At 39.3% G+C, this 72,089-nt stretch overlaps 1 protein-coding gene, 1 long non-coding RNA gene and 2 pseudogenes across 2 annotated transcripts in view; 3 read left to right on the top strand and 1 right to left on the bottom strand.

The window, feature by feature from the left end:
• Window positions 1–29,982, top strand: part of LOC116656662 (death-associated protein kinase dapk-1-like) — a 40,001-nt gene extending 10,019 nt beyond the window's left edge. The window contains exons 2-9 of the mRNA XM_032474197.1: window positions 11,218–11,347; window positions 13,851–13,991; window positions 15,989–16,022; window positions 19,373–19,487; window positions 19,648–19,821; window positions 23,214–23,347; window positions 25,253–25,310; window positions 29,827–29,982. Of these exons, the coding sequence (XP_032330088.1) occupies window positions 11,326–11,347; window positions 13,851–13,991; window positions 15,989–16,022; window positions 19,373–19,487; window positions 19,648–19,821; window positions 23,214–23,347; window positions 25,253–25,310; window positions 29,827–29,982 (834 nt within the window). The 5' untranslated portion in view covers window positions 11,218–11,325. The remainder of the gene's footprint in view (window positions 1–11,217; window positions 11,348–13,850; window positions 13,992–15,988; window positions 16,023–19,372; window positions 19,488–19,647; window positions 19,822–23,213; window positions 23,348–25,252; window positions 25,311–29,826) is intronic.
• Window positions 29,983–32,487: 2,505 nt separating this feature from the next.
• LOC116656681 lies at window positions 32,488–50,163 on the bottom strand. The gene is made up of 6 exons (XR_004317604.1): window positions 49,853–50,163; window positions 49,120–49,219; window positions 44,249–44,354; window positions 39,785–39,970; window positions 38,506–38,702; window positions 32,488–32,546 (listed from the first exon to the last, which is right to left on the bottom strand). It is a non-coding gene; the product is annotated as an uncharacterized LOC116656681 (long non-coding RNA).
• Window positions 50,164–57,437: 7,274 nt separating this feature from the next.
• LOC102506457 lies at window positions 57,438–62,385 on the top strand (annotated as a pseudogene).
• Window positions 62,386–64,873: 2,488 nt separating this feature from the next.
• Window positions 64,874–65,807, top strand: LOC102518089 (annotated as a pseudogene).
• Window positions 65,808–72,089: the final 6,282 nt, after the last annotated feature.

Raw genomic sequence — 72,089 nt, 5'->3', positions numbered from 1 at the left:
ATTGTCAATGTATTTACCTTTATTGAGATCCTTATTTCTCTACATGGCTTCAAGTTACTGTCCAATGTCCTTTTATTTCACCTTGCAGACTTCCTTGAGCATTTTTTCAGGGCCAGTCTAGTGGTTAAAGACACACTCAGCTTTGGTTTATCTGGGAATGTCTTGATTTTTCACTTATTTCTGAAAGACAGTTTTGCCTGATATACAATTATGAGTTGAGGGTTTTTTGTTTGTTTGTTTGTTTTGTTTTTCCTTTTAACACTTTAAATAAAGGCTTTCTGCCTTCTGCACTCCAGAGTTTCTGATAAGAAAGTTGAAGATAATCTTACTGAGGATCTCTAGTGTGTGTTGATTCACTTCTGTCTTACTCCCCTCATGACTTGCTCTTTGTCTTTCAAAAGTTTGATTATAGTGTTTCTCAGTGTGGGTCTCTGATTTTATTACGGGTCTCTTAAAGTTCCTTGAACTTCCTGGATGATTATACTCAGGAGTTTCTTCAAGTTTAGAAAGTTTTCAGCCACTATTTCTTCAAATATTCTCTCTGCCCTTTTCTCTCTCTTCTCCTTCTGGGATTCCACAATGCATATGTTAGTCTTTTCATTGGTGTCCCATAGGTCTTTTAGGCTCTGTTTGCTTTTCTTGATCTTGTTTTTATGTTCCTCAGCCTCAATAATTTCTACTGTCTTCTATTCAAGTTCACTGATTCTTTCTTCTTCCTATTCAAGTCTGTTTCTGAATCCCTCCAGTGAACTTTTCATCCCATCCATTTTACTTTTCAGATCCATAATTTACTTTTGGTCTCTTTTTAGGTTTCCTTTCTCTATATTGATATTTCCACTTCATTCATACAGTATTTTCTTGACTTTCTCCACATCTTTATTTCTTTGAACATCTTTAAGATAGTTGTTTTAAAGTATTTGTCTAGTAGATCTGCCACCAAGTCATTTTCAGGGATAATTTGTTAACTTTATTTTTTTCTTTGAATGAGCCATACTTTCCTGTCTATTTTATGCCTTTCAGTTTTTTGTTGAACACTGGCTATTTGAAACTAATAATGTGGTAACTTGGAGTATCAGATTCTCTCCCTCCCCCATTTTTCTTTTTATATTATTGTTCTGTTTATTATTATTATTGCTTGTTTTAGACTATCTTTGAGCTAAGGATCAGCCTGAGGTGTAAACTTTAGTTCTTCTCAGGTCTTCTAATCTTGCAGTTTTTACTGGACTTTTCTAGTTACCCCCATATTTGACGTTGTTTTTGAATGTCTTAAAGTCTGGCTCTTAAAAGGGGAAAAGAAAAACAATGAATAGAGGGGAGAAAAAGGGGTACTGGCCCTTTAGATCCATGGAAGTCACTTCATCTGGAGGGGAAAGGGGCTTGCAACAGTGAGGTTAGGTGCAAAAAAAAAATGGCTGCTGTCTTGTTTGACTGCACCTCTGTGATCGGAAGCAGTAATCAGCGATCAAAGCACAGGCCCCTAATATTTGTAGTACAGAGTCCTTTTTCTCACCCTGGCTCCCACAAGGTGTGTGCAAGCTGCTCCAAGAGCATGTGCACAGCTGCCGGCCATGTGGTTGCAGGTGAGTGATGGATAATTGTGCTAGTATATTAAGAGCTGAAATTGACTGAAGTTAAGCACAATTTCCCATCAAAGCCTTCCCAGAATCCCCATCACCAGGACTTGATAAAATCTATTCCTGGGTCCACTTTCAGAATTCTCATTTAGTGCTTCTGGGATGGAGCCTTAAAATCTGCATGTATTTTTAGCTCTTTTTGATGGATATGTTGCTGAGATTTGCCCAGTCCTTGAGAAGCAGTGTTCTAGAACACTTCATTCTCTCTTTCTCTGTATCTAATGTGCAGTGAAACTCATTTACCAGTGTGTAATCTAAGTTACATTTTTGAAGTCTGGAAATTCTGTTTGATTCTTTTTGTGCTTTATTATTCTCTGCCCTAGATGACAATCTTATATTTTAATTCTTTGGGTAATGTTAAAGACATTTATTTTATATGCATGTATATTTATTTCATTGTCTGTACCTCTGCTTTTGTTTCAGAGGTCTTTTTGTTTGTTCATTTTTGGGTTTTTTTGGATGTTGTCTTCTCACATACCTGGTTATTTTTGTTTAAATACTGAAAATCATTTTTGAAACAAATGTATAGGTAATTTGGATTTCTAACTGATTCTGGAAAGATGCTTATGCAAAAGTAATCCTTAATCTCCTTAATCAAATAGGAGATTGACACGATTAAAAGCTGGATTTCCATCCCTGTGTAAACTGGTCTGTTCTCCATTTACCCTAATCCATTGTGTACAGTATTCTGTGTGTGGTTTACAAGGGCCATTTTCTTTGTGAAGCTTTGAACACATGGTTTTTAAACCTTAGTTCCATTAATGTATCAGTTCCTTGCTTATCTTCTCAGGATTTCTGCTGCCATTCATAGAATTTGTAAGTTCTTTTTTTCTAGGGAAAAAAAGGCAGCAAATGTTAGGCTCCTGGATTGTAGCTTAAAATGTCCTTCTTTATTAGTTCTCTGATGCTTTACAACAGACTAAAAGATTTTGCATCATTTTTATAGTAGTTCTCAGTGTGTTTATTGTTTAAAATTACCTGCTTAACCATTCCTAGAAGTTGAACTCATGGCTTCCGTGTTCACTTTTGAAAATAGTATCTTTGGATGAATAACTGCATTAAAAATTTGTTATAAACACAAGTCTTCAGTCTTTTCCTTTTTTCATGGTCTGTGGTTTGGAGTGAAGGCCTGGAAATTATTTGATAAATTCCCCAAGTTGAGTGAAATGCACAGCCAGTGTTTAAAACCCCTAGCATAACCATTCTTTTGCCAAATTATCTTCAATGTCACCTTGGTCATACAAATTTCCACACGATTGTAATTTTTTTCCTTATCGTTTATCCTCTTCTGTTATCCCACCCCTCTCTCTGCTACATTATTACCTCTCTACTCGGTCTTTTTCTCTCTCCCCTATTGTAGGATAAATACTTAAGTTTCTCTGTAGTTGTCACTGTCATTGCTGGAGAGAGTCATTTAAATAAAGTATAAACTTATTTAATGTTGAAGACAAGTAGCTCTGTGAATAGGTGGTCAGAATCCATTCCACTTTGTTCTGCTTTTTTCTGGTCTACTCATGAATTCCTTCCTCTGCCCAAGGAAATAGAGAAATTCCCATGAAAGTGTCCCTGACATAACAGAAGAAAAACTGGGAAATTCACAAATATGTCGACAGTAACAACACAACCAATGGACCCCCCCCAAAAAAAAATCGAGAGAAATTAGAAAATACCTTAAAACAAGTGAAAACAAAAAACATAAACATGCTGTACCCAAACTTACATGATACAATGAAGTATATACTCAGAGAAATGTATAGTTTTAAATGCCCATGTTAAAAATAAATATCTCAAGTCAATTAATCAGGAAGAATAAACTAAACACAAAATGAGTAGAAGGAAGGAAATAGTCAAGATTATAGTGGAGGTAGAGAATAGAAAGAGAAGAGAGAAAATAGATGGACCAAAATCATTTAAAAGGGCAACAAAATTGACAAAACCTTAGCTAGAGTGATCAGAAAGAAAAAAAAAAAGGCCTCAAATTACTAAAATCAAAAATGAAAGTAAGGAAATTACTACAGATCTTAGTTCCAAAGATAGCACAGAATTGTACTCTTAAAAATGGTTAAAATGATGAATTTTATGTTATGTAGTTTTACCTCAGTAGAAAAGCCTGTATTTGTGTGGATTCGTGAACTGTCTGGTTCCATTGATCTGTATGTCTTTCCTTTCATCAGTATCATATTATCTTGAGTGTCGTAACAGTCACTTTATAGTAAGTCTTAAAATCAGATTTTCTTCTTTTCAAAAATATTTTTGCTATCCTAGTTCTTATCACTTTCTGTATAGAGTTTAAAATTAATGTGTCAATATACACAATAGGTAATACTGGGATTTTTATTGAAGCTGGGTTAAATCTATAGATTTCTTTTTTGTTTTATTAAAGAATTGATATTTTAACTCTATTGAGTCTTTCAATCCATGAGCATGATCTGTCTTTCCATTTATTTAGACTTTCAGACATCCTTTGTTTTCTTTCGTTAGCTTTTTTTAGTTTTAAGTATACAGCGCCTGCATATATTTCTTAGATTTGTATCAAGGTATTTCCTTTTTTAAAAAAAGAAGCTATTGTAAATGGTATTTAAAAAAAGAGTTGGCTTCTTATTTTTCATTAATATTCTATACATTACAATTAATTTTTGTACATTAACTTTTATTGTACAACTTTGCTAAATTCACTTACTAATTCCAACTTTTTATAGATTCTGGAGATTTCTACTTTCATGATCATGTCATCCTTTCCAATTTCTATGCTTTCTTCCCCCTTGCTTTATTGTACTGACTGGTCAATGTAGGATGTTGAATAGGAGTGGTAAAAGTTTTATATCCTTGCTTTGTTCTTGATTCTGGGATAAAACATTAAATCTTTTACTACTATGTATGATGTTAGCTGTAGATTTTTTCTGTAGATGCCTTTCATCAGATTAAGGAAGTCCCTTTGTATTCCTAATTGGCTAGAGTTTTTAATGATGGATATATTTTGAAAGTTTCAGGTTTCTTTTCTCCATCAGCTGATATAATCATGTGGTTTTGATTTTTTCTTAGTCCAGGGATCAGCATACTGTGACCCACAGACCGAATCCTGCCCACTGGCTGTTTGTGTAGAGGCAGCAAGCTAAAACACATTTTTTACATTTTTTAACAGATTGTAAAAAGAAGAATAATATTCTGTAAAAAGTGTATGTCACCCACAAAGCTTAAAATATTTGCTGTTTTGTCCTTTACTGAAAAAAATTGCTGCATCATCCTTTAGTCAGTTAATACAATGGGTTACATCAGTGATGTCTCTTTAACTAGGTTTGCATCATAAGAAACTGCCCCCACCACTTGTTTGTGATGTAGTATTCCTTTTATAAATTTCTGGATTTAATTTGCTATAATTTTACTAGAAAATTGTATGTCTATTTTCATAAGATACTGATTTGTAATTTTCTTACAAGGTCTTTTAAGGCTAATACTGGCCTCAAAAATGAGTAGGGGATTGTCCCTTTTTTCTATTTTTTATTTAAAAATATTTTCTTAAGAGGCTGTGTTTATTTTGTTTTTATTTTTTGTTCATAGCAAAATTGAGCAGAAAATACAGAAGTTACCCCTTGCTCCCAGACATGCACAACCTCCCCCACTACCAACGCTTGTACCAGAGAGTACATTTGTATGTTATTGGATAATCAATCTAAATCAATACATCATTGGTACACTACATCAAAAGTCCATTAGGGTTCACTCTGTGGGTTTTTACAAATGTATAGTGACATGTATCACTATTATACTACCATATGGACTAGTTACACAGCCCTAAAAATCCTCTGTGCTCCACAGAGTTATTTCTTCCTCCCTCTTTCTGAACCCCTGGAAATCACTGATCTTTTTACTGTCTGCGTAACTGTACCTGATCTAGAATTTCATATATTGGAATCATATAGTATGCAGCCATTTCAGATTGTCTTCTTCCATTTAGTAACAGGCATTTAAGTTTCTTCCATGTCTTTCCATGGCTTGAGAGCTCATTTCCTTTTAGTGCTGAATAATGTTACATTGCCTGGATGTACCACAGTTTACTTATTAACTCACCAAATGAAGGACAAGTTGGTCGCTTCCAAGTTTTTGAAATTGTGAATAAAGCTGCTATAAACTTCCATGTGCAGGTTTTTGTATCCTTGTGCAGGTACACAAGCTTTTAATTCCTTTGGGTAAATACCGTGGGGTACAATTGCTGGATCGTGTGGTAGGAGCATGTTTAGTTTTGTTAAGAAACTGTCCAGCTGTCTCCCAAAGTGACTGTTCCATGTTTGCATTCCCACCAGCAAAGGGTGAAAGTTCTTGTTGTTCCACATCCTTGTCAGCATTTGGTGTTCTCAGTGTTACAGATGTCTGGCCATTCTGATAGGTACGTAGTGGTATCTTACTGTTGTTTTAGTTTACAACTTTCTAACGGTATATAATGTTGAGCATTTTTTCATATGCTAATTTCTAATGTTTATCCTCTTCAGTGAGGTATCTGTTCAGGTCTATTGCCCATTTTTAAATCAGGTTGTTATTTAATTTTAAGAGTTCTTTGTATATTGTGAATAACAGTCCTTTATTGAATAAATCTTTTGCAAATATTTTCTCTCAGTTTGTGGCTTGTTTTCTCATTCTCTTGCCAGTGTCTTTCACAGAGAAGAACTTTGTTGTTGTTGTTGTTGTTATGAGTGCACCTTATCAATTCTTTCTTTCATGGACTGTGCCTTTGGTGTTATATCTAAAATGTCATCACCATACCGAACACCATCTAGAATTTTTTCTATGTTACCTCCTAGGAATTTTATAATTTTGCATTTTACATTAAGGTCTATCATCCATTTTAAGTTACTTTTTTTGAAAGGTATAAGGTCTGTCTCTAGACTCTTAGGTTTTTTAATATGTGGATGTCTGGTTGTTCCACTGCCATTTGTTGAAGAGATTATCTTTTCTCCATTGTACTTTTGTGATTCATCAAGATCAGTTCACTGTAGCTATTTATCAAGTTGAGAGGGAGTTCCCCTCTATTCCTAACTTGCTGAGAGTTTTTCTATCAAGAATGAATGTTGAACTTTGTCAGATATTTTTCTGTATGCACTGATATAATCATGTGGTTTTTGTCTTCTTTAGCTGCTGATGTAATGGATTGCACTAATGGATATCCAAATGTTAACCAACCTTGCATAACTGGGATTAATCTCACATAGTCTTGGTGTATAATTCTTTTCATATATTGTTGGTTTTGATTTGCTAATATTTTGTTGATGATTGTTGCATTTGTGTTCATGAGAGATAGTGGTCTGTAGTTTTCTTGTAAAGACTATCTGGTTTTGGTAATGCTGGCCTCATAGAATGAATTTGGGGGTTTCCCTTATTTCAGTATCTTCTGCGTTTTCATACACATTTTAGAATGTTTTGTTGCAGTTTTGTGAAAAGTGCCATTGGTATTTTGATAGGTGTTGCATTGAGTCTGCAGGTTTCCTTTGATTGTATGGTCATTTCAACAATATTAATTCTTCCAGTACATTAACACAGTATACTTTTCCACACAAAAGACCTAAATAGCCAAACAGTCTTGATAAAGAAGAACAAAGCTGGAGGTATCATGCTCCCTGACTTCAAACTATGCTACAAAGCTACACTCATCAAAACAGTATGGTAAAGGCTAACCTTTTCAACAAATGGTGCTGGGTCAATTGAATATCTATATGAAAGAAAGAATGAGACTTGACCCTTAACTTATACCATACGTGAAAACCAAATCCATATGGATTGCATACCTAAATGTGAAGAAAAAACAATTTTACTTCTAGGCTAAAACATGAGAACCACTTCATGATACACACCTGATAGCTGAAATCTAAAAGATGGAAAAAGCAAGTATTGGCATGAATGTGGAGCAATAGCAAACCTCATACACTCTTGATGGGAGCATAAATTGGTCCAACCACTTTGGAACGTTCTTTGGTGGAGTGTACTTAAGCCAAACCCATGCATACCCTATGACCCAGCAATTCTACTCCTAGGTCTATATCTATCACCAATATGCACATATACTTACTGAAAGACATGCACTAGAATATTCATAGCATTAATCATAATAGTCCCAAGCTGGAAACTATAAATATCTGTCAACAGTGGTGTGGGTAAACAAATTGAGACACACTAAACTACTACGCAGCAATGAGAATCAGATACCTATAACTGCATGTGATATGGATGAATCTGACAAAGACAACATGAAGGAAATTAAAACTACAATTGATCCTTGAACAACACAGGGGTTAACCTGTGTGTAACTTACAGTTGGCCCTCTGTATCCATGGTTACTCTGCTTGTGTAGATTCAGTCAGCCACAGACTATGTAGTCCTGTACTATTTACTGTTGAAATATAGCCACATATAAGTGGACCCACAGTCCAAGACAGTGCATTCTAGGGTCAGCTGTGTGTAGTATACCACATAACACACGATCTGATTTCATGTGTGCAAAGTACAAGACAAAGCAACACTAATCTGTGCTCTCAGATGTCAGGATGGTGGCTACCCTGAGAGGTCCAGGCTAGAGGGAAGTTGAGAGGGCTTTGGGGGTCCCAGTATTGTTCTCTTTCTTGATTAGAATGCTGACTTCATGAGTCTGACCAGATTGTGATATTTTGGGGGGCTTTAGACATGCAATACTGCATTTTTCTATATGTACAGTATTTTGTCAGTAGAATGTTTAAAAATGTTTCCACAGCACAGATGTGTCATAATTTATTCAAACTTTTCTGTATTTATTGGTCATTTAATTGGTTTTAGCTTTTTACTTCTACAAATATTGTGAAGTAAAGATCTCCATACATATTTGATTCATGGTGGTCCCCTTTAAGAATAAATCATTCATATGTTAAGTGGCTGAAGTCTTCATGCTAAAATACATTGTGGTATTTCTTCCCCCCCAAAACAGGAAACTCAGATTTTCTTTTTCACTAGCAATGTTTGTATTTTTCCTCTTACAGTCTCATGAGAATGTCTTGTCTTTTTCATTGTGTTTCATTTCATTTCCTCATTTATAATAGATTCAATCATTTTGCTTTCATAGATGTTGCAGATACTTTCCCTAATATAGCTGCTCTACATTGAATTTGTTTATAGTAGACTTTCTATAAAACTTATGGTGATTTTAATTACACAGATACTTTCATACCATTCCTTTGAAGAGATGGAGGTAAATTCCTCTGTCTTTCAGCATGGACTGGGCTTTAATGACTTCCTTTTAATGAATAGTATGTGATAAAGTGGCAGCCCTATGAAAAGGCTTACATGGAAAGGAGCTGAGGCCTCCAGCCAACAGACGTGTGTAAACTTTCATAGAAGTGGATCTTTTAGCCCCAGTCAAGCCTTCATATGACCACAGCCCTGGCCGATGACTTGACACCAAAGCAAAGCCACCCACCTAAGACACTCCCTAAAGCCTTGCCTTCAGAAGGGTGTGAGATAATAAGTATTTGCTCATTTAAACTGTTAAATTTTGTGATCAATTTCTGTACAACAGATAAGTAATACACAATTTTTAAACTTTTTATTTTGAAACACAGTATATGTGCAAAGAAGTAAATGAAACATAGATATACAATTTAGCAAAGTATTATAACGCAAACGTGAATGCAATGGTTATGAAATAGAAAATTGCAGGTCCCCAGAAAGAATATGCATGTTCTTTCAAGTTCAAAACCTCTTACTCCAGTTTGTATGCAATCATATTCTTGAATTTCATGGTAACCATTTATTTGCTTTGCCTTATGGTCATATCTCCTATGTTTATACCTCTGAACAATACAATTTAGTTTTGCTTATATTTGAGTTGCATATTAATAGGACATATGGAATCATAGATTTACTTTGTTATACCTTACTTCTTCTGTTCAACCTTCTGTAAGAGTCACCAGTGTTGCCCGTAGCTCTAGCTTGTTTGTCTGCATTACTGTAGAGTATTTCTGTTGTTTGATTCTACCACAGCATATTTTTCCATTTTACCTGTTAAATACTTTCTAATTTGGGATGACTCTGCTTGCTTTTACAATCCTGTTCATATTGTAATGGTTCACATGTGCAAGAGCTTCTCACTGATATATATCCCTAGGAGTGGTGATATCTTTTTAAGATCTTGATTTCATTTTCCTCAAATCTGTATCCCCAAGTGGGATTGCTGGATCATTTAGTAATTGTATCTTTAATTTTTTTTTGAGGAAACTCCATACTGTTTTCCATAGTGGTTGCACCAGTTTATAGTCCCACCAACAGTGCACAAATGTTCCCTTTTCTCCACATTTTCACCAACACTTGCTATTTCTTGTCTTTTTGTTGTTGTTGTTGTTGTTCTTTGTTTTCATTGAACTCAAAATAGCTAGTAACAAAAACATCTAAAAATATCTCCAACATTTGATTCTTCAGTCATTTTTGGTTGATGACATTTGATTATTTAGTTCCTGCTTGTTTCCATCATGGAGTAACACGTCTATCAAAATATATCTCTGAGAGTTTGCAGCAAGCTTTAAACCTGTATATTTAGATCCTAACCCAAAACCATGATTTAGTTGTTAGCTTTAAATCTAAATTTTTTCTGCCACACAGAAGCTTATTAAACTAATAATCATAAATAAGCTAGCTATTAATTAGTTTTTAAGAAAATACCCAAATACAGCACATACATACAGATTGCATATATCCTTTCATCCTTTACTACTCATATAATATGAATGTAAGGTGTACAGTGGAGTTACATCATAAACACATTTAATTTACATTAATTCAGTATGTCAGGTCAGTGAAAAGGAAATAATGAGGATTAAGGAAAATAACAATAAAGCCATGGCTAGAAGAAGATGAAACAAGTTTCAAAGGTGCAGTCAAGGAAATCGATACCTACTAAATTAACCCAAACTGTCTGACATACCGCTCTCACAAGTGGTGAAATTCACAGCCCCAGCTTATTTCTTGTCTTTTTGATAATAGCCATTCTGACAGGTGGAGGTGATATGTCACTGTGGTTTTGATTTGCATTTTCCTGATGATTAGTGATGCCAATTATCTGTTAGTCATTTGTACGTCTTCTTGGGAAAAATATCTACTGAGTTCTTCTGTCCAATTTTAAAATCAGATTGCTTTTATTTTGCTCTTGAATTGTATGAGTTCCTTATTTATTTTATTAATCCCTTATCTGATAGATGGTTTGCAAAGATATCCTTCCATTCCATAGGCTGCCTTTTCATTTGTTGATTGTATCTTTTGTTGTGCATCATTCTTTTAGTCTATTGTAGTCCCACTTATTATTATTATTTTGCTTTTGGATGGAATTTCACAGTGCTGGCCTCTTGACAGTTGAAATATCTTTTTAAGATCAGTAGTTTAAGGCTTAAAATCCTTTTTATAATTTAAGGGGCCTCGTTTACATTTAAAATGATACCCTAGGATACATTTTAAACTTTCACAGTGGGATGTTTCCAGATCTTGGCAAAGGCCTCAAACAGAGAAAGAGCTTTTCCTAACAGATGAGTGAGCTGGAGAGAGAGCAAAGCTGACACTTATCCCTGTTTTACTCCAGACCAGGATAGGCAGACAGCAGAACAGTGTGGTCCTGCAGAAGCTGAAGCCTGACACTCCTTACACCATCACCCTGTCCTCCCTGTGTTGTGATGTGGAAGGAGGTCGGATGACAGGAAGAGGCAAGACCAGTAAGTGAAGCTGGACTCCTGTGGCTTTTTTAGTAACCATCATGGGGATGGAATCACATCTTCCACTGGAAAAACTGGGGTGACACAGTTTTGCTAAACTTTTAAAATGCATGTTAATAATGCTCTTTTTCTTTTTCTTTTTTCTTTTTTTTTTTTTGTCTCTGTTGGGGGTGGGGGGTAATTATGTTTTATTTATTTTTTAGTGGAGGTACTGGGGATTGAACCCAGGACCTCATGCACACACTAAGCATACACTGTAGCCCTGAGCTATACCCTCCCCCCAAAGATCTAAATTGCTTTTAATATCCTTACTGGAGTTATCTGTCTTTGGTCTTGGAGAAAGGTGTTTATTACCTTCTAGGATAACACAGACAAGTGAACAAACTCTGTTCTGAGACTCAGAATGCTCTGAGGCCAAGATAACTTGTGGAGGGATGAGACATGTACCTGATGATCACAGACATTTTTTCCTTTATTCACTACTTCAGCAGGTATTTGTGGGGTGCCTACTAAAGGGATCCTGTGTTCTAGGGCTCCCGGGACCCATCAGTAAACCTGGGCTTCGTGTGTGCTCGGTTGTTAGGGTCATGCATGGTGTGCTTTCTGTGCATTTCAGAACCTTTGAATACCGTGAGGAACCTTGGTGTATGACCCTTCCACCGGCACTTTGAATGTTCGCTGGGAGCATACAGAGCAAAATCCTCGCCAGTACAAGCTCTTCTATGCACCCACAGCAGGTGGTCTGGAGGAACTGGTCACTATTTCCTGTAGGAAAAAGTGTGTGTTAGTTTCAGCTGTAGATTGCAAAGTGGAGATCAAGAGTTAACTAGTGTACCGTAGCGCCGAAGGAGTTCATGTTCCTTCTGTAGAACTTGACGGAGGGTAGTCAGTTGGGGCCTCAGTTCCTGGGTGATGGGGGCTTTTGGGGGACTGGGGCTGAGGGATCAAATCATTACAGGGGCTTTTCAAGAAGGAGCTGGCCATGTGCAGAGAGGCCTTCATCAACTCTTAGAACAGTTTGTATGGGGGCACATCCTTAGGTCCCAATAGTACAGAACCTGCTTCTTGACTTGGTCTTCAGTTAGTATTTTGAGTATTTGGTTGTTCAAAGTATTTCTTGTACAAGGTTTTCAAATCAAGTGCTTTACAGTTTATTAAAATCTTTAGGTGTCAATTCCTGGGAATACCAATGATACCGTTCTTAGGAATCTGCAGCCAGGTGCCCCAGACACCGTTACAGTGGTTCCCCTTTATCCTGAGGGCGATGGAGGGTGTACACCAGACACTGGAAGGACATGGAAGTAAGAAGGCAGACAAACTTAGTGTTTTCATGATGCATTTTGCTTTTTAGTATAGCATAAAGTTTAAAGTAGAAAGAAAATTTGGGAAATACATAATGATGGAATAAAAATGTAACAATTAGACATAGTTTACCTTCCAACCCCCACCAATTGTTAATATTTTAGTGTATGAAATAAAAATTACATTCTTCTGAAGTGATAACTTCAGGATTTCTAAATGTGTTTACAGTTATCAGTATACTCTGTCACTGACAAAAGTTCATGAGCTTTGCTTTGTGCTCAGTAAATTTGTATGAAGCAGTGTTTTGTCACTGGCTTTCAGTGTCGGTTGTTGAAATCTGCTGGTCGTGTTACTTGATAGCACATTTCTCTGCTGATGAAGTGCTTTTTGGCATTGAAAATCTCTGCTTTCATTTGCTATTAACATGTTGAGAAACCAGTTTATAGTGGTGTTACAATTCTTTATAGTATTGTTTAAAGGCTTTGGTGCATACCTCTAAATATTTTTTTGGCTTAAAAGTATACGTGCTGATGGCTCAAAGAAAGCAAGTATGGATGACTTCTTTTGGCAAAAGATTAGTGGTCTAGAAAAATGATGTTATTGCTAAAGTGGAGTTTGGAGATAACACATGGATTTAATTTGCATGTTTTTCTAAGTCCCTATTGGGGCAGTTAATTGAGACCTGAGTGTATCTTTGATTTCTCCCTATGTTTGCCTTTTCTTTGAATCACAGAAGACATTCAGTGTCTGTTGAATGAGAAGAAATGAATGATTGAAACCAGCTAATCTAGCTGCCCGGATTAGATGGGCGTCCCCCGTGTTGTCAGTTCTCATTTAGAGGCAGAGATGATGGACTCCTCTTGTCTCTCTCTCCATGACCTGTGCTGGAAAACTGAAGCTGCTTTTCCAGTTTCTTGCTCTTGCCCCTTGTCCCTTGTCCTTTTGTGGCCAACCCAGTATTACTACTTTTACTCCCTTGTTTTTATTGACAACAACTTAGCTTCCATAGAGACCAAGGCCCTAGTTAGCTGAGTTTGGCTAAATGTGGATTTGGAGAGTTTTCATCTGCTTTTGTGTGTAGATAATTCAAAGTTTGAGGAAGTCAGTATTTCTCCTACTACAGAGCAGAAGTTTGGGGTAAGTGATAGTTTGCCATGTGTAAATAGGCATAAGAAATATGTGTTGCCTTTTCTTTTCTCAGTGGTGAGAAGACTGGCCAGAAATGTCCAAGTGTACAATCTGCCGAACAGCGGGGGTGTTGGCTGGACCCCGCCCCTGGCTGGTGCAGCAGCACTACGTGTGTGCGCTCCCCTGGCTGGCACGAGGCCCCCAGCACCTGTAAGTACTGTTGTCGGCTCAGAGCTGGCAGAATTTCATAGATTTTACGGCTCCTCCTGCTGTGGTTGCTGGCATAGGGCAGTAGATGAGTTGGTGTGGCCGTGGGCCACGTGCACACTCATTTCCTGATGAACTTAGCCTCATGTTTGTGTCATACTTGGCAGCCTGTAGGAACGCAGGCCACAAACATGCCCACGTGCAATGCTTAAGTGATTGCTTTTGATGAATTAAATCATAAGGGTGTCAACTGTAGGGTTAGTAAGCAAAAATGAATTTGGGGAAAATGCAAATTAGCTATATATGAGTTAAAAAACCCCAGTAGTAAATGCAAATCATTCACAGACCCTGTCAATATGGGCTTTCATTGTAACAGACACATCTTTGTTAGGAACCTACTTGAAAGTTTGCCTTCATTGGCTCTTAACAGATTGTCAATCTATCTTAGTACTATTCCATTTTCTAAGTAGATTAAAAATACATACAGCAGAAATTACTAGTTTGAGTAGGAAGACTATCAGAACACCAGTGGGCAAGTAAACTTACAAGGCTTTACAAAAAGAAGCAGGGACCATGAACAAAGATAAACACAACTTGAGCCTGTCCAAATGTTGACTTGCATCCTGTGTGTGGCAGGACGTGTTCAGACACCACTGCTCTTACCCACTGCCTGGAGTAGCTGTTTTAATAGAGAGATCTCTCCCCGAGAAGTGTATCTTAGGTGTACATGTCTCTTAACATTTGGGATGCTTTGGGGTCACTATCATAAGCCCTGGATGTTGTATGTGAGAACATTCCCCAGGAACCTAAATGGGAGGTTGTTGAAGTTGCTAAGGATCAAGTGTGAGCTCAAATTTAATGGAGAGGGAATTTATGAGGGTAAATTACATCTAATGCTGTGGCCTGGGCAGATCTCATGAGGTAGCACAGAGGTTAGCTTCTGCTGTGTCTGGGCTCAGCCCTTTACTACAAACATTATAATACTGACTAATGAAAGACTCGGTAAGCATTTGGGTGGTCGTCAGACAGAATTTGTCAGGTCCTCCCCTCTAGATTGTGGTGCCAGGAAACACCCACACGGGGCACTTGGAGCAGCTGATTCCAGACACACCCTATTCTGGGGACATCATTGCCCTCCACTCAGATGGAAGGAGAATCCCAGCCCCGCCCAGGGCCAAACACATGAGGCTGAAATCCTTTCGACCCAGTTCTCTTGTGACTCAGTGGGGAAGGCTGGACAGGTGGGTGGTGAGGGGGGTTGCTGAAAGCTGCCTCCACCTTGCGCAGGTGAGGGAAGGGCTCACGCCTACTTCTGCCCGGGTTCCCCATGTTCACATTCAGACTGAAGGCCCTCTGGGCTGAGTGAGTGTCACTGGGCCGTTTTCTCATCTGGGGCCTTTGTTAAGGAGGTTCCTTCCCTTCTCCTGCCCTGCAGTGGGTCTTCTCACCAACTGGGCACTTTTGAAATGGGAGGGCTTGGCCTCTCTGTTTCATTCAACAGGAATTGGTCAGAATAGTTGAAATCCCTTTCTCTCCCAGTCTGTACATTTAGTTTCCAACCTAGTCTCTGTCCCTAAAAGATCAGCATGTAACCATAGCTCTGAATGGAGCACTTTTTTTTAACATTTTTTTTATTGACTTATAGTCAGTTTACAATGTTGTGTCAATTTCCAGTGTAGAGCACGATTTTTCACTTACACATGAACATACATATATTCATTGTCACATTCTCTTTTCTTGTGAGCTACCATAAGACATTGTATGTATTTCCCTGTGCTATACAGTATAATCTTGTTTATCTATTCTACATATGCCTGTCAGTATCTACAAATTTCGAACTCCCAATCTGTCCTTTCCTACCCCCCACCCCCTTGGCAACCACAAGTTTGTATTCTATGTCTGAGTCTTACTGTTTTGTATTTATATTTTGGTTTTTTTTTAAGATTCCACATATGAGTGATCTCACATGGTATTTTTCTTTCTCTTTCTGGCATAATTCCCCAGGAGAGAGGGCAAGACCAGGAGAAGGCAGGCCCAGGTGAGTGCAGGCCCAGGAGAGGGCTGGCCCAGGAGAGGGCAGGCCCAGCAGAGGGCGGCCCCAAGAGCGTGCAGGCCCAGATGTGGGCAGGCCAGGAGAGGGCAGGTCCAGTAGAGGTCAGGCCCAGGTGAGGGAAGGACCAGAAGAGGGCAGGACCAGGTGAGGGCAAACCCAGGAGAGGACTGGACCAGGTGAGGGCAGGCCCAGAAGCTGGCAGGACCAGGAGACAGCAGGCCCAGGGGAGGGCAGACAAAGGACAGGGAGGCCCTGGAGAGGGTATGCCTAGGAGAGTGTAGCCCCAGGAGAGGGCAGGTGCAGGAGAGTACAGGCCCAGGAGAGGGCAGGCCCAGCTTAGGGCAGGAACAGGAGAGGCTAAGCACAGGTGGGGGCAGGCCCAGGAGAAGGCTGGTCCAAGTGAGGGTAGGTCCAGGAGAGGGCAGGACCAGCTGAGGGCAGGCCCAGGTGAGGGCAGGCTGAGAGGGTAGGACTAGAAGAGGGCAGGCCCAAGAGAAGGCAGGCAGAGGAGAGGGCAAGACAGGTGAGAGCAGGAACAGGAGAGGTCAAGCCCAAGTGAGAGCATGTCCAGGTAAGGTCAGACCCAGGTCATGGCAGGCCTAGGAGAGGGCTGGACCAAGAGAGGGCAGGTCCAGGGGAGGGTACGATCAGGAAAGGGCAGGCCAAGGGGAGGGCCGGCCCAGGAGAAGTCCAATTAAACTTCCAAGAGATGACGTTGAGAGGCAATGGGTATTTGAGTCTGGAATACAGGAGGGAGGTCTGGATTGGAAATAGCAGTTTGGAAGTTACTGACTTGTAGTTAATACATAAAGCCCTAAGGCTGATGTGGGTGGCAGCAGAAAATAGTAGAGGCCAGAAGACTGAGCCTCAGGTGCTGTGTGCCAGCACTCAGGGGCTGGGTCTGAGAAGACTGGCCAGGGCCATGGGAGGAAACCAGAGCAGTCTGAGACCCAGGAAGCCCCATGAAGAAAGGGCTTGAGGAAGTCGGGGAGAGCAGCGGTGGGAAGTGTGGCTGCCAGGCCGTGCGAGGAGAGGACAGAGCTCCCCATGGAGTCAGCACCTGGTGGGTGGTGGGTGACCCTGTCGTGAGCAGTTGCAGTGAGTGGACACACTTGGATGGAAAATGAGAGGAATCAGAGGAAGCAAAAGGGAACAGCTCCTTTGCAGGGACAGGAGGCGTGTGTGCTGGAGAGCAGAGAAATGGGGCCGCAGCTGGAGGATGAACACATCTTTTTTTATAAGATGAGGGCAATAACAGTGTATGCTAATAGGAAAGATAGATTAAATGGGGAAGTTAGTAACACCACATTCCCTTAGGTCAGGGGAGCTGCAGGTGAGGGCAGGTGGGGGCCCAGAAATGCCCCTGAGAGAGTCAGCTTCAAAACACTTGCCAGGTCCAGTCCACTCAAGACCAGCTCCCAGGAGTGTCAGCCACTTAGGAGCTCTACCGCCCCCTGCAGTTTTGATCCTGGCAGGGCCAGAAACCATAATTAGCCAGCTAAGGGAGGAAGGATGGAGTTTGGCAGGAAGAAGAGGCCTGCCCTGCCTTCCACCCCTCCTGCAAGTGGTCAGCCAGCAGCGTGGCCTTGCAGAGTAACTGATGTGGTGTTTTCATAGTTACGTGGTTAAAAAGTTCTCAAATGTTATACCATGCTCCCACATAAATCTTGGATTGATTGAAGATTTAATTGGTGGAAATAAAAGCAAAACATAAAGTGAAGAAAGTGTGTAAACATAAGGCTGAGCCACAGAGCAGGGTCAGCAGACGTGCGGAAACACGTTTTCATTTCATCTGGAGAGCGTGTGTTGGTTTCTCAAGTTTGTACTTAATGATACATATTGCCACAATCTCTGAAACCATGAAAACAGCTTTCTGCTGTTTGCATCTGCTAAATTCCCTGGAGACTGGCTGGGGCCCAGAGGGATGGGGAAAGGAATAAACTGAGGGATAAGGAGATGTAGAAATTTTTGGTGGGGAGCTCTCTGGGGGACTAGGCCTTCAGCATCCTGTGGTTCCACTCCACTCTAACCACAGTCGCATACAAACATGACTTCCTCAGGGGCAAGCCTAACTTCTGGAAATGTCCCAAAACACTCAGCCACCTAGCACCAACATTTGAAAGGAATCAAAATGGCCCACAAGCAATTGCAGAGATTTGAAATGCCTTAGGCTCCCACGTGCACACCGGGCACACTGGGCCTCCAGGCCTCTGTGCGCACTCACAGGGACACTGGCTCTGGAGGGACAGTTGAGGGACAGTTGAGGGTCAGTGCTGTTGCTAGGCTACGACTGTTCCAGACAAAACATTCCAAGCCGCTGAGCTTCGCAGCCAAGGTTTGGCAGCGAGACCTCTGTGGCTCTTCTGTAGCGCCAGCGCTGAGATCGGGAGGCGGTAAGAGGCCAGGGGGGAAGTGAGCGGTGTCGGAAGGTGATAAGCCAGATGAAGAAGAGACTCGCTAAGTTCGTGAGCTGGGTGGGCTTCAGCGCCCGTCAGAGAGAGTGCAGGAATCGTGAGAACCCCGTGCCTGGGTATCCCGTCCGTAAGCTCGAACTAAACAAGTTCCACAAAGCCGCATATTTTGGCGATCTGGACACAGTGGAGGTGTTGCTGATATGTAAGGAAAATGTCATAGACAGGAGAGACAGGAAGAACAGGTAACAGGGGCAGGGTGGGGCGAGGGGGGCTGCCTGGGAGGAGTTGCCAACTATGGTTTTAAGACATGAATTTTAAATTGCCTCCCCATGTCAGAGATGTTGAAGAGTGAGAAAATGAACATGTTAGAATCATTGAAGTACAGTGTTCTCTCTCATCCTTGCAGCAGCAAAGTAGATACACTATCATTTTATTTAATTGAAATGTTTTTGTAAAATAGTAACGGTAACAATTATAACATTATCTAACAATTATTGAGCTGTTATTTTGTGCAAGGAACTGCCAGACACTTTGCATAGCTTTTCATTTAAGCATCACAGCAGGGTCCTGTAAGATAACTACTACTTCATGCCCATTTTGTTGAATGAGGAAATTGAGGCACAGACAGGCTAAGTGAGAGCTAATAAGGGACAGTGTTAAAGTAGAAGTCAGACCCAAGCTGAGCTGAATCTCAACGGGATCCCCTTTCTATTCAAACAGGTAGTTCTTCCATTAATGTGATGAGTAATAAGAGCTAATAAATACTGTTCTTTCCCCATAGAAAGAACTAAGATAAGAAGACTAAATGTTAGTTTTAAAGGGGTAGGAATAGCAGGCTGTTGAATGTTTACAATTACGCGAGTAACTGTACCTTTGAACTAGTACGCTCTAATTTCCTAAAAAGTCCTCTCATGTTCGCAGGACTGCCCTACACTTAGCCTGCACCACAGGCCAGTCAGCAGTGGTGGCTCTCCTTACAGAGTGGCATTGTGATCTGAATCCTCGTGACAAGGAAGGCAAGACAGCTCTCATCAAGGTATGTAGCAGCCAACCATGTCCATGTGAGACTGATTGATTTATTCTTTAGAATGAAAATGAATTTATCTGTTTTAAATATAACGAACTGCTGGAACTTGAGGAATGTTAACTTGGAATGCCTGGCACTTACAGTCTGTTTCTTGGCATGATACCAACAGGCTGTACAATGCCAGAAAGAAGTATGTGTCACTGTCCTGCTGGAACACGGTGCTGACCCAAATCTTGAGGACAACTGTCAAAACACTGCTCTCCATTACGCCATCTTGGCTGGAGATATGTCAGTTGCAACAAAGCTGCTCCACTATAATGCAAATATCAAGGCGACAGACAAGGTATAGCTCAACTGACTTTATTTACAAGATATTTGAAATACAGGGTCTTTTCTAGCTACAGGTGTTTTATTTATAGTAATATGTATACTGCATACAATACATCAGGCCCTGTTATCATGGAAACAAGTCCAAAGCCAAGGCCAGGGCCTAGAGGTAGTGCCCACAGAAAGGTCAGAGCTCTGTCTCCCAGCCACACTTGTACCCCAGAAGGAACAACTTCCCATTAGGAAGTGCCTGGGAGTGGGTGGTAGGCTCAGAGCCTACAGAAGATGAAGGCTTGTGGAGTGAAGTGATGGCAAGGGGCTGGCTGCCTGCCTGGGGATGGGTGGGAGGAGGAAGGAACCCAGTACCCAGCAGGGGGAAGCTGGGTGACTGCACCTGGGCCGGGGAGGCAGCAAGCCACAGGTCCTGAGCCCCCCAGGATCCCAGGTTCTAGAATCTGGGCAAGTGAGGTCAGGTCATGTTTGACAGCCAGCAGCAGGGGCATTCACTTGTGCTGGTGGCCACATGGCCCTCCACGTACACCTTCACCTTGGGGGCTTCCACGCTCAGCCGGGTGCAGCTCCCCTGCAGGGCTGTGGCTGTGGGTGGGGAGCAAGTGATGGCGAAGCTGGTCCTCCTGCTTTTTCTCCTGGCTCTCCCTTGAAGATTTTGATTGAATAAATGTACTCAGGTCTAGACACAGGTATTTAGAAATACTTCCCTGAGATTCTGATACAACCCTTGGTTAAGGACTATTGAATGGGTACGTGTAATACATGTAAGTTCACAGATCTCAAAAATAAGACATCTCTGGAAGAGCAGGGGTTTGATAGATGCTGCTGCTTTCAGTGCTCTGCTTTCCAGCCGTGTTAGCCTGACTTTTATCCGTCTCTTCCTCTGTGATTGAGGAGTTTATTGGCAATATTACTGGCAGTATCTATTGCCTGGAAGAATAGCTCCTTTTCCCTTCTAACCACTGATGATTCAGTGGCACTCAGACAGTCTTAGAAACTTGCTTGTGGTGAGTGATTCAATAAGTAGAGTCGGACCCTTTAAAGATTTTGCACCTTTTGTTCCCATCCAGGTCATTAGGTCAACAGGGTTTTTCTGATCGCAATAATAGGAAATCATGAGCCTTCTTTTGGTTAAAGCTGTGTGACGGACTCTTGCAATATATCTGTTAGATTCACTGAGCCCTAGCATAATCAAGATGACTTTTTTTTAAATTAAGGTCTAATTGATTTACAGTGTTGTGATAGTTTCTGGTGTACAGCAAAGTGACTCAGTTATATATATATTCTTATTCAGTTATATTGAGTATAGTTCCCTGTAGTATATAGAGTAGGACCTTGTTGTTCATTTATTTTATATACAGTAATTTGTATCTGCCAGTCCAAAACTGCTAATTTATTCCTCTCCCACCCCCTTTCCCCTTTGGTAACCATCAGTTTGTTTTCTATGTCTGTGAGTCTATCTCTGTTTTGTAAATAAGTTCATTTGTATCGTATTTTAGAATCCACATATTAAGTGATATCCTATGGGATTTCTCTTTCACTTTCTGACTTACCTCACTCAGTATGATAATCTCTAGGTCCTTCCATGTTGCTGCAAATGGCATTATTTCATTCTTTTTTATGGCTGAGTTGTATTCCATTATATATAAGTATACCATGCAAGATGGCAGTTTTAAACATCAAGACCCATGACATTAGTAACAAATTGTAATTGTTTTAATAATTTAGTTTCAGCCATCTTATGAACTAATTATCCATTTGATTGACAATTGGGGAGAATTAGATACAGGTAGATTGTAGTTTTAGTAGGCATTGGAAAAATTCTTGAAGTGGGTATTATGAGTCTTAATCACAATTTTTATTACATGTTGGGGCCCAGTGTTTTTGTGTGTAAGACATACGATTCTAAAGGCAAGGTTTTACATACAAATACTTGATTTATACCCAACTGTTTGGAAACACAGCAAACATAAAAACACAAGTGGGCTATAGACTAAACATGGCCCTGGATATGTTCAGTTTGTCTCCACACATTGAGTCAACATTTCAAATTTAGGAGACTTGTGCAGAAATCTACACTTCAGAACTTCTCCTAAAGAATCATATGTGTGGTCCCCCTTGAGCCCAGGCCTACGTGGTCTGCTCTGCAGAGGTGGCCCCTTCTAGGTGGGGCGTGTGTTCTCCAGTTTGCTGTCCTCACTTGTGACCTTCACTTACTCGGGCCACCTATGTTGCCACATAAATAGGCTGGCAAATACAGAGACATACTAGTCGCCTCCTGCTTCATTGGATAAACAGACCGACACACTATTCATCTCCTCCTCTGACAGAGAGATAGTCTCTCTAGCCTCCTTCTTCTCGATTAGATATAGGTACATATATAGATATCTGATAGACAGACATACTACCTTATTCCTCCTGCATTAGATGCACACATAGACTGATAGACAGACTCAGTAGCCTACTTCCTCTTTAGTTAAAGATACATTGATAGACACGCACGCGCACGCGCACACACACAAACACACACTAGCCTTCTCCTCTTCCTCAAATACGGAGGTAGTTATATAAACACACTAACCTCCTCCTCCAACTGAGAGACAAATAAATGACACACTAGCCTAGTACTATGGCTCCGCTAGATATATAGATAGATAGATAGATAGATAGATAGATAGATAGATAGATAGATAGATAGATAGACAGACACATACATACATACATACATACATACATAAATATATACATACATTGATAAATAGTTACATAGGTAGGCCTGCAAAATAGAGACATACTTTTTGCCTCCTCCTTCGTTGGATAAACAGACAAACACACACATATACTAGCTTTTCCCATCCTCCAATATATAGTCATGCAGGCAGTCACACTGACAGACACAGTATAGGAGGGGTGCGTTCTGGGGACGTGGATCAGTGGCAGAACAGGGAAATAGGGTGCCCCTAGGGAGCCAGAGGATTTTCTCTGTTTTCCCTAGCTGCCTTGCCTGGGGTCGGCCTCCCCTACCCCAAGTATGCGGGATTCAAACTTTTAAAGTCAGCCTGCTCCTGGGACCGGGCGTGGTGACATGAGAGTAAGAGGTCAGCGGCAGAGACAGAGGCTGCACAGAAGCTAAGGGGGAAGCCTCAGCGCGTTGGTCATTTTCCTCCCATCTAACCCTCTCCTGGCCTCGGGGCTGCCTCTGCTACACCGGGTTTGCGGAATTTAATTCTCCTTTTTAGCAAGGTCCTGGGATGCTGGTGAGGTGAGTTCAGGGGACAGGGATGTCGCGGGGAACGAACTGCCTAGGGTGAGCCGAACACTTTGCTCCCATCTCCAGAACGGCCTGTACTGGGGGCGGCCTCTCCTGCCCCTTGTTCACAGTATGCTTGTTTCCAGGTGAACCTGCGCCGCGGAATCGGGCGCGTTGCGGACAGCGGCTGCAGTGAGGAGTCGGGGCTGCCCCAACGAGCCCGTGTATTTGCTCAGATCTCCCCCTTGTCCGGTTCAAGGGCTGGTCTCTGCTACTCTAGGTACACGAGGTGCACACCTCTGTGTTTTCCGGCTCCCCGGAGGCGGGTGCGGGTTGGTCAGGGGTCGGGGTGTGGGCAGGGGCGAGGGGCGGCTACAGAGAGGGCGGAAGCGGGAGGCCCGGGCTGCCCAGTCAAGCCTGTGGGTTTCCATCCAGTGTCCCCCTCAGCTTGCAATGGGGGCGCCCTCTGCTGCTTCAGAGTATCAATTGGCATCCCTCCAGGTGGGTCGAATACTGGGAGGCTTCCTCCATTAGACAGACACAGAGACAAACAAATAGACAGACAGACACACTAGCCTCTTCCTCCATTTAGAAACAGATATATATCCTAACCTCCTCCTCCTCCTCATTCATTATATTGATAGACAGGTACATACATAGACAGAAACACACACATACACACACTAGCCTCCTCCTCCTCCTCAATTACGTAGGTAGAGAGACACACTAATATCCTCCTCCATTAGATAATATTTAGATAAACTTAATAGACTCTTACTCCTCCTCTATAAAATAGATCGAAAGTGAGGTTGACGGATACACACACTAGCCTCTACCTTCTCCTATACAGAGACAGACACATAGCCAGACACATGGGGATCCTCCTTCTTCTCCATTAGATATAGATAGAGACAACTCTCAGACACACAGAGAGACAGACACACTGGTCTTCTCCTACTCTGACAGAGAGATAGATGCTCTAGCCTCCTCCTTCTTCTCCATTAGATACAGGTACATACATAGATATCTGACAGATAGACAGATTGACATAGTAGCCTACTCCTCCATTACATGCCTACATAGAATGATAGACAGATACAGTAGCTCCTCCCCCTTGAGATACAGATACATAGATAGGCAGACCAGCACGTGCACACACACACACACACACACACACACACACACACTAGCCTTCTCTTCCTCAAATACGGACGGAGTTATATTAACACACTAACCTCCTCCTCCAACTGACAGACAAATAAACGACACACTAGCCTACTGCAATGACTCCGCTACATATATACATAGATAGATAGATAGATAAATAGATAGATAGATAGACACATACATACATACATACATTCATAGATACATACATAAATATATACATACATAGATAAATAGGTACATAGATAGGCCTGCAAATAGAGATATACTACTTGCCTCCTCCTTCATTGGATAAACAGACACACTAGTCATCTCCTCCTCTGACAGAGAGATAGACACTCTAGCCTCCTTCTTCTCGATTAAATATAGGTACATATATAGATATCTGATAGATAGACAGACAGACAGACATACTAGCTTATTCCTCCTGCATTAGATGCACATATATTAGAGAGACTGATAGAGAGACTCACTAGCCTACTACCCCTTTAGTTACAGATACATTGTTAGACAGACCTGCACACGTGCACACACACACACACACACACACACACGCACACACACACACTAGACTCCTCCTTTTCCTCAAATAGGTAGATATGTATATAGACACACTAACCTCCTCCTCCAATATACAGACAAATAAAAAGACACAGTAGCCTACTGGTATGCCTCCTGTAGATAGATAGATAGGTAGATAGATATAGATAGATAGATAGATAGATAGATAGATAGATAGATAGATAGATAGATAGATAGATAGATAGATAGATAGATAGATAGATAGATAGGCAGGCAAATATAGAGACATACTAGTCGTCTCCTCTTCCGTTTGATAAACAGACAGACACACACATAGACTAGCCTGTCCCATCCTCCAATATATAGTCAGTCAGGCAGGCAGTCAGAGAGACAGACGCACTTGAGGCTGAGTGCGGTCTAGGGAAGTGTTTCAATGGCGGCAATGCGGGAAAAGGGTGTCCCTCGCTAGCCAGAGTATTTTCTCTCATGTCCCTAGCTGCCTTGCCTGGGGGCGACCTCCGCTCCCCCAAGTTTGCTGGACTCAAGCCTTTGAAGTCAGCCTGCTCCTGGGAGCAGGTGTGGTGAAGTCAGGGGAAGAGGTCGGCGGCAGAGGCGGAGGCGGCACAGCAGCAAAGGGGGATGCCTTGGAGTGTTGATCATTAAAGTCAATTTATTAAAAACAAAAATGACAGCCATTATTGTAACATAACCAAGTAGCTAATAGTTCATGTTTTCTTTCAAAAAAGCAGAATTAAAATGCTATAGTAATACTATCAGTATTTTGTCTACCACTTAAGCAAAAACTCAAAATGAAACATTAGAGTGAAGAGGAAGAAGAGGTTAGGTATGTTCAGATGCCTCCTTTATAAGTCAAGCATCCTCACAGTGTCCTTCCTGGCCTTCTAACCCATTGAATGGATATGTGCCCAGCTTATACTAAGTTGTAACTAACAGTGAAGACCAAACATTCAGTGAATTAGATGAGAAAATTGTTCAAATGCAAATGTCATTACTATGGACTGTATCAGACGATCTATAAAGACACTAAGGAATTAAAATAAATAGGATAAGCTCATTTTATTGCAACAATAGGAATGAAGGTGTTTCATATATGAAATCTAATCTGAGTCACTGGACCATATATCTGTGAACATCAGTGTTTGTTTCTATCATTTTGGAGGCCACAATGCCCTCTCCTAATTTATTAAAAAGGAGTTTGTTAATAAAAACTTAACCTCATGGTTACCAGGTAAACCAGCCAGCATTTCTGAACATGAGTTGCTAATATATGCTTATTTTTAAAATTATATAATTAAATGATCCTATCTTAAAATTTATAGCATCTTATTTTTATACTTGGCAGCAATTTGTTTCTTCTTGGTGGCATTTATTTTCAGTGTCATCAAATAAAACAATGATGTCTGGAGTTCACTGGCATCTTAGATTTGATTAAAAATATTATTAAAGAATGTATAACTAGAAGATAGCTTACCCATGTATCAATTGGCCCTAGAAGTCACTATTTTCATAACTCTTCTGTCCCTTTTTGTTTTGTTTTCAGAGCCCTGGGACCTTGGGTATGTTACTACCTTGAGACCATCTGCAGTGTAAGGATTCTGCCACCTTCCTGACAGGACTGCTATGTCTATTGCAGACAGTGGAGGAAAAGCACAAGCAATATGGTAGAAGTTCAAGACATGGTGGCTGTTATTTCTTGAGGTAGACATTCCAAAAATGGTTCTATAATCATTAATACATAGTACCTCATTTCTAATTTCTGAGCTGTATTAGAAACAATTAAAGTTAAACAAAGAAATCTCTGGAGTTTAATGTATCATTAAAGCAAACAAATGGCACTCATAAGTTGCAAAAAAAAAAGAGAGAGAGAGACTATTCTTATTTGTTTTTAGACTATGTACCACCTGGAATGCCATTCCTAAAGATTTAAAATACCACCGCCAGATCAAGTAATATATATAGATCTGTATGCCCTCCAACAGAAATAACTGATTTTTATTCAATCACTTTAAGATAAAATCAACATATTATCATATAAAAATAACCATTGACTCAAATTTTTGGTCTGGGTCAGGGCTCATTGCTTTGTCTGTCTGTCTGTTTCCGTATGTAGTACTTCATTTCAGTGTCATGTTTCTTCATGAGCTCAAGAAGTCACACTTCTATCTGGGCTTGATTCGGAAAAGCCTTCTTGTTCTTTATTATTTTAATGGCAGCCCATTCTTGCTCCACACGATCATATGCCTTTACAACCTAAAAGCGAAAAAAGATAAATAATATCTATTTCATTAACAACAATTTACAATTCACCTTAATTATACATTTATCTAATTCCCATTTTTCTGACCTTCCTAAATATGAGATTCTATTCATTTCCATTCAACAGCATCCATTTATTAGTTTATTGTCACTTTAAGTCAATCTTTTCAATTGGATTTCTTTTGCATCCTTATAGTATTTCTAAACATCCACAAAGTAGGTAAGTTTCTTAACAAAATTAGAATAACTATTTTCCTCTTTCAAAAATAAATTATGAATGTTGACAAGTGCTTTGGTTTTCCACCTTTCTTACTAAATAACATTATAAAACAATACTTCTGACTATTCTTTTAATGTGAGAAAAACCTGGTTTAAATTCTAAGTATACATGTGAGATATTTAAAAGGTTGTAAATCATCTGAAAAATGTAGATAACTTTCTAAATTCAAATTAGATTTTCATAGGCATATAAGAGAATTACTTCAGACTAAAAAAATTTTTTTAAATAAGCAGGAAATAAGTTAAAATACCATAATTTGAGGATTTTGAGTTTTAAAATGAGAATTAATGCTAAGGAAACTGAAGTGTTCATGAACAAATGACTGCACACCTCTCATTTTAAATTTTACTCATTTAAACAAGTTTCACACTGTTGACAAAGAAATTTACATTAAAAACTAGGAAACAAATACAAAGATAAAAGAAAACTGTATCTATACAAATTAGAAATAACCACTATACCGGATTAAATATTCTTACTTTTGTAACATTATATACAGTCTGAATAGATAATAGCTTTAGACACATTTTCTAGGATATTCAGAATGTCTGGAGATGCATGTAGAACTCCAAGTGATTCCAATGTTTTGGTTGAGTATCACTGGATTAGAGGAAGTGAATGGATGCATGGTCCAAGATCCACATCAGTCAAGGTTATTGTCAATGTCAGATCATAAATGGTTTAGCTGAAATCAAACTTGAAATATAAAAAAGCAGTATCTCTGGTTTCACCCAATTCTAAAATAAACTACTGCCTACTGCCTTTTAAATCAGAGGTGACCCATGTAAGCATCTGACCATGACCAAGTGGTTTTGATATTCTCTTTCACTGACCATACTGACTACATCAAGAGTGGCAGTTTAGTGCCCAGATCCTAATGATCTCCAGGACAAAGGCCACTAACAGGGCCCCAACCATTTACTGACTTTGCAAATAGTTAACTGGCTCAGTGGTAAAACAATGATTGTTGATCTTGAATTATACATTCAATAGGCAGTTTTCAAGAATGCCAATGTCCAGAATTCAGTCAGATATTCTGAGTTCATTAGTCTGGAGCTTAGGCATCAGTCCTCCCTCCCCAGCCCCCAGCCTCAAAGCTCCCTGGAAATTTTCAATGTGCAATCAGGACTGATAACCACTGGCCTAAGAAATGAAGGAGCTGCTTATTTGACAAGGACCTGGCAGAGAATTTAGAGAGAGCCTGACAAAGTCAATAAGGAAGAATTTATTTGGCCAGTGACAGGCCCTGACCCTGAACACACTTCAGCCTAGGAGAAAGGCGTCAATCAGTCTCATCTGGGAAAACGAATCCTGATGTCAAACAGGCCTGTACTTTCACAAGTATACGATGCTAGCGTGCTCTTAGAAATCAGGGTATGAGAAAAGGTAAAGGGGAGGGGGAGATCACTGCGAGCTTGAAGAGTAAGTGCCAGGGAAATCTAAGTTTAAAGAGCAAGCCGCGTGGCCCCGACTTCACAGTGGGCATCACAGAAGGCAGACGCCGCCCTGCTGGGGGCAACTGCCAGAGCGTCGGTGTGATTTTGAGGGTGGAGACAGAAATCACTCCACCCAGCGCATTCACAGCCTTACTTATGTAAGTGGTAGGCCTCAGAAACACCGTTCTTTAAGAGGCTCTGACAGAGAAGTAGAAGTTGCTTCTGACAAGAAGTAATATTTTGATACAGAAGGGCTCCCTTAACACTGAGAAACCCCTGACTCAGAAGAAAGAGGTTAGAATCAAGGGAAAGGGCCCTGAATTATGTATAATTACAAAAATTCCTTGACATCATGGAAAGGGGCAGGCATACTGTACATGTGACACCAGGGCCTGGCAGAGCCACCCCAGAGCTGCAGAGCTCTGCTAACAACCTTGTTCATATCTCCTTCAGGTTTCATCACTTAGATGTGTCCTGGTCTCAGCCTGTGGCTGCTAGTGGCTTACAGTATTCTTTCTGTCCTAAACACAATCAGATTCATACAGGAAAACCTTTCCTCACAGGGTGATAGAGGCATATTTTGTTTCTCACAAGGCAGAGACAGATAAGTAAGAACATGTAGGTTCCACAGTTTAAGAAAAAAACAAAAACAACCCCCAAAATTGTCAAAAAGTCAAAAGTATTTGGATTACAAATTAATAACTGCTTCACTGCAGAAAAGTTGCAAGGCAATGGAGAATGGGATGAACAGGAAACCATACCTCAAATAAAACAGCTCTGCGGCAACCCAATGAGATGGGGGATTTAGGAGTGGGAACAGCTTGGGAAGCCACAGCCCGAGAAAAGCTTCATGAAGTGCAAGGAGGAAGGACTGACAGCTAAGTCTGGGCTCAGCTGATGAAAGACACTGATGCAGTTAGGGTTTTGTCCTCTGTATTGGGCAGGATGGGCAAGTGAGGAGAGGAGATTCATGGGTAGAGAGAAGAGACCAGGAAAGAAGTGAAAAAACCAGGTCCCCTGGAGTTCCTTCCTCACTTTCCTAAGCAGCTGTGCTGCCCGAGTGGTCCTGCCCATCAGAACTCCACCAGTCACAGCCTTAGCCATGCTGGCACTGTGGGGCCTGAGAAGGACATCCTGGAGACTGCCCACTCAGAGGGCCTGGCAGAGTTAGAAGAGGAGCCAAGAGACAAAGTCAAGGCACAGCCCCTGGCATCCAAGCCTCTGAAAAAGTGAGAAGGCACCTGCTGTGCTGGCTGAAGATAGGTAAGTGTTTTTTTCTTTGAAGAGGAATATCTGACAGGAGCGCAATTATCTCTAACATACATAATGAAGAACCACCCACACACTCCAAAGCCCGTGTGAAAGAGGCAATACTACCTATCAGTGATTAAAATAAACCACTTAGTAAAGTAGCTACCTGGTTAAGTTCAATAAGTTCAAAAAAGCCAAAAAACAAACAAACAAAAAAAAACCCCACAAAAAAACTGCTACTGGAGTTTTTAGGGCTGATGCAGTATTAGTACCTTCACAGAACAATGACAATCCAAATACTTACATGTCTGTTGCTGAGATCTATTTACAAACATTAAAAGTGTACTATTGAGAAAAAGATGTAACAACATGATTCACTAATACGTTCTAACTATAAAATTCAGCATTTTCCGTTAAATTACCTGTCCAAAGGAACCTTTGCCTATCAAGGAGTCAATTTCATAATGATCCATACACTTTTCTCCATTTTTTACAATATAATCATAGTTATTGTTAAGTGTGTCACTAAAATCACTGGGGGGGGGCGTGCACACCATATATCAAGAGCATATATAAGACAAATCTGCTATCAGTAGGAAACAGATGAATTTCTATTCTTTAACACATACACACACAAATGAAATAAAGAATTTTCTATAGTTGCTATTTGAATTACAGAACAACACTAATATATAACCAGGGAAATTTTCTGCAGTAAAATTCCCTTTAGAATTATACAGTTTATACATTTTATAAATAGATGTTAAGTGACTGGAGCAACACCTCCCATTCAAGAAGAGTAACAGGACCAGATCTACATTTATTTTTTTAAACCAAGATATAATTTATATACAGTGAAATGGCATAGATCTCAAGAGTGTATCATATTAGGGATTTTGGAAAATTGCTCATGTTGATGCAATCAACAAATGCCAAACAAAATAAATAACATTTTCATCCTCCTTATATTCAAGTTCCTTCATGCCCCCTTCTAGTCAATCCCAATTTTATATTTGATCCTAAGGCAAAAGAGTTTAAAAATGAAAGTTTAAATGTATATGAACTGATGTTTTACTAATATAAAAGGGGCCTCTGAGACATGCCCAGTTTTTAAGCCTATAACAACACATTAATGAGAAACAGACATGCTCCCTACCTATCCCGCACTCGCTAAAGGCTGTGAACCTTGTGGTTCACAAAATGAGTTATTTTCCTTATATCTGTTTTTCTTATAGTTTCTAAGACTAGTAAAAAATAATAGGTGGACTAGGCAATAGACCAAGTGATTGGTAACTAACTGAGGAAGTTATAAATTACACTGCAAGGAGCAACATCACAAAAATTCTAGTTTACAAGGTGGCAAAACAGTTAAAAACAAGCTTCAACAGAGTTACTGTTAACAGTTTAACAATTTATCAGATATTAACAAACTGACATTAATAAAGTGTTCACTATTTTATCATATATTTTCAGATAACCAAAAGCTGGTTTGCACATTTTTTATAACACATTAATTATGTACAAAATCCAATTTAGAAGTGTTCCTCATTGAGTTCATTCCAATTTTATCTTACCATAATGCCACAGTAACATAAATACTGGCATTAAATGGCATCAAACTATTATAAAATTTATACACACATAAGAACATCTTTTTAGATAAGTGGCTCTAACACTGGTAGAAGATAAGCCTTCAGTGTGAAAGGATGTAGGGCCCCCTGGAAAAGGAAAGAAAGCACAGGCACTCTTCTCCAGAAAAGCTCATTTAATAATTAATTACAGAGCTAGAATTGCGGTTAGAAGCAAGTAACAATCATGCCAGAGGCCTAAGACAACACCAGAAAAATAATTTTTGGAGGCAGAGTCAAGTTGGAAGATGAGTAATTTAAAGTGCATTTTTTTTATCATACTTAATTCCACCAAAAAGTCTTTCGGATATCTTACAATGAAAAGATACAGATAAAAGAACACATATCAATTTAAAAAGAAAATAATATAGATAAACTAGGCCAGATGACTGTAACTGGGTACTGAATACATCTCAGAGCTTCCTGACATCCACGGCAATAGGAGAAACAGATAAATGAAAATTCAAGCAAAATTCTAACATATTCAGACTTTTCCAGTGTCATTATTCCCTCCCTTCCCCTTTCTTGTTTTGAAGAGGAGTTATTATAGAAGTGATAACTCAGCCTATATTAAGCATTTTGAAAAAGAAGGAAAGTTATCCATAATTATCTTAATTTTCTGTAGTCCTTGTTAATATGCCTTTTTTCTTTTATGTAATTATACTATCTATAAATCATTAACTTACCAGTCTTCATAGTAGTCATCAATATGAAAAATCATTGGGAGTAAAAAATTTTAGTATGTTTAAATACATCACAAAATAACTTCTTTCCCCTACTCTATTCCAAGATAGATGGTGTTACAACAAATCAATAGTCTTACCTCATTAATATGCTTTTATGTTTTGATCAAGTCAACAGAAAAATTTTTCTCAGGGGAGCAGTAGCTGGATCATGGAAGGTTTGGGGCATCCACCTCTGTAACATGACAATATCAGGCATAACCTTAAATAGACAGAAAAGACTAGCACTTTAAATATACTGTACTGGCATGAATTCCCTCTTTTGTAACCTGTGTATATGTATTATTTTTAAAAAAGACATCTACATTAGAAGTTTCAATTATCTCTTTTAACTGGAATCCAATGAAGACAACCACTGGAAAAATAAATGAAATGAGAAGATAATATGCCCAGCTGCCCAAGGCTTCAGTTCTGTTCCCCAAATTAAACAACAGCATTATAGACATACCCCTGGTTCAGGAGACATGCATGATACGCTGCCCAAGAGGGCTTCTCCACCATACAATTAGCCAAGGAAAAACTTCTGAATTATTCCTAAGTCTGACCTGGGGTCACAGCAGGCAAAGACTAACTCATCTTCCAGCCTCCTAAGACAAGATTTTAGGGCCCAGCTGGCACCATGAAGCAAGCTGGTCACAGGGCAGAGATGGAGTTTGGTGCTGCAGAAGTGCAGCTCCCAACACCCCCAGAGCCTGCCCTCCAACAAGCATCTGCCTATAATGTAAGCAAGGCTGAAATCTGCACTCACTCCTTTAGCATAATTGAGCAAAGCATGCTCTCCACCTGACGCATCTGAGCTCACCCTCCATGTTCCCTTGGCCCCTGCCCTGCTGAGTTATCACCACCTGACATGCTAGTATACATTTGCTCATTTACTGGTTTTGGTTTGTTCTCCTTCCACTGCAAAGAAAACTCCGTGTGGCACAGGGATTTTGTTCAATGTTGTATTACCTTTGCCTACAACAGTGCCTGGCACACAGTAGGTTCTTTAATAAATATCTGCTGAATAAACAAATTAATCCATAATACCAGTATCTCTACTCCTGATTACACTAAGAGCTGACCACAAATAAGTTCCAGAGGACACCTTAAAGCTAATGAAACTTTCTTTCAAAAAACTCATTTCAGCCATACTCCCAGCGCAATGCTAAACCACGTCTTTCATCATCCAGTAAGCAGTCAGAGTACAACTGTGAGCTTCCTGCTAGATGGGGGCTGGAGCAGGAACACGAATGTCCTCCATACACAAGCACACCCAGGGACACTGCAACTAGCATGCCAGTGATGCTGGATTGTTGTTCCCACCCGACTCTGCCACGTGGCAAGCCTCAGTAAAGGGGTTCCCAGTGGGGCTTCTTGCAGCCAAGAGATCCTGATCCTCAAAACCAGTTAATTACATCAAGGTACCTACAGTCCCTACCACTAGCCATCCTTGGATTCCTGTCTAGCTCTCTTACAGACATTTATACCAGCAAAATCTACTGAGCCAGGAGCCCCTGATGCAGCCCCTTTCAAAGGACACTCTGGTCAATTTGAGGGGCAGAGAGAAAGCAAACACATCACACTAAGGCCTCACAGAAATGTCTGGAATCTTGGGGAAATTAACAAAGTTAACTCACACTAACAAAAAAGAGAGAGGAGGGTAGAGGTAACAATGGATGCAACAGAAAAGAATCACCATCCCGGCAGCATGAGAAGATGGAGTGATCACAGCAGTAAGCAAACCGATCTTAACATTAGTCTCCTTTGCATCTATACTCAAATTCTAAACGTTGTTACCCAGATAGCAAATTCACTGAATTACTGTATTCAGTTAATAATGAACTTTTCCCATGATCTCTTCTTCTCAAAGTTCCAAATAAGATTTAAGGGGACAAACAGTGATTATAACTATTTGTCTGAAAATATAGTAAGACTTAATAAGATAATCTGAATTAATTTTTAAAATACATATTGTTTTATTTTTTTAAATATAAACAGGTACAACTAGGTTCACAGAGTATTTGGCTCTCATACCAGTCCTTGGAGACTGAAGGAATAGCCAATATCAGTATAAGCGTGTCAATTATTTTCATGTGAATGAAGCTGTAAGCATTTAAGGCAATGAAACAGGTTTCTCGTAATCTATTTCCTTTCTTATTTTTTAAGCACTGGCATTGTTTTCAAGCAGGTAATGTTCTCGGCAAGACCCTTCTTGGACTACTGGAGTGCAGCCTCACTGTGAGGTTTCACAAAATCTGAACCAGTGAAATACTTCATTACCACTGTAGTAAGCGTTGACAGAAGGTATAACTATCATTAGAAATGAATGAATTACTTAAGTAGTTAACAATAAAATAATAACTGTAGCAGCGAGTGTTTGCTATACACCGTATTTTGGGCATGCATATTTTTACATCTTTCATGTAATCTTCTCAACAATCTCATGAAAATAAGTAATGTTTCTGTCACCATTTTACAAATGAGAAACCTGTGTTCCTGAGGTAATGTTACTTAGCCAAGGTCCTAGAGCCAGTAAAATAATACAGATGAGAAGAGAACTAAGGCGGCCTCACGCCCAACCCCACACTCTGAATCACAGCACTGGGCCAGGGGCTCCCTGTTAATTTTAGGAGTCTATTCTAGCTTCTTGGTGGAATCATTTTTAGGCTATTTGTTGGGCAAAATAATTGAGCCATGCATAATATGTACCAATAAAATAAACATATGCATTTATTAAAGTCAGTTATGTTCAAAACTATAAATATGTTTAAGTTTTCAACTTGCCCACTTACAACTCCACTGGTATTTCAAACACTGGAAAAAAGAACCAATGGCTACATCTTTCCAGGAGTAACTATGCTCACTTAAAACATCAAAATCACACAATCAAAAAAAGATTTTTTAATGTACTGCACAGACCTGAAATTGGCTATGAAAGTAATTCTGACTACCACATTTTTATACACACAGTGTGTAAGTGTGCACTGTGCACCTAGCATGTCACACTGCTAACCTTTTCACAACTGGCCAAACGCCTACAAGGCCAAGTTGATTAGCTAATTCTAAATATCTTACTTTTTTTACAGACTTTTGGCAACAGAAGTTACTATTTCAGGAACATATGTATATATAAACCAGATGCATTCCATCCACAAAAAAATTGGCCTTTGGATCAGACTGTACTTCAGTGCTTCCAATAGTGCCTTGTACAGAGTAAATGCTCAAAACACATGGGAAGAACAAATTAATTCCTACAAACTAAACAACACTTTCTTCACTAACTTTCATTGTGATTTCATGTTAGGTAAACAAATTTTCTGTTTTTCACTACTGTCATGCCATAATCACAAATCCAGAATTAGAAAATAATTTTTCCAAATACACTGTTACAAATTTATACTCAAACTCAAACCAGCCCTAAGCATCTGATGCTTTGTCCACTTCCAACTTCCACAGTCACAAAGTCAGGAGATGTAATGTAACAAGCTCCCTTCTTCCCTTCCCCAGCTGGGTGAAAAAACCCAGTGGTTCAGAGGACCCAGGAGCTCACCAAGCTGCTGCAGGTAGCGAGCTCCCCTCCACACTGCTGTTCAATGTCCTCCCTGCAAAAGGGATGGCTGCTGAGATAATTCTCCTGCTGCCTCAGCTATCTGGCTCTGGGAGCCCAAAACAGCCACACCCCCAAGGCTCTAAATCTCCTGACCTTTCTGTGTGAAGACACAGATCACAAAGACCAAAAAAAAAAAAAAAAAGCAATAGTTCTCACCTCCTGCTTAGATCAGTTACAAGAGCTAAAACAATCTTTTTTTTTTTCTTGAAAAGATTCCATAGTGTAACTGCCAGGACTTCATTAAAAAATTGTTTCCTAGTTTAATAATACCTATTCCATCCATTTTATTTACATTTACCTCATATTTTCATATATAGTAAAGAGTAAGAAACACTATATTCTGCCATTCTTGCTATCTTGAGACCTATTAATAAAGCTGAACAGCATACATAACACACATGCAGAACACACAGTTTAAGAACCATGAAAGGTGCCGTGAAAACTGTAATAGCCCAAACAGGCTCGACATTCCAAACAGTAACCATACTTTTCTACACTTTTACTACATTTATCTTTTGAACAAAACTGTGTTTAAATTTATGTGAAACACACTCATATTAGAAAGATTAATTACCAGAAATGAAATGTTAAAGTAAGCTCATTTCAATTTACTTGTACAATAAACCTTATTGAAAAGACACTGATAGGATGATTAACAAGTAACAATGGAAATCAAATAATGAAATTACCAAAGTTTAGAGCTAGAAGGCACTTGGGTGTGGGGGATGTCGAGTCTAGTCCAATCTTACATTCAAGGCACAGAGAGAAGAGTCCATGTGGCCTGACTCAAGTCACACAATTAGATCATGAGTCAGGATCTGGAACCCACATCTGGTAGACCAGGCCACATCAGCACACAGTTTTAGTGTTTTATACTTCAGTTAGAAGAATGCTTTTAATCTGACTGCCTTAGGTTCAGAAACTTCTGGAGTTTGGCAAAAATATCTGGCTGAATATTATTACTTAAAAGAGTTTTTTTACACAATATGAATCTAAAAATATTTTACAGCTTAAAATGGATACTAAATTAACTTCTCTTATTTTAAAAGATGTTAGTTGTATCTAAAAATAGGTACTTTGCTAGCTAACTAGATTACCTACTACGATAATACAACCATAAAAATAACTTTAAGGGACTGGGTTTTTTCCTAGTCCTTTGCACATGCTGGGTGTTAGAGTGGAGAGAGCACTGTATCTAAAAAGAAAGAAGCCTGGGCTGGACCCCAGAGTCTACTGCCTACATACTCGGAGAGATCACAAATGGGAGCTCAGTCTCTTCAGCTGCAAAACAGATTAAAAACAGGCAGCCTGCCTGATAGGCTGCTTCTGAACAAGTGGGAAAATGAATCCAAACATACTTTGCTTCTTACAAGTACAATGCAAATGGATCATTATGCTATTACTACTGTGTGGAAGTCCAGAGAATTTTCTTCTGGTACACACACACTTTCCAGTTTTGACCAACTACTCTAGTTCTCAAACATACAATTCCTCAATTTACTGCATAAGAGAATTCTTAAGTCCTGCCATAATTTATCTTACTATTTTATTTTGAATGTTACTTACACACTGTAATACATTTTATAAATGTAGAATCATGTCAAATATTGACAATATTTTATTTTAATACATACAAGGGTGTCCTCAAATAATGGCATTACTTAATTGTAGCCAATAGCTTATTAAAACCACATATTAAGTTAGGAAAAATTAATTTCCCTCAAATAATCCAGTAAAAGAAATACTCTGAAATTTTCCAAATTTTTGATCATATTAAAAGACCTAAATAAGCAGCGGCAAACCAAATTCCTAAGTACATGGAAAAACAGCCACTTTCAGTGCTCATCACACACTCAACCTCAGGGGGAAAGAAACTTTACCACAACTATAGCTAGTAAAAAAAAAAAAAAAAAATTCTTCCCAAACCAAAAATCAACATAGTAGATGCAGTTAATTCAGGAAGATATTAAAAATACACACATGCATATATGTATGTATGTCAAGAGGGTTCAGCATTTATTCACTTTATACTATTCTTATGAAAAATTACTGAATCTCTAGTCTGAATATTAGAATGAGCAGCATAACTAATTTACATTAATTTTAAGGAGTTTCATATTTAATTGTAGGTATGTGTATAAAGTAGTTTATAACAGCATAAAATCAGCTCCGTAAGTTTGTTATAATGGAATCTGACTTGTTTTCCTGTAACTTATATTTTTCTACTTAACCATCTTCCTTAAAAATAAGCTTTCAGTTTCTGTAACTAATATTCTTTAGAAATAACTTCCCCCCTCATTGCAAAATGAGAGAATGTGTTTATGTTTATGTGTTTTTTAATTAAAGTGAAAAACATACGGGAAGGAGAAAAAACCAACAAAAATTTTAATGCAAACTTCTTAACATCGTATTTTGTTAATCTGAAGTCCCATGTGACATTTAAAACTGAAGACCATTAAGGTATTTGCCTGTTTTCTACTACACCATTTTAGGGAATAAATGACCATCCCAACAAATCTTATCTGACACATCGTAAACTTACCTGGTTAGTTAGAAGTTGCTGAATCTGGTCAGAATAAGGTAAGGCAGAAACCTGTTGGTCACTTATGTCTGGCTGGCAACGATCCCTGTACTGATGTGAATGGGGCATCTGTGCAGCCATCTGAAGGCCAGCAGCATGGAATGAAAATGACGGTGCAAGCCGAACAGATGGAGGTTTGCATGCTGAAGTCTCTCCTCCTACAAGAAAATAGTAAGTGAGGCTTAAAGGTTGCATTCATATCCTAATGTTTGTACCTTCTGACCTATTTGATAGTTCTTTAAATTAAGAACTTTAGGATGTTCAATTATATTAAAAACCTTTAATACTACCAACAAGGATATGATACTCAACACAACTGTTGTACGTTAGATGGTATAGAATCCAGTAGTGATTAAAATGAGTATCTATAAATCTGTCTTAAGAGAAAATCTTAAAACACATCTTTTTGTAAAGCAATGGAAACAACATTTAATACTCATTTTCACATACGAGATTTTCGTCAGTTCAGAACTGTAAATTGCAAAAGTAATCTCTGAATGCCCGCACCAGGCCTGTCCAGTGGGGCAGCTCTTTAGCAATCAGTTCAGAGGAGCACTGCTGAGGCTCCGCTTTGCACCTGCCAGGTGTACAGCAATCAGTCCCCCCGGCATCCTCTGAAGCAGGTGAGAAATTCGTCCTAATGGTGCTCGCCACTGACACAGGTCATTAAAGGCTGAGCACACAATACATGGAAACAAATTCACAGGCTGCTGTATTCCTCTGGACGCTTCTTACACTGTCCCAAGAGAACCTAGACCAGGCAAGCCTGCCACAAAATGAACAATCAATAACTATTTCGCAGGTAGGCTGAGATCATGGTCATGATTTTTCATGGAAGACATGGAAAATTAAAATTTTGGTCCATAAAGTTACTTGCTAGCTAACTAACAAAAGTTACTTTTTCCTTAAGAAAAGAGAAAGGCTTTTCTTCTTACAGTCAACAAAACTTTCAATCGCAGACTAAAGCCAGAAGGCAAAGCATAAAACCCTGGTCAACCAACCCTGGCCCAGAATACCTGTTTGTTTTTTTTTAAGTAAACCAGCGAACTCTCACCACACTGTTCAGCACCATGGTACTTTTTCTCAAGCCGACTTGTTTCAAAACACACACCAGCACTGGTCAAAAAGTGAAGAGCACAGACTCTTAGCCAGGCTGCTACAGTCTGAAATTTCAGCTCCACACTTCACCAGCTGGGTGGCCTTGCACACCTAATGTCCTGGTAATGATAATGATATGTACCTCAAACAGCTGTGGTGAAGGTTGAGTACTTTACTACGTGTAAAGTACTGAGAACAGCTCTGGCGTTGACAGCCAGCTTAACATCTGCTGCAGTCACCGCACTGACAGCTCAGTCACGATGAAGAGACGAGCATCCTTCTCGTGGAGCGTACAACCTCTACCTGAATGTCGCACGGATTCTGCAAACTAAAGATAACAAAGCTCAACTCCCCCCAAAATAGAAGTTCCACTTCTATATTCTCCCACAGCGAATGCCACTGTCTCCCATGAGTCAATCAGAACCAAGGCTCTGGGAGTCACAGTAGAGCTCTTTTCATCCACAGACCACCTCACGCAAGTAACAGCCCTGCCTTGCTGATCCCACCTCCTGCAGAACTCTCGGATACCACCTCTCCTTCCCGCCTCTGTCACCCCATGCCGCACACAGACAACTGGAGCAAATCCCTAACAGCTCACTCTGTCTTTACCTTGCCCGTCTGAAATTCTGCATTTCTTCAGTGAGATGGCTACCGTGGCCTTTCTAAAGTGCAAATCTCAAGTCTTCACCCCCGCTTACACGTGCACATCACCTGCGTTAGCTCTGCTTTTAGACCTCGGCCTCCGTCCCCTCCTTCACAGCACGAGGCCCTTAACTGACCCAGAGTGTATGACTGATAAACATCTGCTGAACATGTAAAAGGACCACGTCTTCATGGCAAATGGGGTAACTTGTCTAAACAATTCATTAATCAGAATTTAAAATACATTCAGTTAACTCAATTATGTAGAGCAACTCTGTTCAGTTTAAAAGGGGGGGGTGGATTATATCTGAAGGAAATAGTAGATGCTGTGCACAAAGACAGGAAACAATACAACCTGGTACTGTCTGCAATAGCAAACAACTGGAAATCTAATGTCAAATAATTGATGTGGGGGTGGGGGGGTGTATGCTTAAATCTGCATGTGAAAAACAAAAGAAAACTGGGAAGGAATATAAATAAATAAAAATATATGTGAAAAGAACTGAGATCCTTGATATACAAACAACTCAGGAATAAACAGTAAAAAGACTAAGGCCCTGCATCATAAGGACAGCCACTCTGGGCCCTAGTTTCCCTGCCTCCAGCAGAGGTGTTATTACACTAACCCCAGTCCCTTAGGTCTGTCACAAAGTTTAAATGAGATAGCACAAGAAGACAAGCAGAATAGAACCCGGCACATAATAACCACTTCTTAAAAAAAATTAATTTTGATTTCTATTATCAGTGCTATTATTAAATTCTATGTTTAAACTTGTTTGTTACACATATAAAAATACAGAAATTAGAATACAACTTAAACAATTATCATCAACTGAACTTGTCAGGCAGGAATAATAAAAACTGCCGTCTTCCCAGAACCACCCCACCACTGATTCACAACCCCTCAGTCAATGCTGAATTCTCTCTCCCCCAAAAGTCATTAGCATCCTGACCTCCATAATCAGATTAGTTTTAACTTTATGTAAGTGAATTTGTTTAAACAAACTACAGTTTGCTCATTATCATTATTTTATAGTACCCCACTGTACGAACAGGTGACGATTTATTTATCCATTCTTCTTTTGACTGACATTGCATTATTTCCAGTTCAGAGCTATTAAGAATACTGCCACTGGGAAGATTTTTGTTATACGTCTTTCTGCATATACAGAGATGCTGTCCTATTTTTGTTGTTGTTGTTTTTTATCTAATTTTTCCCTAGCAGTTTATGAAAATTCTCTGTGCTCCACTCCATTCCTTCACCAACACCTGGAATCATCAGTATCTCTAACTTCAACCACAACAGTGTATTGGTACTCCACCGTGATTTTAATGTGTTTTCCTGATGACTGTGAGCACCTTTTCATTTATTTACTGGCCACTTGTGTGAAATGCCCAGACTGTTTTTCCACTTTTCTATGAAGAGTCTTTTTCATACAAATTTCTACATTTTTTAAAAAGTCTATTTTTAACACATTTTGGATGTAAGCCCTTATTGATTACAGATGCTTTGCACTGTCACTCTCTTAATGTTATTTTTTTATGAATGTGATCTCTTAATTTTACCAACTTTTGATTTAAAGTTAGTTCTTTTGCTGTTTTAAGAAATCTTTCCTTATATCAAAGTCATGAAGAAATTCTATGTTATCTTCCAAAAGTTCAGTTTTACCATTCACACATGGAGACGGGCAATGCCCTGAGATCTGATTTCTGTGTTTGTGATAGCAATCAAGTTTCACTTTTCCCAGAACGGACATCCAACTAACTAGGAACCAATTGTTAAAAGGACAAACTTTCCCCAATGTCCTGTAATGTCATCTTTATCATAAATCATATACCCACATATGCCTGGATCTGTTTTTGGATTCTTTGATCTGCTGTATACAGACTTACCTAGATTTCTTATGTCTCTGCCTAAGAACCAGACGTTGTCTAAATTATAACAGATTCAGAAGTTTAAATATCTAGTAGAGAATTTTGTTCTTCTTCAAGAATGTTTTGCCTACCCTTAGCCTTTTGTGTGTCCATCTATGTTTTAGAATTAGCTCATCAAATTCACCAAAATAAACAAACTCATGCTGGGGTTTTGATTGAATCTGCATTATCTCAAACAGTGCTGTCCAGCAGAATGTTCTACAATGATGGATTTATCTGCACTGTTTAATAAGTGACTACTAGCAAAACTGGGGACTTCAATAGTTTTTTTCCCCTCTTCCCTTTGCCCTACTCTACTTGCTGGGACCTCCAATACAGTGGTGATTAGAAGAGGAGATACAGGTGCTATTGTCTTATTCCCAATCTCAGAAAGATAGCTTTCAGTATCTCTTCAGTATCGTGGTTACTGTAGGTATTTAACTGAGAATGACTATCAGGTTAAAGAAATTCCCTTCTAATCCTAGTTTGCTAAAACTTTTTCCTCAAACAGATGCTGAATTTTATTAAATGCTTTTTCTGCATCCATTGAAATGACATGAGTTTTCTGATTTACTTGGCTAATGTGGTGAACTACACTGATTGGTTTATGAATAGTAAGCCATACACTGTGCATTCCTGAAATTCAATTTGGTCATAATTATCCTTCTGTAGTAGATTCACTGGTGAAATCATCTGGACCTGGAGTTTTCTTCATGGGTAGATTTTTCAATTAAAGGTAATATGTCTTTAATATGACCATTCAGATTTTATATTGGAGACGGAGGAAAGAAAGAAAAGAAAAGAGAAGAGAAAAGAAACAAATGTTGGTGAGGATGTGGAGAAACTGGAACCCTCATATATTGCTGAAAGAAATGTTAAATGGAGCAGTCACTATAAAAAACATGTTAGCAGTCCTCACCAAAGTTAAAGAACTACCTAATGACCCTGAAATTACACTCCTAGTTTTGAAGACAGGGACTGAAACAGATTCATACACCAATGTTGACAGCAATGTTATTCACAAGAGCTGAAAGGTACAAACAACCCAAATGTCCATAATAGATGACTGGATAAACAGAATGTGGTATATACATACAATGAAATATTACTCAGCCACAAAAAGAAATGAAGTTCTGACACATGCTACGACATGGATGAACCCTGGAAACACAATGCAGACTGAAATAACTCAGACACACAGAAAGTCAAATTTTGAGTGGTTTCACTTATAAGAGGTCCCTAGGGTTGTCAAATTCAGAGACAGAAAGCAGATTAGAGGTTGCCAGGGGTTGGTAGAGGGAAGAAAGGGGAGTTATTCCTTAATGGATCCCTTCCTAATTTGCAGTGGTGAAAAGAGTTTAGAAATAGTGGGGTTAATGTGCAAATTCCTGTAATTATACACTTAAAAGTGACTGAACTGACAAATTTTATGTTGTCTATATTCTGCCATAGTGATAAAATAAATAATAAAAGACACACAAATAAAAAGACTCCCTCTCCATCTCTCCAATTCCACATCCCATCCAACAACATTTACTAGTTTCTTGAGATCATTTTACTGTTTTTCTATGGAAATACAAGTGAACAAACCCCACGATTCTAGCTCCAGAGGCCTCCTCATTGCTTGTAAAAAACTAGTAATTCACCAGGTGGGTAGGACCAGCTTTCCTGTTTCACTGTGCACAGAGTACAGTGCTCACCGTTTAAGCATAAGCTTTAAAGATCAAAACTAACTTTGTTTCCACAATAATTATCTCACTAATAAATTTTGTGGAAAGAGAACATAATCATTTACCATACGTGGGTCATTTGTTCTGCCAAATATATGCCTGGTGTTGTGTTTCCTAGTTTTGAAACACATTTCACAAAAATCAAAGTCGTCACAGTACTTGAATTGAGATCCATTGATAGGAAACATCTCACAGCCATCACACCTATTTTTTAAATAGCCATTGGTTGATAAGAAAAAGATGAGGTCATTTGTTAAACTTGATTCCAGAGAAAGCCATTCCTCCCAAACAAGTCTAGCAACATAAAAATAAAAACTCACGTGATACCAGGACGGACACTGGGTACCAACTCCATGTCTGATGAGAGCGCAGTTCAGTGAGACTAAGGGAAGTTGACAATAACGTCTTTCCCATTGGCACTGACAGCTAGGACAGAATAGAAATTGTCTGGAACACCTCCTTCACCACTAAAAACTGAAAATTAAAATTAAAACTATACCTAACCACGTGATATTATATTACAGTTTTCTGTGTTGTACAAAAAGAACTTCTCTCTGGGAGAGACATACTAAGATACTTCTGGGTCATCTAACACATGATAGCAATCAGGGATTAGCTTCAAAATAATGGAAGCAGGGGACCATGAATGAACGGTTTGGCCAGGAGCTGACAACTGCTCAAGTCAGGTAATGGGCACATGGAGGCTCATTATACTATAATCTTGACTTTTGTATCTGTTTGAAATTATCCACTTATTGAAGGTTTATTTGTTTGTTTTTAATTACACCAACCAAAAACTCCATTCAGTAACTTAGGGAATAAAATTTGTATTAAAAACGTTAAGGTATCTCTTGCCCTTTGGTGAAAGCTACTGAAAACATTAACTTCTAAACCAAGTTGTTATTTTTGAAATTTATCTTTGTTTTGATTTGTAAAGCTTTTAAGAATCTCTTAAGTGAAGCAAAATGTTAAACCAAAATAAAATGTTAAATAAGCCATTTGTTCTCAAGTAACTTAAGAAACTCTAACATCCCTGCCCACTGAGGAAGTACCAGCACTGCGGCCATTTCTAATCTAAGCTATCTGGCAGAAAGATGGCTTTCCACAAAGCTGAAACAAAACAAAGCAAAAATGGCACCGAAAGTGTTCAAGACAAAATAAAACCATGCATATATTTAATTATTTTTCTTGCAACTGTTAAAATGGACATAGTATGCCATGTGATTTGAAATCTCAACAATATCACATTAAATATAAACTAAGGAGAATTTTGTGTTTCCAGGTCTTAACACCCATCATTTCTACATTTCCATTTCTTAAACTCAGTCCTAAATTTTCATACAGCATTAATAAAAAGAGAGAAAAACACTGAGGGAGCTGGCCATTTGGCAGAAGGACTGACAGAACAAGAACCCCAATATGAGACAAGGTCAGCCTGAGACTGTGACAGATTGAGATGAAAACAAAACCACTCTAACATGTCCAGTCACATCCAATCGAATCCCAACCACAGTCCCCTCCTGGTGAGTATGACCGACTGCTTCCCTGCCAGGCACGACCTCATCCTGACTCAGTATTTCTGCCCTCCAGGGAATATTTATTAACACATCCATTCTTAGAATTACCCCAATTCCTTGAAATATCCCCCAGATACTCAATGCGAACCCATTAGACTTTGTCACATTCACACACTTATGGAGACACCGCATTCTCCATGGTGCATTCTCCCACGTTGCAGGGAGTTAACACACCTGACTCCTCAACAGCAGGGCTGCTCCTGGTCATGAGGGCACTGACAAGCAGAAGGACACTATTTTTATATCATAAGGTTTGCTTAATTCTTGTTTTTCCTGCCCTAGTTTACAACAGTTGATGAAAAGCCAACACCCAGAGCTTCCCTGCCTAGGTACTACGGCCTTTCCCAAGCCCCACATTTTGCTGAGTCACAGACCCCCACTTGTATTTCAGTGTCAAGACTGAGGCTTTCACACGAACTTTACCACCAATCTTGCCTTTATGTGAGGAGAACTTGGTGGAGGACAGCCTAGAGATTCCAATAAAAAATGAACTACAGTTAGCATTCATTTCTGGGAACCCTAAAGATCCTATTCAGAAGCAGATGAAGAATGTTCTTACCTACAAGTTCCATGTGAATGTACCTAGCCCAGTAAGTGCTCCTTTCTGCTGCCAATTATACTGCACACTGAGGTCAATGTAATCCATCTCTATCCAATTTGATAATTTTGCCCACATCTCCTTCACAAACTTCTTCATCTGTTCAACAGCATCTAACCATCATTCCTACCTAAAATTAAAATTAAATGTAAAAAGTCTAGTCCAGTGTATAGATGAGTGATCAATTTTAAGTAGCATTATTCTATTCCTAAGGAAAGTTCCTCTAGCACCCAGTATGATCTCAAAATCATTTCTCAATCCATAGAACCAGGGCTCTTTAGAAAGCTGCCTGTCTTGATCTCTGGGGGAGGAAATACGTAACATGAGCCTAGGTCCACGTGTGCCATAAAGCAAGGGAGCACTCAAAAACTAATGGCTCCACACAAAAACTACTAAAGCTGATAAATGAATTTGGCAAGGTAGCAGGATACAAGATTAACATACAGAAATCAGCTGCATTTCTTTATACTAACAATGAAATATCAGAAAATGAAAGTAAAATTTAAAAATCTCTTTTAAAATCACATGAAAAGCAAAGACCAAAAAAACTTAGGAATAAACCTGACCAAGGAGGTGAAAGACTTATATGTGGAGAACTACAACACACTGATTAAGGCAATCAAAGATGATTTAAAGAAATGAAAAGATAGTCTATGCTCTTGGATTGGAAAAATTAATATTGTTAATATGGCCATACTATCCAAAGCAACCTACAGATTTAATGCTGCCCCTATCAAATTACCCAGGACATTTTCCACAGAACTAGAACAAATAATCCTAAATTTTATATGGACTCCCAAATGACCCAATGGCCAAAGCAACACAGAAGAAAAAGAACAAAGCTGAAGGAATAACCCTCCCAGACTTCAGACAATACTACAGAGCTACAGTAACCAAAACAGTGTGGTACTGGCATAAAAACACACATGTGGATCAATGGAATAGAATAGAGAGCCCAGAAGTAAGCCCACAGACCTACCGGGTCAATTAATCTTCAACAAAGGAGGCAAGAATATACAGTGGAGAAAAGACAGTCTCTTCAGCAAGTGGTGTTAGGAAAACTGGAGAGCAGCATGGAAATCAATGATGTTATTTAGGACACTCCCTCACACCATACACAAAAATAAATTCAAAATGGCTTAACGACTTAAATATAAGAGAGGACACCATAAAAATCCAGAAGAGAACACAGGTAAAACATTCTCTGACATAAATTGTAGCAATGTTTTCCTAGGTCAGTCTCCCAAAGCAATAGAAATAAAAGCAAAAATAAACAAATGGAACCTAATCAAACTTAAAAGCTTTCGTACAACAAAGGAAACTAACAAAAATAAAAAGACAGCCTACGGGGTGGGAGAAAATATTTGCAAATGATGCAAATGATAAGGGCTGAATTTCAAGAACATACAAACAGCTCAAACAGTTACCAGAGGGACAAGGGGGTAGGAAGGGTAAGTTGGGAGTCTAAATACTAACTACTAATGCTAATACTACTAGCACAGATACTAAAATAGATAAACAACAAGGTCCTACTGTACAGCCCAGGGAACTACATTCAGTATCTTATACTAACCTGTAAAGGAAAAGAATGTGAAAAGGAATACATGCATGTGCATGGATGACTGAAACAATACGCTGCACACCAGAAACTGACACAGCATTGTAGACTGACTATACTTCAATTAAAACAAAAAAAGATCAGTGGGTTCCCATATGATCAAGAGGAAAAATGGCTAAAACACATCAAATCCATAAAAGCCAATAAATTCATCATAATGATAATACACAAAACAAAGGTTCTTGGTCACCTTTACAAGTACCAGGGCACCAATTCATCATTCTGAAAATTGGTAACGCAAGCAAGCAAGCAAACAAAAAACAGCCACTATTCTGCCTTTCCTATATGAACTATATTATAGTGACCAGAGTTCATAAGAAAGTTTTTTTTAAAGGACACAGCTCCAGCTAATAAATTTGGGAGGGATGACAAAGTTTGTGACGGATCTAGAAGGTGACATGAACAATATTAACAGAGAATAGATGGTGACGACCAGCAACGCTGCGTGCTGGCCCCTACGATATATTCCTGCTCAGGGGCAGCCTGAGCCCAACTACCCTGCAGCCCTCACTCTGACTGTACAGGAGACACAGAGGAGAGGGAGAAAGACTGTGGGCTGATGTAGTTTTAGCACAAATGAATGGCATGAAAAGGAAAAAAGAAGGGAGGAACTATTCTAGGTTAAAAAACACTTCAGGGACCTATCACCCAAATGTAAGGTATATGATCTTGTTAGTATCAAAATTCAAAGGAATTACTATAGAAAGCCATTTTTGAGAAAACTGGGAAAATCTAAGCAAGCATTAGCTATGAGATGACAGTGAGGAATCACTGTTTACTCTGTCAGGCAATGTTAGGTAACTGTAAGGTCATTAAGTTAAAAATAAAAGCCTTATCTATATGGGATACATATTGACATATTTACAGGTAGAATGAGATGACTTCTGGGACTTTCTCTGAAGTGTACTAACTAGAACAAAAGAATTAAAGCAGGAAAAGGAAGGATTCAAGGTTGAAAAACCATAACTAAATTTTTTAAATTAGATGGCAATGAGAATGATTTTTTTTACAAAAGATGGAGGAGTGTATAACTCAGTGGTAGAGTGTGTGTTTAGCATGCACAAGGTCCTGGGTTCAATCCGTGTCTCCATTAAATAAAATAAATAAATAAACCTAACTACCTCCATCTCCCCTCAAAAGCAAAAATAGGCTGTGGAAGTGTCCAAAAGGGGGCTAACCGAGAAGCACAGGACCCTGTGCCACGTCATTAAGGACAAACCCCCTTTTGTTCTGTGGTGCTGGCCCCCCGATCTGCTGCTCCTCTGTCCTCTCTCCAGACACAGAGGCCTCCCTGCTGGCTGCTATGCCCTCCTCTGCCAGGTCTCTGATTTTCTGAGATGCTCACACATTTGTTGAATGAAAACCTCAGCCAGGCTCCAGCCTGAGACAATTACTCACCTGATTATTCTGTCTCACATACACAGCATAATCATCATTACTCAGGAAATCAGCCCATTTTTCATTAAGTCTGGCTCTCAGTTACGACAACACCGGTAGACTACAAAAGAGAAACACATTTTTAAAAATGGTGAACCAGATAAACCTACTTAAAGAAGTATATGAAATCTCTAATATTAAAATAGAAAGTGTGAAATATTATGCTGTGTTTTCACTGTAAAATTATTCATTCTTACAAGATTAATGGCAACAGCACAGTAAGCAGAACTAACCTCAAAACCTTAAAGTACAGAAAATTTCTGAGGCATTTCCAAATGAATCCCGTGAAACAACTCACTCAAATCAGAAGTCAATGTGTCATATAAATAATGATTTTTTAAGAGGGAGGGTATAACTCAGAGGTAGAGTGCATGCTTAGCATCCTAGAGGTCCTGGGTTCAATCCCCCGTACCTTCATTTAAAAAAAATTTAAAAATATTTTCTGACTCATGTTTCCACTGTCGTACACATTTGAAGTCTAAATGCCACTGAGCCATATAGCTGGTTCAAGGTAAAAAAAAAAATTTTTTTTTAAGCCATGAATATTTTTAGATACTAGTAAGCTGGAAATCAATATACAAGACACAGAACTTCCTCTAATGGAAAATCAGTTATCAAACAAGACACATCAAAACAGAACAATCTGTAATATTCTGCTAAAACCTAAACCTTTAAAGTAATATTAAATGCATACCCATTAAATCCAGTGACAATTTTCAGTATTCTTTCCTTCATTTCATCAAAGGGAATATATTCGACATTAGGGTTGGGAGGAACTCTTGGTTCAGGAGCTGAAGTTCTGAAATCATCCATCACTTTCTCCAGTTTGAAAATAAAAGATCCTTTGAATTGGGACCACTGAATCATTGTTTTTCCATTCTTGGCAACAGGACAAAGAAATTGATCCAGACAAACTTCTTTTTTTCCCATTCTTCTCAAAGTCTTTCAGCGCCTCCTGCAGCCTCTCAAAGCCCACGGCCTCCTGGAGCCCCTCACAGTCGCCGCCTCCTTTGGGGGTCTCCCGGGGACCGGAAGGCCTCCCCCCGCCCTCGACGCTCGCCCCCTCCCTCGCACGCACTCCAGCACGCAGGCTGATGGGGCGGGGGGGACCGGGGAGGCGTGGTGGTGCGCGGGCACCGACGGGAGCCCGGGGAAGCGAGCGAGAAAGCGAGACCGAGAGCACCTCCCAGAGCCGCTACCACCGGCCCTCCCACAGGGAGACCAGCACGTCACCAAGAGCCATTAACTTCTATTTTACAAACGGAAACTTGTGATCAAAGGGATCCAATAATTTGAGTATTATCAAATCAAGCCCAGAAATCAGAGTTCAAACCCAGGAATTCACATACCAATATTTGATATGTTTTCAGAAATATCATGATGATGCTTTGGATTGTTTCTTCTGGCAAGGGATACAGTAAAATTTTAACTCAAAAGGAATGAAAGCTACTTCTAGTATTATTGACTACTGCATTGGTGCGCCTATCCTGAAGACTATAAAATATAACATAATATATAATATAATAGAATGATCTTATTGCATATAAAATAATAAATTTTATAATAGTTTTAAGGGATCATACACCTTTTCTGGTAATCATGTTTATCTAACTCTATTTGAATGTAGAAAATGTAACGGAATTAAAAGAAAATAAATTAAAAATAGCAAAAATTTTTTTGTAAAAGACAGTATTCATATTGTTAGTCTTGCAAATTCTGGGATTTTAAACTATCAACAGCCTACATAAATTAAACTTTGATATAAAATACATGCTTCTATGTATGTAGAAAAATACCAAAGCTTGTATTATACTATACAATAAAACTAATCTTGATAATTGAAAGGGAACTGAGTCTCCAGGGCTTTATGTGACTCTTTTTGTGATCATTGGAGATATTTTAGTAATTTTTACTGTCCTAATCTACCATGTTGTGACTCTTGTCAAAATGGGTCTTCATTCACAGTAACTACTTAGATGTGGTAGTTCATTCTTTCATCAAATATTATAAGTTATGCCCATTTCTTTCATACCCATACATCACTCCCTGTATGATTACTAGCTCAGAAAATAGTTTGTATGATGCTATCCCACTATGAACAATGGGCTCTTAACAGAAGAGTCTGTGTATTGTTTATAAACATTTTACAAACCATCATCTGCTAAAATAACAGTTACCATATTTTTTATTTCATTAGCTTTATATTTGATTTGTAATTTTATTTTAGTTTATGGCTGAATTGCATAATGCAAGCCTACAATATGCGTGCCAAATTTGATTTTGGTACATTTCAAATAGCATCATAAAACTTTTGGTAACATTATGAAAATGTATATCAACAATTGAAGTCTTTAAGTGTTTTCCCGTTGAGTAAAATTTAATCATATTAAAGAAATATTGATATAGTCTGAACTAAAAATTAATAATAATATTTATTATAAAACACTATGTTACCTATTTTGTTTCATCCACTTAGGGGATGTACATGTATTTCAAAGAGCAACAAGTAAATTTTTACCAAATCATCAATTTGGTCAATTAATGTCAATTAATCAGAATCACACAGTCTCTCCATTTTACAATATTAAAGCTTGAACTCTGAAGATTAGGGACTTGTCTGAAATGACAAATTGTTATGAAAGAGCTGGGACTGAAACCCACAACTCCTAATTCATAATTCAATTCCTTACTGTCACTGTCAGCCTGTACCTCCTAGCATTATTAATTAAGTAAAAAATAAATGCAATGTATGAGATAACTCTAGTAAAATAATTGCCAAACCTTCATACTACATACTTTTCTCATAACTTCTTCCCTTATGGTGTCTTATTATGCCATTTAACCACATATTTTCATTGTACATCTGTGAATTCCACTCTTCAGAGTGTTGTATATACTCCATTTATTTCAATTTACTTCCAGCAGATTAAATGCAGCTCAGTCACAGAACGCCTGTGGATGACAACTTTGCTGCACTTTTAAGAGAAACTTGAACAGTGTAAACCAGTTATACGATTTTTCATGTTACAGAATGAAATCTTGACATCCTCTGTAATACCCATGACAAAATTCTCCACCAATACCTGAAAGGAGAACCGGCTCAAATTCATATTCTGAATATTTCTTTGCTGGACACATCTTGGTTTCTATGACAATTTGAGTGCCACAAAGATGGGGTTTTAAGCACCTTAAATATACTTGGCCCACCCTTAATCTTTGCTCTAGCAACACTGAACTACTATTAGTTACTTTCCTATGTCACACTCCAAATTCTTCTATTTCTTTATCTATTGTAAGTGTTAATTGCACAAATTTCTACTCATTTGACTTCAGTTTCCTGATAAATACCTGTGTAAATTGTTAAACACATCACATGTCACCAGCTATGGGTCTCCATGAGTCACGGAAGTCCAAGTTATGGGCCTGTTCTTCTTTGATGCTAAAACATTTCCAACAGTCACCACCATATTACATCAACATTTGTGCATATTTACTCATATGAAGTGACCAAGTAAGTCATGTGCAGTATCGGCTTTTACTTCTATTTGCTTCATCAGGCTGTAAACCTTTTGGACTCAAATACTGTGTCTTACTCATCTTGGCATTTCCAGTGCTTGGTAGAACACAGAAGTTAAATAAAATTTTTGTAAATTAATTAATATAACTCAAATTGGAAAATGTGCTTTAATGCTGGAAGAATGATGGCAACTTGAACCTACAGATCCACAGGTTACATCACTTCTTGTATGTAGAGACTAACAACATCTAAAAAACCTTTTAATCATGAATTTATATAAAGGTGCTAGATAAAGGCAACAAATTATTTTCATTTAATATGTCCTTACTTCTTAAAAATGTTCTTGTTAATTTCAAAATTACAAAAGAAGGATTGATGTTCAGATGAAATAGATAAGGTGAAATTCATCACTATAAATAAAAGGCTTTCTATAACTTGAGATGCCTTAAGTTTTGAGGAGATCGCTAAAATTAATTTCATAAATATAGCAACATCCTATTACACTGCAGTAAGTTGCCTCCAGAAACAGAATTCTTTAAGATGCAGGATCTGTAATTGTGAGATTAACTGACAGACCCATGGTGAGCCTGTACTGCACGTCAGTGAGAGAGAGAAGATGGTCCCTCCCCTGGCTGGTCTCACCTGTGGTCCAGGGCCACTTGCAGGCTATCCATCAGGCTCCAATCCCAGTAGGGTTGATTATGGTTCCTACATTGGTGGAAGCTTTCAGGTCAGTGGTAATAGTTCTAATCATCTTCTGGTTAGTTGTGCCCATTCTAGGGAGATAAAACTAGAGACACTCAAGGTGGAGACCCACTCTCTACTTCCACTCAAGAGGAAGGAGTCTGTTATTTGCCCATATGGACATGACTTTTATGATGAGACTCTTCAGCTCAGCCCTTCTAAGAATGGGGATGAGGAATGGGAGACAGCTGTTAATTTCATAATAACATGACTTTTTGTAACAGTAGCTCACAGTAGCTCAGCTATGCACTGTATTTCTTATGTACCTGATAGATTCTGGCAATTAATAAAGCTAAGATGGTAGGAAATAGTAGGAAACAAGGGAAAAATTATAGGAGCTATCAATCTTCCCAGAAGACAGAAGTAAATATATTAAAACCAATAATGAATGAAGGCTGCCATTCAAAAGTTGCAGATGTGAACTGTTGTCTATGAAGGCAGCGATCTACTTGGCCTGAGCCACAGAATGCTGCTTAAATGCCAATTTGAAGGATGATAATACGGTGAAATGCAGAGGGTGGACAAAGGCAATCTCAGTCCAAGGAAGTGCATTTGATAAACTGCAAAGAAAGAAGGGAGTGAGAACAGGAAGTTTAGTGTGACTGGAGCAAAAATACCCAGGAAAAGAGCAATGGAATATGATGCTGGGATCAGTAATGGATGATTGGTATTTGAAACTAAAAATAAAAAAAATAAAATAAAAGAATCTAGGGATTCTGGAATGCAGAGTAAGGAGCTCAGTGGAGTCTCTCCCCAGTAAAATGGGAATTAAACTGGTGAAAAGTATAAGAAAACAATCATTTAAAGTCTGTGGAAATTATCCTAAGAGGATACAGCAAATAAAGAAATACTCTATTAAGTCTCGACAGGAACAGCAAGAATCTGGGGAACTTGAACCATAACTTGTCCCACCCACCACCACCATTACCACCGAATCCTGTGTGATGGAAGCCAGACCCCGGGTGCTCTATTCCAGCCAGGTGAAGCCAAGAAGACCCAGGCTCACTGTCTCCCTAGTTCCCAGCAGAGGGCTGTGTTTTCATCTCCAGGGAGACAGGCGGCCTTTGTTTCTCATCACACCATCCAGCCGCGTTACCAAAGCTCTATCCCAGGCAGATAGGCAGACAAGAGCAGGTGTCCCTTTCTCTCCGTAGCCCTCACTGACAGGAAGGAATTCTTCCTTAGGGACTGTAGGGGTCTTCCTGACAGATGCCAGAAACTGGGGGGCCTGACTGTCCATGCCCCAGCTTACGGGAAGGGTGGAGATTCCACACTGGAAGGGGCAACACTAAAAGATCAGGAGCTACCCCCACAAGATGTACCTACTCAGAGCAGGAGTATCACTGACAAAAGAGGGTCACCGCCTCCAGCTCTGGTGCAGTATCCAGGGGTTCTGCCCATGGGAGAGGTGGACTGTAGCACAAAGTGTCCTGCAGCTTTGCCTGAAGATCCTGAATCTATTTGGAATGGGGAATGCACAATTCCATGCCAAGAGGTTTGTCAAAAACAACAGAGATCTTGGTGAATAGCAATTACAAACAGACCAGTAGGTCCATGATAAAAGCAAACAAGAGAGTAGCCAGCAGTTTAACAGAATCAGGAGAGAGACATCCCAGGAGACCCCTCCTGGAATCACGAGGAAGACTGAGTGCCTGGGCTGCGCCCACCCAGAGCACTTTGGGAAGGACATGGGGTGAGGAGGCAGACATCCCTTAAGCTACAGGCAGACCTGTCAACAGGGCAGAATCCTCACGGGCACAAGGAGCTGAAACACAACTTCTAAGGGAACACGGACTGAGCAATTAGCTGCCCGAACCCAGGGATGACTCCTAAAGGAGTCAAGCTTAAAAATAAAATAACGTTTATCCCCAGCAGTCAGGAAAACCATGCCCAAGCTCAAGGTGGCATGCTCCAAGGAGAGATCAAAGAGGGACTCTCTGAGCTGGTAGACCAGTTGAATGTGGGCCAAAGGTACTTAATCTCCCTGAACATGTCTGCAGCCTCCGAGCCACAAACATATCCAATAGTAAAAGAGGAAAAATCTAACGGGTAAGGGGACTTAAGCACATCTTCCACCCAGAATGTCTTATACTTCATCCCCAGTCCCCAGAGGCAATCGCTAGGTAGCTCAGCTAAAAGATAAAAACAAGGGGGAAAAACAATATAAGCAGGGATGTCACTGCAGAGAAAATATGCTTCTCAGAATTAATTGAGGCAAGTCACAAAAGAAATAAATGACGGAGGCAGCAACAGCAAAAAACACCACCAGCAGCTGGGGGCCAGGTCTGTGCTCATGGCTACAGCACAGTGTCTAAAATGGCCAGTTTGCAACAAAAAATATGAGACACAAAGAAACAGGAAAATGTTACCCATATATGGGGAAAAAGCCAACAATAGAAACAGATGGTGGATTTAGCCAACAAAGACTTCAAAGCAGCTCTTACAAAGATGTTCAAAGGCTAATGGAACTAGACTTAAATAATTCAAGGAAGGCATGATGACAATTTTTCATCAAATAGAAAGTATCAGTAAAAGATAGATACTATAAAAAAGACTCAGTGGGAATTCTGCCGATGGAAAGTTTAATAATTGAAATGAAAAATTCACAAGAGGGGCTGAACAGCGCTGACGCCCGCTGCAATAAGACCCATCTTGAAAACATCACACTGAGTGTGAGTGAAGAGCTGTGACACTACATTCAGTGGTTCCATTCTTATGAAGTGTGCAGGGTTGGCAGGTGCATAAGGGCAGAAAGTGGATTTGTGGTGCCTATGCCTTTGGGGGTATTATCAGAATTTTGTCCTCCCCATAATTCATACACTGAAGGCCTAACCCCCAGTAGCTCAGAATGTGCCCGTGTTTGCAAACAGGATAAAGTGGTGTTCTCGATGGGACCGCAGAATGAGAAAGGACATTAGATAAAAAACAAGTCAAACTGAATAATGCATGGATTTTTCCATAATAATGTAGCAATATTATTTCATTAGATGAGACAAAAGTCACATACTAATCAATATTACCAATACAGGGACCTGGGCGTGGGGTGCATGGAACTAACTCTCTGTGCTCTTTTTGCAATTTTTAAATAAATTAAAAAATATTTTGAAATTAAAATCTTATTTTAAAAATGAGTCTAGGGATGGAATGGAGGATAGATAACCCTAACAATTTAAGGCATGTTAAAGAATTTGAGTTTTAAGAATTTTGGAAAATAATTCAAAACTTCAATTATTAGAAAGCAACATCATTATTTTTGAGGAGCTAATTAATCCAGAGATCAGATATCTGAGGAACCTGGAGGCCACAAATAAGCTAATAAATACATGCATAAATTATACATAAATAAAAATAAATTATTAACATTTCCCCAGAACGTATTTTTAAAACTACTATGTTCATTAAGTTTAAGGAAAGTAAAATGCAATTGGCACCACAGGTCAAGAAATAGTAAATTAAAATGAACAGCAATACCTAACTTACAGAACAGAAAGGAAGAAAGGAATGGAGAGAGGAGGGGAAGGAGAAAGGAAGGAAGGAAGGAAAAAAGGAATGAAATAATGAAAGGAAGAAGCAGTGTGTGTCAGTGGTAAAAACTCCGGGAATGGAATCAGAGGACCTATCTCTAATTCTTGATTGGAGGTTGAGTTGTGGCTAAAGTGATGGACACATCTGGATTCAAAGCACAGCGATGGTGTTTTGGATGGTGTATTGGATGAAATTGTAGGCACTCACTCCATCCATTGAAACTTCACTTTCTCCCAGACGTCGTATGGTTTGTAGTTCCTTCCCTTTGTACAAATATATGCATGTGATTCTGAAGGTCTCGAACACGGATTCCCAGTCCTGATCTGATGCTTGACTTGAGTTCAAAAGCCATGTGATATCTGATTTAAAAAAAAAAAAAACAGTAATAAAACAAATCAACAGCAACCAGTCCAAATAGAATTGGTATAAAAAAGAGTGAGACTATATGTATCTGAACCTAGCTTAGAGAACTGTAAACTTCTCTGCTGCCACCATGGCCGCAGCAGGACTTTTCAGTGAGTCTTTTAAAGCAGAGCAAAAATAGAAAAAGCCAAAGTATTTCAGCAGGAAGAGAGAAAAGTATTTTTTAAAGAATTAAAAAGGAAAAAGATATGTTGTTTTTTCTACCTTCACCTCCAAAAGTGTTTCTCTCATTTGCATAAAGATACGAAATTCTGAGCAGCTTCTGCAAGAAGAGGTTAACAGATCTATCAGCAAGGGATTCAGTCACTCACCTAGCTAGGATTATACAGGATGCGTACACTTGAGTTAACACCACCTGCAGTGAGAAGCTTAATGTGGGCTTCCAGTGAGTGGGAAAATTTGATTTTTTCTGAAGAATTTATTAGAACAAATAGAGGAAATATTTAAATCCAGCTAATCGAAAGTTAACTTCACCTTTAACCCTTAACCAAGGGTCATATTGGCCCCAACAATTCAACTTGGGTCCTTCTTGAATGACCTCCTCTCAGGCACTGGCAGTCATTTATCAAATGTGCTCTTACAAACTCTCAAGGCATTCTTGTATTCCCCAACAGTGCAACTGGTTCTTACAAACAGGTTTTCCCATATCAGCTTTCATTTTGATCATTGAAATATCCACCAAACAAATTTTCCCATCCAGAGAATAGCAGAATTCCAATCCAACTCCATAGCGTTGCCGAAAGGATCTCTCTAAAATGCAAATCTGGCTTTTTCACTCCGCTGTTGAATATCACTCTCTGGTTCTTTTGACTGAGAATTAAAATTCACTCTCTCAAAAGAGCATAGGAAGTCATTATGTGTGAAGATGGCCAGTGCCTGCCTCTCCTGGCCCTGCTTCCACCACTCCTCTGTGCATCTTCCATCCATCCAGGTAAAAATGGTAGTGCGCAGGGCACACAATGCAGTTTTGTTTTTTTAATTTCCCGTGCCTTTCTTCCTATGGTCTATGATGCTGACTTTCATTTACATTTTGAATTTAGCTCCAGTACTGCCTTACCTCTAAAGCCTTTATCCACTGCTTCTCCTACTAATAAATGTAGTTTATTACATGTACGTGATTTATGTCTGTAAGGGACTGGATAAAAGCAAAACAAATAAATCAGACGTGTTTTAAAATATTCATATATAACAGTTGTAAATGTCCCTATAAAAAGTCAAAATATTCCAAGGTGTCTTAATCTACTCAGGCTGCCGGCACAAAATACTGCAGACCTAGTGCCTTGAACAAAAGGAATTTTGACCTTCATGGCTCTGGAAGCTGGACATCTGAGATCAAGGAGCCAGCATGACTTGGTTTGGGTGAAAGCTCTCTTCCAGGCTTGCAGGTGCTTGTGTTCCTGCTGTGTCTCCAGGGGGCTTTCCATGGTGGGGAGGAGGGAGAGCAAGAGAGAGACAGAGAGATCTCCCTGTATTCCTGTTCTTATAAGGCTTCCAGTCCTATTGCATGAGGGCTCCACCTTTATGATCTATTTTAACCTTTATTACTTTCCAAAAGGCCTGTTTCCAACTACTGTCACATAGGGGTTAGGGCTTCAACATATGGATTTGGGGAGGGACACAATTCAGTCTGTAGCTCAAGGGAAACATGTGTGCTGTGTCAGCTCTCTTGGTCATCTGCATCCCTCCTGGTCTCTAAATTGGCAGTTTCCTGTGACTCCTTTTACACCTGGGCTAGTGTCTCTTCTCCACCCAATCACCACTTGCTTTGCCTGTCTTGTGACTCGAGTTGGTGACCATATAACATGTGATTTCATCTGTGTAGGCTCCCTGAGAGGCCAGGTGACACTCTCTTACCGACTCGTCCTCTCCCAGTCCCTGATCTGTAGTGTGTTCTTCTGGTAGACGCCTGCTAATTTGTCCACCCCTATCTCTGAGAAGGGTCATCCTGTCCTGAAATTTAAAAAAAAAGAAAAAACTTGACTAACCTCCTGGTCCTCAATGATGGAGGAGCCTCAGAAGAGACCCAAGGGCCCTTCTCTCCTCACTGAACTGCAGACAGGCCCCCAGTTCCTCTGTCTCTCCTTGTCCTGAGGCACCCCATCAATGTATGTTGGCCTACTTAAACATACCACATTCAAGTTCTCTGATACTGTGATCACTATTCTGTTTTATTCATTTGATGTTTTTGGCCATCTTTCTTTGGTTTTGGCTGAATTCTGCTATGTTAGAGACTTATTTTTAACAGCATATGCATAGAATTTTGTGGGGTTTTTTTTTAAGAATATGAGAACTCTTCATTTGTTAGTGATATTTAAATAATTACACTTTATATAATAGAAAATACTTGGCCTTCTTATATTTCTGTTATTTGTTAATTCATATACTATGATAGTATCTTACTATATTTTGAATGATGATGCTTTTTCTCTTAGTTGTATCTTTTATTATCAGAAATACCCGAGTCCGAGAGCGGGTATTTGGAGTCTCATAGAAAATCTAGGAAGATTACAGCCAGAGGGATCTTTGCAGGTGCCAGAGTGGTGCTAGGAGTGGACTGGCAGTGGGAAGATCAGGATGGAGGGAAGGAATGGAGGGGAAAGGTAACAGAAATCCATGACTGGAGTGCATCAACCTGCACAGCACAGCCTGCGTTCTCTGGGATGATGGTGCTAAGAACCTTTAGAGAGCTGGCTCTGAGGGTGTGTCTGATCTGAAGTGTGTCCTGGATGCCAGAGGAGGTTCTTTCTACAGAGATCACTGCCTTGTGCTAGGTGAGCAGCATGGCACAGGAATCCTGGTGGATTGCAGGTTGGTGACCTGGTCAATAGAGATCTTGGCCTAGAAATTGTACAGTCTTTGTGGCACGGTTATGGAGGGTGGACTGAGGCATGTTTGAGACTTTAACTACAAATGCAACTGTCTGTGGCATTGATGAAGACCATGACATTGTCGTGCAGTGTCCAAGTGGCAACAGGTGGACCTTCAAGCCCACTGTTCTCACTGAAGTGAACACTGTCCAAAGCGGGGATGCTGCTCAGGGTGCAGAAGGAGGCGCCTTGCAGTTTCAAGTGGGTGACCTGGTACAAGTTTGTTATGATCTGGAGGGAATTAAACTTCTACAAAGAGGACACTGAGAATGGGCTGAAGCTATGCTCCCAACTTGAGGTGAAGCTGGCCAAGTACAACAGATTTATTCAGACAGAGATTTAAAGGTGGAAGCTGGCAGAACATCTCGGACATATAATCCAGCAGCAGTTCCCCAGGTGGCATGTGCAGCAGCAGCCATTAGCAACACGTCTGGTGAAAGACACTCCGAACTCTTGAAGAAATTATTTGAAACCCAAGAATCTGGTGACCTCAATGAAGAATTAGTTAAAGCTGCTGCCCATGGAGATGTTGCTAAAGTGGAAGATTTGCTAAAAAGATTACATGTGGATGTAAACGGACAGTGTGCTGGTCACACAGCTATGCAAGCTGCTAGTCACAATGGACATGTTGATATTTCAAAGTTACTTTTAAAGCAAAATGTGGATGTAGAAACAGAAGATAAAGATGGAGAGGGAGCCGTTCACCATGTAGCTTTTGGAGACTAATGCGCTGTCACAGAAGTACTGCCCCGAGGCAGCACTGATCTGAATGCTCAAAACAAGCGTGGACAGACACCACTTCATATTGCTGTCAGTAAAGGTCACCTGCAGGTGGTGAAGACTCTGCCGGACTTTGGCTGTCATCCCAGTCTTCAGGATTCAGAAGGTGATACCCCTCTTCATGAGGCAATCAGTATGAAAAGTGATGATGTCCTGCAGCTATTCTGAAAGCTGGAGCAGATGTTACCATTACAAATAATGATGGATTTAATGCTTCGCACCATGCTGCACCACGAGGAAATCCCAGTGCTATGTGTGTTTTACTATATAAATTACCAAGACCATGGATTGTGGATGAAAAGAAAGATGATGGTTATACTGCCCTGCATCTGGCTGCCCTTAATAATCACGTAGAAGTGGCTGAACTGTTGGTACATCAGGGTAACGCAAACCTGGATGTCCAGAACGTGAGCCAGGAGACTGCCCTCCCTCTTGCTGTTGAGCGACAGCACACCCAGATTGCGAGGCTTTTGGTCTGTGCAGGTGCCAAGTTAGATGTTCAGGATGAGGATGGGGATACTTCTTTGCATGAAGCCCTGAGGCATCACACTTTGTCTCAGCTACGTGGGCATCAGGATATGCAAGATGTGGGGAAAGTCGATGCTGCCTGGGAGCCATCCTAAAACACATTAATAAAGGGACTTGTTACCCAGGGGGGCCGAGAAGAAGAGTGCAGCCTCAATTGCCTGTTTCTTGGCTGCCAGTGGTGTGGACCTTAGCATTCGAAATAAGAAGGGTCGGTCTCCACTGGATCTCTGTCCTGATCCAAGTCTATGCAAAGCACTGGCAAAGTGTCATAAAGAAAAAGTCAGTGGTCAGGTGGATTCTTGAAGTCCTTCTATGATCAGTAATGAGAGATACTCTTTTTGGCCCATATGGACAGATTGCTGCCTGTTCTTTATGTTCTCCACGAGTCAAGAACAAGTTCAATCTAGGACAAAGATTGAAGAATGTGGATGCTCTGACAAGAAAGTAGCTGTTCTTTTTCAGCCATGTGGACACATGTGTGCTTGTGAGAGCTGTGCCAGCCTGATGAAGTGTGTGCAGTGTCGGGCAGTGGTTGAGTGAAGAGTGCCCTTCATCATGTGCTGCAGAGGGAAAAGTTCAGAGGATGGCACTGATGACATCTCAAGTGGGGATATCCCCGAGTTACAGAAGGATAAGGACGACACCAACGTCAATGCAGACGTGCAGAAGCTGCAGCAGCAGTTACAGGACATTAAAGAGCAGACAATGTGCTCTGTATGTTTGGATCATCTCAAGAATATGATTTTCCTCTGTGGCCATGGAACGTGCCAGCTCTGTGGGGATCAAATGAGTGAATGCCCTATCTGTCAAATGGCTGTTGAACGAAGAATTCTTTTGTATTAACTAAGAAACTCAGTGTGTTTTGTTAGCTAAATTATTCAGTCATGAGATCTTAGTGAGCTTTCAAGCTAGCTGGAGGTCCTAATGATTAATTTTTAATATCATAGTTCCTTTACTAGAGTGTAATTTGACTAAAAACGTCCCAGGACAACAGCAACAAAAAACTCCACAAAACAGTGTTTGGAGCCGTGTTTTTTTGTTTTTGTTTCTGTTTTTTTTTTTTTTTCCTTTTAATTTAAAACATCAAATCCATGTAATTCATAGGTAATTTAACTTTGGCCTCTACAGGGGAAAATTCTTTAAGGTTTTCCTGTTATTTGTGTTTTTATTGCATTTTCTTATAAGAGAGTTAATAAATTTGTTTGACCTCAAAAGATATGCTTCCTTATGCTCAGCTGACTTTCAGTTTATCATAATTTTACCCAGAGAGTTGACACTGGTACTCAGAAAAGTCATGCATCAAATGAAAGGGGCAAGTCAAACCGTTCTGTCATGCATGTTAAATAATAAAATAGTAGTACAAGCTGTGTGTGGTTAAGGGAAGACTGAACAGAGGAGTCTTTTTAAGATAACATAGTTTATCCCAATGATTGTTTCTGAATTCTTAGAGTAAATGAAAACATAGGGTGAGAGAATAATGACTTTCCATTTATTTCCTGGATTCAGAGGAAAATTGTTTAACTTGAATCAAATTGCTACTTTCAGTATGACTGACAGACGTGAAAAGGATAAATAAGCAGTCATGGTGGGGAACTGAAGGGGGAAGTTATCCAACAAAAGAGTACCTGTTAACTTCACCATTAAAAAAAATACCCCCTGGATTTACCATACTAGTAGTCAACTTTTCTGATCTAATGACTTGTGTCTAATTTTTTATAAAAAGGATTATAGTAAAGATTGATACTTTCATTTGAAGTAAATTAATAATTTACTTTCATTCCTAGATTCGAATTTTCTTTCGTATTTTTTCGGGTGGTTACTTTTAAATGTCATATTGGCTGGGCCATAGTGACTAGATATTTGATCAAACATTACTTTGGATGTTTCTGTCAGGGTATTTTTGGATTAGCCTTCCTTTGAATAAATGATCACTGATACGTCCTTTTGATGGCATGAACATTGATTAGGTATAACTATGCATACATTATATATTTTATTAATAATTATGAATGTTTATTAACTCTATGTATTTTTATCTCAAAAATACTTCCACACATAATTACATATAAACATTGTTTAAATGGTGCATTTTTGTTTTAAGCTCTTATTATTATAGGGATCCATATACAAATAATAAGTACTTAAAAACATAGCAGCAAATTATATACTACATTAAAGGATCTTCACCAACTATTATGGATCTGTCAAATAATAGTAGATAAAATATTTAAGCATTCTTATACTATATAATAAAAGCCAATGTAGTCTACATGTAACACTTGTAAAAGATATAATATTTTCATGACTTTATACTCAGATTTTAGTATAGTAACTGGCTTGTAAATAGAGTATTAGATTTAAAGACTAAATGAATGAAAATGTAAATACACAGATTGTAATAAAACAAAAAAATTAACAAAAACCAGTAAAATATTTAAATCATTACCCATTCTGCCAACTCAAAAAAATCTGCTGTTTTCGTATTACCTCAATTATGGAAGATCGAAGAACTTTGTCTTATACTTTTATGATCTGTAGTAATTTAATATAGTTAGATATTTTCTTTCAGGTTATTATTTTCATGTTCACAGTCCTGGTAGTTTAAATCATGTTCTGATGCACACAGACACACACACACACACACACACACACAGAAACACACACACACACACAGAGATTTATATCTGATTGGGGATATTTCTATTGGAACTTCTGAAAAGAGAAAATTTGAGAAACAGTGTAATTGCCTATATTTTGTACAGACCTGCTTCTTTATTTAAATCGTGTATTTTATAGACAAAGCAGAAGTGAATACAGAGCGTTTTTATAAGAAATTAAGCCCCTGAACATTGCCCCTCAGCTTTACCGTAAAGATGGGGCTTACTGACGTGTTTGCACGTGTTTCCCAGCTCACTCTCGAGAGAAATCTTTGTGTTCTTTATCTGCAGCATTTTGGTACTAATCTTATTTCCACTCCCATTTTATGACTCCTTTTGATTTAATAACGCCTTTTATCTTTAAATCAAATGGCTAGCTGCAAATTCTTTGGTAACTAAGGACTTTATGAAATCATAAATAGCTTTCTGTCTGTTTGTGACACTGGTGTCTCTGAGGGGTTGAGCTGGAGTCATAGACTCCTGGGTCCCCAGAGAAGACCGGACAGGGGCCCCAGGCTTTGCCGGGCTTCCAGGATCCAGCCTCTATTTATGGTTCGACCCCAGGACCTCAGTGGACTTTGGAGGTAGACAGAAGCCCGGAGTGAGTGACAGAGGGTGAGACCCTGCCGCAGAATGGCAAGGGGAGCCGCTGCGCCGGGAAGGCGGTCGCCGTGATGGGGGCGGGCGCGGCGGCCGAGCGGGGAAGCATCCGCGCCTTGGCGGAAAGCGGCGCCCACGTGGTTATCTGTGAGAAAGATGAGCCTAGGGGCTGGGCCCTGAGGCAGGAGCTTCCAGGAACTGTCTTTCCCCTCATGTGATGTGCCTCAGGAGGAAGATGTGAAGACCCTCATGTGTGAGATCCGTCCGCCGTCCCGGCCCCCTGGATTGTACAGTCAACAGCGCCGGCTACCGTCCTCCGCCGCCGGGGCCCGAGGAGCCCTCCGCCCAGGGCTGCCGGCAGCTGCTGGAGCGGAGCCAGCTGGGCACACACACCCTGACCTGCCAAAGAGCCGGGGGAACGTCGTCAACATCTCCAGTCTGGTGGGGGCGGTTGGCCAGTTCCAGGCAGTTCCCTACGAGGCCACCAAGGGGGCAGTAACAGCCATGACCAAAGCCTCGGCCCTGGATCTGTCAGTATGGCGTCCGTGGCAACTGCGTCTCCTCGGGGAGCATCGGGACCCCACTGTGGGAAAAGCTGGCAGCCTGCACACCGGATCCTGCTGCCACAGTCTGAGAGGGCGCACCGGCCCAGCCCCTGGGCCGCAGGGGCCTCCAGCTGAGGTGGGGGCTGCCGCTGTGTTCCTGGCCTCTGAAGCCAACTTCTGCACCAGCACTGAGCTGCTGGTGACCGGGGGTGCGGACCTAGGGTATGGGTGCAAGGCAGGTCTGGGCAACCCCGGGGAAACCCCCCCACCATCCCTTCCTGATCTCCCACATTTCCACTCGGGCCTCCCTGACTAGGGCTCTCCCACCCCAAACACAGTCCTCCCCAGTTTCAGCTTCTACATTCTGCCTCTCAGGTGCCCACCTCAACTCCAGACATTGAGCCACCTCACAGGTTCCTCTACCCCACCAAAATCATAAATATTCTTGGTGACTGGAGTCCTCCACAGGAGGTAATATCTTTCTGCAAAGGAGATATTAACCAATGTTTTATTGTTAAGTCTAATTATAAAGCAACACTGCAGGAGAAAAGTGGGACTGTACATATAAATTTCACACAGCTTAATAACAAATTCATCCTTTGTCATTCATCTTTCTGTAAATTCAGGGTCAAAGTGGAAACAGTTAAATGTATGACACTCATGCACTTCATTGGGCTTCAGCCCCCTTGGTAATTTATCTGCTAAAACAAGGCAGTGTTATTCAGTGATCAGGTAAGGAGTCACCCTATGATTCTCCCCATTGAGAAATAGCACACAGATGAATTTACTTTACATAGTCCAGTTTTAGAATTAAACTCTTTTAGCCATTGGACTTCATTAAAATGAGCTGGTTTTGTTTGTTTTCTTGGGTTTGTCTTATTTAGTTTTAAGGGATCACTTCTTTTTGTTTTCTGAATATTTAAAACATTTGGTATATACACATATATGCATGAGTCTGTGTGTATTAAATACATATATATATAATTTGTGTCTGAATACACACACTACACACACATACGTGTACATGGAGGCAGTTTTGAAGTGAAATTTTAAAACCTTTTCTCTATGAAATAAATAAATATAAATAGATAGATAGATAGATAGATAGATAGATAGATAGATAGGTAGATAGATAGATAGATAGTTTTTGTTTTCATTGAATATTTCCAGTATAAGTGAAACAACATTTGCAAGAGTTAAGCCACTGACCTACACAATAATAAAAAACTATTTTTCAAAAACAATGATAGCTTGGACACACATATTGCTACTGCAGATTTTTATATTTTTAGTTATATAAATGATGGATACTCAAATTCCAGACCTTACGCTCTTAAAAAAAAAATATATATATATCTCAAAGGAATATAATTGTGTGTTACAATTGTAACTCTGGGGTGTGTGAAAAAGTCCTCCCTCCACATGGAAGGTAGGCTCACCATTTAACTCTAAGGGACTCCAGTAGTTACAGCCATGAAAATAAATTTTGCATTGACAGTTACCTTTAACCAAAATAGTATATTTTGATATCTCAAAAAATTTTTTAAGAGATGGAGATCAGTAACCAGTATTTAATTTAAAAAGAGGTATTAAAACTCATGATACTCTATTGAAATACTCTTTTGGAGGAAAACATGACTAACTGCATTAATACATTTATCTTATTACATAGTTGCTAAATCCATGTAAATGACTCATTGCTTTGATATTCACCAATTATTTATTTATTTATTTTGCTTTAGATTTAAAATCTGTCCAGATTTTAAATGGAACAAAATACAGGGACACAATGTAATTAATCTCAGAGAAAATTATATGATACTAAAAGGCAAAAAACATGACTCATTCTCTGAAGGACTTGATCACTTAATCTATCTTTAGATCACTCCTGTTGTGTTACGGGAAGAACAGGTGTTTAAACTGCAAGTAGCCTGCGATGTGTTCCACCCTTTACTACTCAAGTGGCTATTGTACAGATATTCTCCTTGCATAGTTCATTGACCCCAATACTTCCCACCAACTCGTCAACCTTTACTTTATTCTCATTTCACCTAGTGACTTAGACATCGTGGTTAATGATTTTAAGGAACACTCCTCTAAGACTCCTTGACAATTTACGGATGTGCCACTGTTCTCCAGCAAAATCCTACTGTTCACTCTGTACCTTCAATTGGGCTGTTACCTAAAACTATTATTTCAGAATAAAGTCGAATTATCTTACAATAAACCTATGATTCCCAATATAAAGTAGACCCAACAGAATATTCAGATACCATAATAATCTTCCCAGGTTTTTTTTTTTTTTTGTCAGTTTCTGCAATAAGTTTGTTCACTTTTCTTTACCCTTCTAATTTCTGCTTTGCCACCCAGCTCTGATCTTAAAAAGAGAGGAAGTCATTGTCCATGAGTTGTTTCCTCTTCTTCCCATCAAGCTATGAGTAGAATGTCTACATCTGCACCTTCCTACACATCACCTCTGGTCAAACTAACAGGCCGTCCTCCATCATCAGTCTAATCTCCCTGAAGGTGTTGGATTCTGATGCTTTTCCTCTGCAACTTTGTTTATTAATAATTCATTTTCTCTTCCATAGGATTGACTTTTCTCCAACAATTTGATCCTTTCTAACAGCTTTTAATCATGCTGAAATTTTCTGCCAGTATATAATACAAGCGAACAGGCAAACAATTCCCTTTTCTATATTAGCTCCCTGTAAATCTTTTCTTGCTCAGAGAGAAACATTCAAATTACTGTCTAAAATTTCTGTCTTCTTTCCTTGTCTATCTCTTATTCATCAAACCACTTAAATATGATTTCTTCCACCATCATTATATTTTCATTTTGTTTTTATTTTAGCTTGGTTAGTTGGTGCTAAATGTTGCATTCATTTATGTTTGCAATTTGCCCCCACTGCCTAGGAGAGTGCCTAGTAGTATGTGGTAGGTGCTTGATAAACATGCTGAATGAATGATGGAGGACTGTTTTTTCACAGTTTCTAATCTTAGATTTGTGTGACTTTTAAAATTAAAGCACCATCCTTCCACAATGCACTGAAAATCTCACGGAAGACTTAAAAATTTCTGTTAAAAGCCAGATTTCTTATTTTGAAAAAAAATTCTCTAAACTTAGTGGAAGAAAGTACAATCATCAATTGTCTTTCAGCTGCTAGGATCCCATCCCTCTGCCAGGCAAACCTGCAAACACTCTACCATGTCCTACTCACAAATACAGCTTAAGCTGGGGCATATTCTGCATGACTTCTTTATCCTCTATGAACAACTGAAATCTCCTTTTAATTTGGATCATCATCAAGTCTGATGGATTCTCATGAATCCATGCTTCCTATATGTGTATTCTATTGTTATACTTAGAGATATACTCCATACAGCTTTATTTCTTAATAAATATCACAATATTTTACTTGAAAATTATGAATCCCCTAGAATATTTTATATGCTTCAATTTGTGCAAAGTTGGTACATCTATCTTCTGCATAAATTAAGATTCGCTGAGGTCATAATCAACAGGTGAACATTTCTGTGTCCTCATATTTCTCTACTGTTCATTGGCATTCTATACAAGCTTCCTACTTTACTTCTTGGAAAAAAGGTTATCTTAATTTCTATCAAGGCATATTTTCACATCCCTGATGCTTCTTAAAAAAATTCTGCTAGTACCTTCTCTTCTACTGAGGCGGGAAGCCCCATAAAAAGACCAGTGGGACCCCCAGGCAGGACCACTACTCTCCTGCAGCACCATCTGATTCCCCCTGAGTGCTGCTTGGTCTCTCGCCCAGATCCAGGTTGCTGTCACAACTGAGCTGTAACACCTGAGCTGTAACACTGAGCTGTAACACATTTTTCTACAGCACTACCAGACCTCAAAAAGATGCCCTCATCCTGATTCTTCTTCTATTTTCTGTCTAAGCTCTAGTCTAGAAGATCTTATTTGAATTTCCAGTTTATATGCCTATTAATTTTAATGACATATTACTGTAAAACTACAATCCTTGAAACTCTATGACTTAGAACTATAAACATTTGTCTCGCTCACAGATTTCCAGAGTGACTGGGGTGCTTATGCCTTCAGGCCAAGGATTGGTTTCAGGGTTTGCCCATGTATCTTTCATTTCAGAACCAACAAATACCCAGACATCTTCTCATGGCCAGTGATAGAAGCACAAAAAGTTAGTTGGAAATTCTTTAAGCCTCTTAGGACCTAAGCTCAGGACTGTCTCTTCCATCCATATTTTGTTTGATAAAGCAAGTCAAATGCCCAAACCCAAAATGATACATTTCAAAGTTATATTCTTACTTCAGTGAAATATGAGAGAATCAGGGAAGGAGAGAAGAATTGTGGGTATCAAATGTCTCATATCATCTACATGTCAATAATTAAAAATGAACCTTTCTACCATTGATTTCTTTAAAAGCCAGTCTCACACCTCATTTGATATCTCTAACAGTATAAGTTTATCAGATCAATTAGACACTCGATGCCACAAATCTGACACCACTATCCTTTATACCTACTTGTGCTCATGTCCCTTCTGACAGTAAGTTTATATTGATTCCACCCAAAAACTGAAGGAAGAAATAAAGGATATTCCTTGATGCTGTCCTCTCACTCAGCTCCCACACACCACCCCCCAGCAAACCCAGCTTACTTTAAAATTTATGCTCATGCTATTCTTTAGTCTCCAATTTAGCTGTCTATTCCACTGCTGAGTTTACTAACATCTCTCAACTGAGACAATGAAAAATATCTCATAGTTGATCTCCATGTGTTCAGTCTTTCCTCTACTCTCCATCCTCCACATAGGAGTCAGAGTATGTTGGGTATGTATTTAAATCAGATAATGTTATTAACCTAGTGGTATCTCAGCATCCATAGTGAGGCATATAGATGACCTATCACAGCCCAGAATACTCTGTGTTCTTTCCTTGGCTTCTCTTTCCAGCTCAGGTCAACTTCTCTGTCTGCCCTTCTCTCCCTTAGACATGAAGGTTTTTTGCCTTCCTATCCTTTTGACCTACAAGGCTTTTCACATGACCATTTCCTTGACTTTTCTTGCACATCAGTTACTTACATGTCAACAGAACTATCACCTCAGAAATGCCTTCTAGCTCCCTTCCTTTGCTACTGCTGCAGTCCACTACCTCACCTGGTCCCAGGTCTGCTTTGATCACCACCAAAAGTGAGCGATTAGAGGAGGATGTGGCAAACTGATAGAATGACTCCATTAATAGTGATTCATGCCTTTAAATACATGGAGGATACACACATACACGCTCTCATATTATGTGTGGCAATTTTTACACTGAAAGATTTAATACATTATTAAAAGTGATAATACAATTTTCAGCATTTTAGATTTACCACTTTTCTTTGAAAGAGGCATTGCTGTCTGTGATATCCTTGACTTCATGGAATGAAGTAAGCATAGATATTACATTTGGATAATTGTTTACAATTGATACAGTCTTAACTTTATACACATAAAAACAATAAATTAAATGGTCTGCTTCAAATGATACATCTAAGTTGGATTCTAGCTGACAATCCCATAAGATTTATTTATTTCCCAGGAGTATAGTGTGTTGTTGAAGGTGGATCCCAGATCATCCACCATTCTTCTAATTAGATGCAATATTAAGACATTTTGGGAGAATGTCATTCTAAGTGAAGTAAGCCAGAAAGAGAAAGAAAAATACCATATGAGATCACTCTTATGTGAAATCTAAAAAAAAAAAAGAACATAAATACAAAGCAGAAACAGACTCATAGACATAGAATACAAACTTGTGGTTGCCAAGGGGGAGTGGGATGGGAAGGGACATACTGGGAGTTCAAAATTTGTAGATACTGACAGGCATATGCAGAATAGATAAGCAAGATTATACTGTATAGCACAGGGAAATATATACAAGATCTTGTGGCAGCTCACAGTGAAAAAAATGTGACAATGAATATATGTATGTTCATGTATAACTGAAAAATTGTGCTCTGCATGGGAAATTGACACAACCTTGTAAAATGAATATAGCAATTAAAAATGTTAAATATAAATAAATAAATAAATAAGACACTTTGATTGCCTTCCTCACCTGGTCCTGCTTAATGGACCATAAGTCTTAAGCATCATTGCTGAGGGTCATTTGCTCGATAAATTCTAGACTGGTTGATTGACTGATTAACATGATCCAGCAATTCACATTTAAATGTAACTTTTTTCAAATAAGGATTTCACTAATTATGAGATATATATGCTTCATCTTAGATAAATTAGAAAATGATCTTGATCTTTACTTGCCAGAATATATAGGCTGTAAAAATGTCACCAAAAAGAAATTCTCAAAAATACATTTTGATATTCATAATTAATATACATGTTAGGATCACAGGATATTTTAGAGCTAAATAAAGTATTACTGTTTAAGAGAATATGTTTTTGCATTATCTATACACTAGGTACTATTGGGTACTGACCATGTAATAGTTTTAAAGGTTTTGGTTATTTATCTATATTGAATTTTATAAAGTTTGTTCATACCATGTACTTATTTCACTTCTAAAACTGTACATTGTTTTTCACTCAAAATACTCATATGAAAGAGTGCCTTCGCCACTATAACAAAGTCATACTAACATCACAGTGTTTTGAAATTCAGACAGTGTTATTTATCTTGACCTGTCTATTGGGTATTTTTAATGCATTTGTCTATATTGATTTTATATAGTGATAAT

Source organism: Camelus ferus, chromosome 36 (assembly GCF_009834535.1).
Source record: "Camelus ferus isolate YT-003-E chromosome 36, BCGSAC_Cfer_1.0, whole genome shotgun sequence".
Taxonomy (NCBI): Eukaryota; Metazoa; Chordata; class Mammalia; order Artiodactyla; family Camelidae; genus Camelus; species Camelus ferus.
The sequence above is the reverse complement of the archived record's forward strand: the minus strand, read 5'-3'. Positions and strand labels throughout refer to the sequence as shown.